We start from the raw sequence: 72,089 nt of genomic DNA, 5'->3' as shown, positions 1-72,089 counted from the left end.
GTACGAGCGTTCCCATACAAATGTAAGTGCTGTACCATTTAATTAGACATAGGGTAAGCAAGTGACTCCCACGACAGCCCTGCGCGCGCCCACACAGAACTTGACAGAGAGTAAAACCGTCGATTTGGCCGGAAACACGTTCTCCACAACGTCCGTTAGTTATGAATAGTTCAAAGTTTACTTCTTTAATGGAAGATGCGCTTGGCACCTTCTGATCGTCTTAGCAAACGATCGGCTGTTCCAGTTATACGGTTTCCTCCAGACAGTGCCACTGTCGTTGACAACTGTCAACCTAATTACATATTTACGACATCACGTGGCTGAAGGGGGATATGGATTTTTGTGTAGGTATTGGAATGTATCTGTTGTTTTTGTGTGTGTTCCTGTGTCAAGAATTTGTTTGTTGTTATGTTCTCTGGCACTTGAAAATGACTAGAGCAAGGTATGTTACCTCTTGTATCGACATTTCATACGAAAATTCGAAAATCGGGTGTAATTTATTGATTTTGGCAATTAATTTGACTAGTGCATGTTGTGTTCCTTAAAAGATCATGAAAATGTCGTCTCTGAATCTGTACCAGAGAGCTATTTATGTCTCGCACTGTTGGATGATTTTCCTTTCTATAGATCGTAGAATGTAATTTCGTCTATTTCTGGGAATGGTTTGAGCCCATCCTAAATCCGCAGATTTGCTGATATAATTTGTCATCGAATTTCAATGTTTTCCATTTGAGTATGAGCGTTAGCTTAGATAACATATGCTCCATGGGTAGCTTTTTTATTTTGTAGACGTTTCGTGTTTCATGTTTACCGAGTCTTTTACGACTAGTTGCATTGCTTCATCGTGCATAGTGTTTGTGTACATAGACACAACGTCAAGTGTGACGAGAATTGTGTTGTTCGGAACTAGGACAGTTTCCGTTTTCCGCATAAAGTCCGTTAAATCCCGTATGTTTGGTTTTTGTTTGGCGACGATCGGTTTTATTTTAATTTTATTTTATTTTATTTATTCATTCGGATAACCAACAGGAGAAAATTCCCAATTACAGACTCCGAAAAAAATGGAAATACATAAAATACAGACAAACACAGAATCAACGTAAGGACAATTAAAAAGATTATACAAATCATGAATAAAAATAATTCATTACACTTGTTTTAAAAAGAATGAATCTGTTAAAAATGTCACTACTCGAGCGCAATTTTGAAATATCGCTATAAGTGCTTAAAGCATAAGTCAAAAGGAGTGTTTACGAACATTAATTCTGGAAAAGGGTACCCGAAATGGTAGGTTTACCCGTAAACTATGTTGAACGTTCAGCGGGATTTGAGTTAAATGAGAACAATTTACCAAACAATGAACACATTTGTACAGGAAGCTAAGATCAGAAATCTTCCCACGATTGCATAGAGGAGGCAAATTGAAAAATTTGCATAATTCTGTGTATCCTGATGAACAGTAACGCATATTCAGTTTAAAACACAAGTACTTATTGAATTTCTTTCGAACACATTCAACCTTTTCAACAAGATTCTGCTGCCACGGATTCCAGATAACAGAACAGTATTCAAGGCCGCCACATACCAGAGCGATATACAGAGTTTTTAAAAAATTAACATCACTGAAATCTTTACAATAACGCTTTAAAAAGCCAAGGTTACGCATTGCTTTCTTAACTGCATTATTGATATGCTTAGAGAAGTCCATTGAGCTGAGAATGACGCCCAAGTCCTTTCCAGATGTACACCGTGCAATCGGTACTTTATCAATAGAACAATTAAAAGAAAACTTCTTGGTTTTATTCGAAAATGTAATGCAACAACATTTCTTAACATTTACTTTCAGCTTCCATGTTGAGCACCAACAAGTAACCCTGTCCAAACCATCCTTCGACAGTGCGCTGTCGGAAATTGACTTGATTGCTTTATAGAGCTTTGAATCATCAGCATATAAAATTACATTCGATAACTTAGTACATTGTGACAAATCATTTATATACAAGATAAATAACAGGGGGCCAATGATGGACCCCTGAGGTACACCGGATAAAACTGGACACCATCTTGGATAACTTCCCTCAACAACAGTTCTCTGAGAGCGATCAGACAAATATGACTCATGCCACTGACTACATAGTCCGGTGAAACCGAAAAAGAGAGTTTATGAATTAGTAATTAATGTGATATTGAATCAAAGGCTTTGCTGAAGACAAGATAAATTAAATCAGATTGTAATTTATTGTTGAATGCAGCTGAAGTAAAATCTATATAAGTGAGTCTCAATAGTCGCAATGCTCCTCCCAAGAACAAAACCATGTTGATCATCGGAAATTACATTTACGACGTGTATATACAAACTTTTAAAAACTATCTTCTCAAAAACCTAACTGAATAAAAATAACGGTGAAACAAGCCTGTAATTTTTTATATCCTGCTTGTTTCCTTTTTGTAAAAATTGGTGCCATATTACTACGTTTAAAAAACGTTAGAAAACTTCCAGATCTGAGAGATTTATTCAAAATATAAGTCAGATGAAATACCAGTTTTCTGCACATTGTTTTAGAATAACACCTGATATGCTACCAGATCCACATGCTTTGTTGACATCAGTAGAAAGTAACAATGTCAATACGTCATCATAACATGCGTAAATATTACTGAGGATGTCATTTTTAACAAGAATTATATAAGGTAAGTGTGGATCATCACATTTGCTAAACACTGATTCAAAAATGAATTATAACCTTGAGCAATTAAAACTGGCGAGTCGTACACAGTATCAGAGTGTTTCATTAACTTTGGAATAGAGCTTGGCTTTGATTTAGTAGCGGCAAACCCAAGAAGCGTTTGGGATTGTGCCGTGCGGACGATTCAATCTCACCTACTTTTTCGCAATATTTGATGTTTTTGAGTTTTTAAAATTCTGACCGCCGTTTGGAAAATATTTCATGGTCTACTGAATTTCGAAACTTTTTAAATCTACGATGGATACCTGACTTTTCTTTAAGCAGAGCAATAAGATCTGCATCAAACCGTGGGATATCCGCGCCCTTTAAAGCCCCCACTCAATTATCAGATTTATCTAATATAAATATTATTTACTTGATAAAATATTCAATGGAAAACAAAAGAATGAGAAACTGTTAATGAGCTATTGACACATTTGCTAATGCGAGAACCTAGGATTGAGAAGGGCGCCTTTAAGCTTTATTTTAGGAACACATTGATCTATTGCACTTTTTTATGTAGTTGTTATGAATCGAAAGATGTTGTGTATAGGATTTGAACAAACGCTAATGATTGATCTTCCTTTACATGTTGCACCAGGCGGGAGAGTTAGGTGTACTTTCGATAATGGCTACCAATGTGCGTGGTATTCGTGTAGTTTTATTTGTGGGATCAAGGTATTTGTACGCATCGAGATCAATGTATTCTTTATCGTACAATTCTGAGGCAGATTGTGTACTTCCATTGTAATACTATTGTGTAATCTTTTGTGTCGACCGTGGCAATGCCTCTGCCCTTGTGGAATGGTTTGGTCGTTATTTGTGTATTTTTGGATTGTGTTCGGAGCACTATTGTTTTAGATTTTCTCCAAGTTTGTTGACATATTGATTTATCAAAAAGGTATAATTTGAAGGACTAAACTTCAGCAGACTGTCGCACTAATTGTTAGGCTGTTTTGTAGATCGTGGGGTGAACGCCTTGGCCTAGCCAGTATCTCAGCTGCCGAGAAAAGCCAGGCGAATGGGGGCAGTCTACTATTGTTTCATCGCGTGATATATTACGTTTCCTGTTGTTGAAGGGATGATTAAGAATTGCTAGTTGTGTAGCTTCGAGATAGTTTTCGAGTTTGGTATTGTATGAGCTATTGGTGTCAAGCTTAATTTCAACTTGAAACTGCGTTGTTTGGACTGTTTGTGTCTAATAATTTATCGGAGTCTATTAAGTCGTGTGAAGTCGTTGATATCCTTCAGTTAGTCTTTTCTGGTTGGACATTGTGGTGTTGGAAAGAATTTCAAGCCTTTGTCCAATGGTTATATTTATATGTGTGATGAGAACTTCTTATTAAGTTTTTGTTAGCCTCTATTTTTTGTGTCATTTTCTTTCGGGTGTGACTTTTTTCTGTTTGTTTGATTTCTTTTTTTTTTTCTTTTGGTTCGATCCTTTTAAAGTTTTTTGTTGAACTTCCTTTTTCTGTAATTTATTTGGCTAGTTCAACTAAAAACACAGCACAAGGGGCTATAAAAATATCGGAAGATCCCTTTGACCAAACCAGGTACAAGTTTCCCGAAAGTACATCGGACTAACCCAACATTTGTGGAAAAACATCTGGAACAATAAAATTAAATGACGGGCCATAATCCCAAACTGGTCAATTTTTGTGTTTCGCGGGGCAGGAATGTTGTTATGGCGATAATCAAAATAAAAATACATCTGGACTTACACTATAGGCGAAATCATGATTATGCATATTTAACACAAGTTCTTAATAGTCTATTTAGACCTTGAACAGAAAGGCAAATCAACACTATCCGCCTTACAGTCATCACTTGCCTTGAACTGATCCAAAGCCATTTTCAACTTTACAACGTTGGGATTAAAATGACCCAGTAAACACTTTTTCGACACATTGTTTCGATTAAAGATATCAGAAATCCGCATTTTAACATTCAACAGCGGAAACCAATAATCCGCCTAATAGTGATGATGATGTCGTCATGCCATTCAAGGTAGAAAAATTACTATTTTACTGAGTCTATGATGTAAATAAAACATAGATTGCCTTTTGCAAATCAAATGCAAAATATAGAATGAGATTTATATTTAGGAAAGTAATGAATACACACACACACACACACACACACACACACACACACATTATTAAATGCCTCGATATGAGTGCAAAATTGTGCATTGATTTGAATAGGAGCATCCGGGGAGTTAGCGGGCTGGTGGACCATGTACTGAGCGGTTTCCCTGGTTACCCGGTCCAGTGAAGGTCTTCGGCGTTTTCGACGTCAAGGTACACGCTTTACACTAGATGTAAAATATCCATGCGCTCACGGCTATTTTGACTTTCGTTAAAATCTGTTTGATGCTGGTCGATAATGGTAAAATTGCTTGACAATGCCCTACCCTAAATGTCATCTTTATAGCATCAACTGTGAAGAGGCATGTAATAAAAATGTTATTGACTGAATACATTGGTTTATGTGCCCTCCTGGCGTCGGGCAAATTGTCACCTGCTCTCGGGCACATGTATAGGATAAAGCCCGAGTACGAGGGCTCTTCTGGTATATGAAGTGCAACCCACCGATAAAATGGTGAGGCCGCAGGCATATTTTGTCAAGAAAAATGTATGTTGTAAAGAAGGTTGTCAGAGCCAGGAAGACATTTTATCGTAGGGTTGGACTTTATATACCAGAAGAGCCCGAGTACGAGGGTTTTATCCGACTTAAAAACTATCGCCCCTAACTGATATATTTACGTTTTCAATGTGTTTACGTTAACCGTCCCCTTTGTCAATGTAACATGTTTATGATATGAATTAAAACTTTTATTTGTGAAATAGCCTTCCGATGTAATGGAACATCCTATAAATGCCCTAGGGCACATTAGTTTATGTTTGTACCACAGCAGATTTTGTGTTGCAGCTGGTTTCCGCTGTGTTACCAAATTTGAATATTAAAACGTACCAGATGTCTACAGAATATGACATGTTCTACCAGGCGCCAAATGTAAAATAATTATTTTACACATTAGAAGAACATATTCATACGAAAAGGGTGTATTTGCATGCATTTATCAATAAAAAAACTACTATAGCATAAGTATAAATAAATCAATACAGACATAAATAAATACATATATGATTGAAAAAACATATGTGAACCAATTCACACAAGACATATGAAGACAGACACATACATACATACGTGCATACGTACGTGCATACATACATACATACATACATACATACATACATACACACATACATACATACATACATGCACTCACGCACGCACATACATACGTGCATACGTACGTGCATACATACATACATACATACATACATACATACATACATACATACATACATACATACATACATACATACATACATACATACATACATACATACATACATGCACTCACGCACGCACGCACATACATACATACATACATACATACATACATACATACATACATACATACATACATACATACATACATACATACATACACAAGCCCATATGCACTCATGCACGCACGCACATACACACACACCCACACACTCATATACATACATACATACATACATACATACATACATACATACATACATACATACATACATACATACATACATACATACATACATACATACATATACACACATACAGGATCGAAAAGTTTACATGAGGGGAACGAAGTACGCATGCGTATATCCACTCGCACACACACACTCACACACACACACACACACTGCTACTCGGAAAAGTTTACATGAGGGGGAACGAAATACGCATGCGTATATCTACTCGCACACACACACACACACTGCTCTGAAAAGTTTACATGAGGGGGAACGAAGTACGCATGCGTACATCCACTCGCACACACACACAAACACACACACACACACACACCGCTACTCTCTCTGAGATACACACACTGACGCGACGATCTACAGGCCCGTAAGTGCCACACCGGGGAGCTCACTCCTAACTCGGACTCTACGTACCTCGCGGCGTCGAAGGCTAGTGACGATGACAAAGATGTGCGACACTTTTTCTCTTTCTGGCCTTTGTGTCGTGAGTCGGGTTCGTACAGGGCTTTACACAGTGAGAATATCTTAAGGGGAAAAAGTGGTAGCCGGCCTGAGTAATACTACACTGAGAGGCCCAGTAAGGGTTTCTGACTTAATGGTACCTGCCGGCGAAGTTCTGCTGGGGTTAACGGCCCAACCCAGGCCAATAAAACACTGGGAGTCGTGTATTACAGCTCTCTGCCATTCGGCTTATATTCTTTAATGGTTAAATACAGCATTCAACAGGAACTACAGCAACAGCTTACTGGAACTAAAGCAACAGCTTTACTGCTAAACTCTCTGCTCTCTAAGGGACCGTCTCAGATTGTCGCAGAAGTTCAAAAAGCGAAATTTATTCGTTTAGGGGGGGAGGGGGTTTGACCTCCATTCAATTAGTGAACTTCACTTTCGCACTTTTATTTTGTGATCACAAGTTTCCGTGTGTTTATTTTAAATTAAAGAAAAACTGCACACTCGTGCCAACAAATTTGTAACTGTTTCCATCTTGTTTGTGCCCCAAACACAATTTACCGATAGGAACATTGTATCCTAAACATTTCATTCATCAAATTATACAAAGACAAAAAGTATCATTTTTTTAAAAAGCGTCTGCTCTAACCACTAGATGTCTTTATTCTCACTTGTTATGCACCTGGTCATAGTCGTTTTAATATGATTGAACATGCCTGGGCCCCCTTGTCAAAGTTTTTCGCTTATTTACCGCCCTTACCAAGTACAAATTGCGTGTTCACAAAGACAAAGAACAGCACAAGAGATGCAAAAAGGGAAAGTAAAATAAAGTGAAACTTTTATGCGGTAAAATGCCCTGTTAGTACTCAAATCTGATCGGTTACTTTAATTGTAATGTGGCAAGGGGAATACGTCTTTAGTAGCTATAGCAAAATGCAACATTGTACTCTCAGGCAGACATGAACATTTCGCACTTTTGAAGTTTCGTTTAGAGGGAGGGGGAGGGGTTTTTTATCTAAACGAAGAAATTTCGTTTCTTGAACTTCTGCGACAATCTGAGACGGTCCCTAAACTCTCTGCTAATACTTTACTCAGGATCGTACGTAGCTCCACTCAGCAGGGAATGAATGTCTGGAATGCCAAGTATGCCCACTGGAACTAGACAGCAACGGAGTACTGGAACGAACTGTCTTTCTGTTAGGGGTGGACCATTTGATATCCTGGGGGGGGGGGCTTGGAAGATTTGGGGGAAAAAAAGATGCCAGGTGGAGTTGCTCGAAAAAAAAAAATCTGGCTTTAAGTGGCTGATGGAAAAACAATTATGGACCATTGCGACTCGGAAAAAAAATCTTGGCAATTGTTCGATGCACACTGCAGCATCAATAAAAATCAAGCAGTAGCTCTGCATAAAAAGCATAAACCATTTCAAGCTTGAGGAACAATAACTGAATATGAACAATTGTAAAGTATACATGACCTTCTGATTAGAGGAAGTATGCTGAAATTGAAATTGCTCACCAGTGTTTTCCAGAAATGTGTAAATCTGAATGTATGGATTTTGTCAAAATACCACAAGAAGAGAGACAGCCTGCCGTGAACTGGGTCAAGTGGACTCAGTCAGTCAAGTGGACTGTTCAACTTGCTAATATCACTCAAACCAGGACACTTGTCAGACAATGACATATTTTTTTCAAGCACAAGTAAATGCCTGGTCTGAGCCTGCCATAAAAGTACATGATTTTTAAATATATGTAGGATACCATCATCTCTTCTGATGACACCAGTTATTTCTCAGAAAAGTTTTCACTGTAAGTTTGTTAATGCTTAATGTAGAACTCAGTAATCAGGTTGTTTGATTTGTATTTTCAGTGTGTTACCCATGGTATAAATAAGATCTGTAAACTGATATTTTGTAAAGTGAATAAAAAATGTACATGTATTTACATATCTTTATTTAGTTTCTTGAATATAGTCTGTGTGCGATAGAACAGCATCTTGTTACTGGGTGTGAAAAACCAAGCAAACAAACATTGCACCGAAATTTGGTAAAAAAAATATATCTCGAAGAAGGAAAGTGAAAAAAAAGTTGCCAGCATATGCCCTGTAAAAAAAAAATAATTCATGGTGAAGCAGGTGGGAAAAAAAATAATGGCTCGCCACCAATCTTCCAAGCCCCCCCCCCCAGGATATCAAATGGTCCACCCCTTAAGACAGTCTGGCAAGGCTAGAGCAGCAACACCAGAGTTTAGGTGACACTCTGGGAACAGGAACGAGCAGCATACAGCCATTAACCAAGTCCTTAACTGGACTTCCCCCTCCGCTCGCTCAACAGGAACCTGGTCTCAGTGGGGTTGGCTGTCGGCACACTGGCCGCTGGATCAATGCTGAAGCCCCTCGAGGCTAGGTCAGCAGTAGCTGTGGAAACGCAGCTATCTGTTGGCGGGGTAGCGGGGATCGCTATGCGTGTCAAAGGTCAACCCCGCCACGGATAGCTGCGGGCCACCTGCCATCGAAAGTTGGTCTATTACGACGAGTCAACATGTATCGGAACTTTGAACAGCAAAATAAACCAAAGTGAGCGTAATTTAATAAAATGACCTATACCTGCCTGAACTCTGATTATTGCTCATTCCCTAACTCCTTTTGTGAACAAAATTTCTGGTTCATTTACGTAATTCGGCCGATTTTCCAAGGAGTACTCAAAATTTTCACTCCAGCAGCGAACTTTGACTTCTATTGATATGCTAATAAGGATGTCGCTCGTTCGAACGTGAATAGCGTGACAGTCGGTCAGATCCTATCGGGGCCACTCGTCTCCATGGAGATCAGCTTATACTCTCGTCTCTGCTCTGCACTGTCAAACGCTGCTTTGTCCTCAGAGTGGATATACGCATGCGTATTTCGTTCCCCCTCATGTAAACTTTTCAGATCAGTGTGTGTGTGTGCGAGTAGATATACGCATGCGTATTTCGTTCCCCCTCATGTAAACTTTTCCGAGTAGCAGTGTGTGTGTGTGTGTGTGTGTGTGTGTGTGCGAGTGGATATACGCATGCGTACTTCGTTCCCCTCATGTAAACTTTTCGATCCTGTATGTGTATGTATGTATGTATGTATGTATGTATGTATGTATGTATGTATGTATGTATCTATGTATCTATGTATGTATGTATGTTTGTATGTATGTATATGAGTGTGTGGGTGTGTGTGTATGTGCGTGCGTGCGTGCATGAGTGCATATGGGCTTATGTATGTATGTATGTGCGTGCGTGCATGAGTGCATATGGGCTTGTGTATGTATGTATGTATGTATGTATGTATGTATGTGCGTGCGTGCGTGAGTGCATGTATGTATGTATGAATGTATGTATGTATGTATGTATGTATGTATGTATGTATGTATGTATGTATGTATGTATGTATGTATGTATGTATGTATTTATGTATGTGCGTGCGTGAGTGCATGTATGTATGTATGTATGTATGTATGTATGTATGTATGTATGTATGTATGTATGTATGTATGTATGTATGCACGTACGTATGTATGTATGTATGCACGTACGTATGCACGTATGTATGTATGTGTCTGTCTTCATATGTCTTGTGTGAATTGGTTCACATATATGTATGTTTTTTCACTCATATATGTATTTACTTATGTCTGTATTGATTTATTTATACTTATGCTATAGTAGTTTTTTTGTTGATAAATGCATGCAAATACACCCTTTTCGTATGAATATGTTCTTCTAAGTGTAAAATAATTATTTTACATTTGGCGCCTGGTACATGTTCACTTTTGATTGGACAGTACTTTACTACGGCGCTGTCATTCGTTCCTGGAATTTGGTGCCCAAAGCTTTACGAGTAGATAAAACACCCTGAATTTAGCACTCGGATTGGTCAATCAACAGTAGATAGTTAAATATATATATATATATATATATATATATATATATATATATATATATATATATATATATATATATATATATATATATATATATATATATATATATATATATATATATATATATATATATATATTACACCAATAGCAACAGAATATGTGTTCGTTTCAGGACATCATAGCCTTCCTTATGTCAGGTAAATGGCCACCGTCCCTCGGGCATACAGTCCCTCGTTGGGGCCTTATATTATTGAATAGCGATAAATATGTGCTTACCACAAATATCTCCGTTAATTTTCGTCACATCGCCTATTATACTTAGATCTGCTTCATTCCATGCAAAGATATCACCGCCAATTGAACAGTCATTGAAGACCGCTGCAACTTCATCACCAGTGAGGGCTTTGGACCAAAAATTGAAACCTGTTATACTACCCAGAAGAGCTTGCGACGCGTCGAATCCTCCACCAAGCTCATCCTGCTCCTGTCCCAGTATAATACTTCCTCCCCCGGTTATGGATTTACCACTCTGCAATTCTGAACCATATGTGTATTGGACACCGTTATCGTAATATACCCAGTTGCCGCCATTTGAGGACCATGTGACACACACATGATGCCATTGACCATCGTCAACCTTCAAGCCAGCGGGCACTTGGGTTCCTTTCACGCCGATGTTGAGTCCAGCAGCAGGATACATAAGGAATTCATTACTATCTTGGGTTGAAGCAGCGTAGGAGACTAAAGCTGCTTCCCTTGGTTCACTGGTTTTCACCCAGATACATGACGTCAAAGCTGATATGGTTGGTATTTGTCTAAACACGCACACATATGTATCTGTGCTAGTCAACTGAAGTGTTTTGCCGGCTGTAACGATAACATTTCCATGGAAATCAATTTAATGTTTGTGAAGCATAATGTGATGCTGCAACGACATCAGCATAACATGATCAACACCTAACACCTTCCCAAGACTATTAAAAATATTCAGAATATGAGGCTTTGCCTTAGTTCACTTAAGTGGAAATTCCACATAAAATTTATGTTCTAGGACAGTTACAACCCAGACAAATACCTCCTGGATAATCACTCCAGACATTTAGCCCGCCCCCGGCTAATTAACACCAACCATTTACCACCGAGATATCTACCATCAAGATATTCACCCCCTAACACTACTTATAACGACAATATTGCTCCGTCGAAAATGAAGTCAAATGGGAAATGATGAAGAAAAGAAGGCCCTCGAACAATCGCGAATAATGCTTGTGCATCTTTTCTAGTGCCGTCTCCTAATGGTTGCCACAGGATTCACCCTTCACTTTGCCTCGCAAGTGTTTCTATAAATTCTGAATTTTAACCTATGCCTATCAGGGAATCGAATCTAGGACGCCTGTACTAAAAAAACCCACTCTAGCTACTATACGCCGTGCGAAGTTGCCTGCGGTTATCAGGTGAAATCATAATCTTGAACTTGACACTGTATGTTTACCAATATATTATTTAATAAATGAATACCATAAATGACGTTAAAATAACAACTATATGGTGTTAACGGACTAAATGACTCCATACGAATCATTTTGTTGGCTTACCCTTAACCTAACCTTGACCCTAACACTAGGCAACAATTAATATTTGTCTCTTTTTCCATTTTTGTCTCTTTTTAGTCGAAACCGAGTTGCATCGAAAGTTACACAATCTTCAGTTTCATGTTTTACTGGTAGAATTTGTGTTAGATGTTTCATAAAATATTTACCTCCTCCTTTACCAACATACAATTACACTCCATTGGGCTGTTTAAATCATAGACAGTGTCTATGCCATGTCAAAACAAAGTTGAAACTGTCTGAAAATATAGATAATGAATCAGATGTCCTTTAACTGAATTTGTAAGAGATCGGGTAATTGTCCGGGTGGTTAATGTCTTGTGTGGTAAGTGTCCGAGTGGTAAGTGTTTGGTGGTAAATAGCCGGGAAGTAAATGGTCGGTGGCAGATGTACGGCGACTAAATGTCCGGGGGGTAACTTTCCTGTTACCAAAATTTAAGACCCATGATCAGTGATACGAAAGCCTGAACTGATACAGCTAATTTGTCGTGTTATGCCTTTTCATGCAAATTAGTCATAAACAGTTTCCATATTTGATTGGTCATGATGTCGACTGTTATTTACCCTTAGGACTTTCAGTTCCTATCTCTGAGTTATCTAAAAGGAAAGATCAACAATAGATGAAAAATACTTGACCCATTATAGGAAATTTTATATCATAGCAACTAAGCATTTGCCTTCTAAAGGACAATTTTTTTTTAATTCACAGTATTTTAGACTAAATGTAGCTTAATTGCACCATAGTTTAGATAATTAAATGCAATGTCATCAGCATGTACGATTTTTTTCAATTATCATGATAAGATTATGTACTGTTGTATGGCAGTATGAAAAATTATATAATTTGCGGCTGTTATTAAAACAATCGACTGTATCCTCATTTCATTCTTTGGAATAGCTGAAGCTTTAACGACTCAAACATTGGTTGGAAATGCCTTTGAATCTAATTTTCCATGTCTGAATTTATCGGCTTTGTAAAAATGCCATGAGATCACTGCATCGATTACGACAAATCGGTGTGTCTTGGCGTGCAATTATACATATATATATATATATATATATATATATATATATATATATATATATATATATATATATATATACTGTATATATATATATATATATATATATATATATATATATATATATATATATATATATATATATATATATATATATATATATATATATATATATATATATATATTATATATATATATATATATGAACAGGGTTCGAAATTAACTTTTTTCCCCGGTAGTCCCATTGGGCTACCATTTTCTTAAGTTGGTAGACCAGCGACAAGGACTGGTAGTCCGTGCGTGAATTACGAGAGGTTATTTTGTTAAGGATATTTTTATTTGTATCTAGACAATGAACGATTTATTTAGTATGATTCTATCCAGTAAGTGAATTTTCTAGTCATTTGATATCAATACCTGCAGATCATAGCCTTAGGAGAACGGTATAGCATGTGCAGTGGACAACGGTGACGCCTCAAATTCTGACGACCTACTCACACGTACGCAGAGCTGATATGCAAATTTTGATGTTCGCAATGACAACGATTTTGCACTCAGCATGTGTAAACATAACAGGCTAAAAATAGATTGGCTATGAATTTCAGGATGACAACTTGGTACAGTCATGTTCCTAATCCTTTCGTGGCAATTTTGACTATATTTCCCCACCATATCATGGGATGATCTCGTACACTTCGGAAAGCGAAATTTGTTGATGGCCCTATAGTTTTTTCTTTGCAGTTTGAATAATTTTGTGTCTAATTGTGATTGATAAATTGTGATTAAATAACTATGAAAATGAATTTTCATTGGCCACAATTTTCCGAACCCATTATCAAAGTACATCAGTTCAGATAATGATATTTCATTGAACGTTTGTCGCAACAAAGTCGACATGTCCTTTCTGTGTCCAGCTGGGTTTACTGTATGAGCGTCGGTCATCTCACAGCGATCAAAATCATGTCGCCCACTAAGTAATTCTAAGTAATATCACGTCCTAGGCTTTGGTAGTCCGTATGCGCTACCATTTCATTCGTTTTTGTAGCCCCAGGGAAAACTTGGTAGTCTCTGGACGCGGGACTACGGTAATCCGCTAATTTTGAGCACTGATATATATATATATATATATATATATATATATATATATATATATATATATATATATATATATATATATATATTTATTTTTTTTTTTTTTGTGATAAGTATATATATTATATATATATTTATTACATGAACGGGCCCGTATCTCCACCTGTGTACATAAGCACAGATAAGAAATCCATATTACCACTATTGTACATCATCAACCGGAACTTTTCCTGCCTTGGTAACGTTCGTACGTGCACGTCGCGACACAGACCGATTTGTCGTGATTGATGCCGTGCTCTCATGGCATTTTGACAAAAAGGTGACCCGATAAATCAAGATATGGAAATATAGAAGGCATGTTCAACGAAACTTCCAGTCGCTAAAGCTTTAGCTATTCCCAAGAATCGAATGAGGATACCGTCGATCGTTTTAATGGCCCGGTAACGTCACAGCTCCAGTCGTAAGGCTCAATGTGGACGTCTTTGTACCTGGCGATCGCCAATCGACGTCGTACCTGGCAGTCCCTGTTGGCGATAAACCCGAAGGATACACATCAGCGAAATTTCCACTAAATAAACTGCGTATAATCTTCGGGAAAGCGACATAGAAGGCACAAGCATAAAGTCATAAATTTCCTTCATCACACAAATAATTCCGTTGTTTCTCGATCGGAATCAAACCTGCAGCGTAAAGCTGTAGTGAAGACATAAGCTGTCGACCTGTAGGCTTAACTCTGCAGTGCAGCGCTGTAGAGTCCGATGTATTTCGAAAGTTGACTCGGAAAACACTCAAAACAGAACAGAGTTCCCGTCAAGTAAGAAAATTGGTGGGTACCTACGGGCAATATATGTGTCGCAGCAAACATCAAAGTCCATAAGACGAAAACATTGACGACATACATGGCAATCGGCGTATACCGGTGAAGGTAGTGCCCACTACAAGCGTATAAGCTTACACACTGTCTGTCATTGATCTGAATCTTTCGGGCTCGCCAAGATCGTAAACTTGTGATATTTTAAAAGCCACGGCATCTCTAAGAAGGATAACTATTGTTTCGATCATGTCATTGCATTAACTTCATAAATATAATTGCAAAATAACTCAAAATACTATGGCTATCCGTCGCTAGCGCGTTTAAGCTATATACCGCCGATGGCAGTCTTGCCTTGGCATCGGTCCAGCGCGAGACAATGATTGACACGCGCACGTGACCGAATCTGTATGTCTGATTGGTGGAGATACCATTCGGTGTATCAAAATTTAGGCTTACTCGCATTGTACAGGTGACCGAATCCGTATGTCTGATTGGTGGAAATACCATACGATGTATCGAAATTTCAGCTTAATTTGAGTTAGAATGAAAGTATGACCTGGATGACGGGCTGCTTCACTCATTAAATTGTTACAATAATTTTGATCCATCCAGCTCAAAAGAAAAAGAAGAAGACTGTTCTGTTTGACGCCATCGTATACTCGTGTTTTTCTCACGGAGCCGCACAACATATATATTTCAAATGATAATTCCTCTCAATTTTTCATTTTGTCAGAAAGAATTTAAGATGTTCAGTAAATTCTTATTTGAACTCAAAACACACAACGCACATCACATATTGACCAAGCGTAGACATTAACAGTCGGCTGAATCAACAGGCTTAAATTGAGTGGATTAATAAGCGAGAAAATAAACGTATCTTCCATTTTGTAGACCGCGACTGCTCCGCGAAGCAGGTGCCTTTTTAACTGTGCAAACCTCTCTTACTCATGCATAGAGGAAATCGTTTAATTTACATCATTTAACACAGGATGTTTATGTAGATCTTGACCCGTCTGAGGTTTAAATTTACATACCAGTTGCATTACCCAGTACAAAGCTAAAACTCATTCCAAGATACAGAACACGCCATGACAAAGATAAAGCCATTTTGTTACGGAACTACTGGACACGAAATTGCTATATTTTTTCACTGCATCCACAACCGATACAAATGACAATTTGCAATAATTTAATAATCGTGAAAGTGAAATTAGGTGGTTTAGGCCTATATATAGTTTGTGTTGACCGTACTTGCTTGTTCAGTCGACCGACAATAACAAATGAAACTAATTTAGACACAGGCGCGCATCAGTGCTTCGAACATACAATTCATTCTATAATGCACGACTTCAAGATATTATCCGCTCATCACTGTATTCAGCTCTATAGACCATTTCCTCAATGTCATGGGAAGTTTAAGAAGCTCAAAATGTTTATTCAGTGTTGTCCTTGGAGAAGAAGGTCAACCTTATTAGGCCGTCTTTACAACAACGGCTGCCAAGACGAGAACGTTGATGATGCAGATGGAAGATTTCTTTTCAAAAAAGCACGACCCAAGTGTGTTGTTTGTTTGAAAGATAGCATTTCCTTTATGAATCGAAATTGGGAATATGTTAATATCGCCTCTACTAGCATGCATTATATCGATTAGTTCCTTCGTACTTTAGATGTTATGCAACACTGACGTTCATCAAACAGGAAAGACTATGCAGGCCTAGCAAAGCCGTTTGTGACGGCATTCGAAACACAGTTAGCATATAATGACTAAAATATTCCACAATACTTACCGTATAGCATGGAGGTACTAGCTTCGCTCCTGGCTCAATAATCGTAGCGAGCGACTAACCATGGAGGTAGAAGAGAAGATTTTACCTCCATGGACTAACATAAGTGTGACCGAAAAATAAAACCACGGAGGTTACAACTACTGTTTACATAAAGTAATTTTCTGTCACGGTATCAACCGATGTGCGATGGTAAGCTTTAAGCACAATGGCCGGTATGAGTCAAGAGTGCTCGGCAATGACTACGCCGTAACCGTATTATAGCCCTACCGCACAAAGCGGACTAGTGTGCGTGCAGACTGACGCCAGAGTAGCCATCGAGGCCTTTCTTTTATTGACATGTAGTCTTTGGTCTCGGCAAAATTTGCAACCACCTAAGTCTGTATACGATGATTTGTGTTTGTCCATTATATTTTCATCCATTGTGGTGGTAACATTGTAAAAGTAACATTTACACAGAGGTCCACACAACATCGTACCTATGGTGCATCAGCTACATTGACCGTAGCCAAGGGTTACTGGAGAAGACCGAGAAAATTACTTTCCTACGTAAACGTCTTTCTTTTTCTGAAATACACCACAACAACTGTAGAGCGAATTTCGTTTTTGAAAATACCCCACTACTTTACACAGTAATCGAGATGGCCAAAAGAGTCCATTTTAACCAACCAGGATCAAAAACCTAGAGAAAGGTGCTAAAATCGTGCGAAACAGATTATGACTGTACATCACACTCTGATTCAACCTAAAGGAAATTATTTCAATTCATGTTTAATCTACGTCATCAAATGTTCATGTAGATCTTGAACAGTTTGAGCTTAAATTTATAAATTACTTACCTGGTGTGTTCCCCAGTACAAGACTGACACTAATGCCAAGATACAGAACACGCCATAGCAAGGATATAGCCATTCTGTAGTGGAACTGCTGAACGCAAAATCGCTCTGTTTGTTTCACTCTATCTACAAACATGACAAACGATATTCTCGAGTAGAAAGAGTAAATTGAATTATCGTGAAAGTTCAATGAAGCGGTAATTATGTGTTGACAATACCCTCTCTGTTTAATCGACAGGCAGTATCAATTTAACCTTATATAAGCGCATGCCAAACTAAGCCGACACAAACGTTGTAGATTCGTATCTCACCAAAAGTGAGAACGAGTTGATCAACACAACGAATCTCCTGGAGAGAAATTTTGCAATGTACACACTGATAACGTTACAAAAGATGGTCACACTTGACGATGGCTATGTTGTTAACACCTTGTCATGATTGACTTGTTTGATGGAATGCTCGGCACGCGTCACAGAATGATGACATATTCTACGCATGCGGACACAGAGTAAAACGACACAACGATGAATGATACTCGTGAATGGTTAAAATTGTGTTTGAAGCAAATAAAGATTAGGGACTGGTCAGTTTCTTCGGCCTGGGGGACGGTGGATTATTCTTTGCCGAAGTCAAAATGTGGCTGACCCATCCCCCATTCAAATTTTCGAAAACAGGGTGGACCCCCCCTGCGCGCGACTAAGGTAAAACAAAAGGTGGAATATAAATTCAATAATATATATATATATAATATATATATATATATATATATATATATATATATATATATATATATATATATATATATATATATATATATATATATATATATATATATATATATATATATATATATATATATATATATATATATATATCAATATCTGAAACATGAAAGTCATGCAGCTGAATGGCATGGTGAAAAATACGTACAGGCCTTTGCTGCTAATACATCCCCGTCTCATCATGTGCGCATACCAGACATCGAAACGGGTAGATCAGTAGCAAAGGCCTGTATGTTTTATATTTTAAAGTAAAGCGCCCGAAGGGTGCCGATACACACATATATCTCTGACATGTATATATGTATGTCTGATATATATTTTAGGCAAGTATGAGCCCGTCTCGAAATTCAAAAACACACTGACCCCTATTTGGCATATTTTTAGAAAACATGGTGACAACACCCGTGAATCTACCGCCCTGGCTGAAAAAACTGACCAGCTCTTCAACAACTCCATACCAGCTCTCTCCGTATTTCATCTATCGCACATCGTCTGCTTCTTGTGTGTTATGTTACGCGTGGCGAATTACTTGGTACGTTTCTCAGTCGCTTGTTTTCCGATACACGCTGACCGGCCGGCGGTGGTAAAGTAGTAAACACGGTGTTTACTTCAGCACGGCCGGCAAGCGTGTTTAGGAAAACAAGCGACTGAAGTACTTTATAATAGTGCGAGCCCATCATTACTTTATTATTTGGTAAATGTACGTTATTAATTGTCATCAGGCAGTTTTTATAATGTTTTCCAATTCAGATCTGTGTATCTTGAACGCATTACTAAACGCCAATACGCATAATTCTGTTAGCCACACCAAGCTGCGGCATACAGCAGTCGCAGGAACAGCACTAATGAAAAAGCAAAGTGTAAATCAAAGTGTTTCTGGCAAATTTTGTAACCTCCTACGCAAGATATAAGAAAGAGCCTTACGTCGCATCGCAAATAAACTGTATCTAACGAGAGTTGTACGTTTGTCAAAGGTTAAGCATATATATATATATATATATATATATATATATATATATATATATATATATATATATATATATATATATATATATATCATATGTATAAATACATAGTATATGTATAAATACATAGCATATATATATATATATATATATATATATATATATATATATATTATATATATATATATATATATATATATATATCAAATGATTATTTCTCTCAATTTTTCATTTTGTCAGAAAGAATATAAGATGTTCAATAAATTCTCAACTCAAAACACACAACGCACATCACATATTCACCAGGCGTAGGCAATAACAGTACGCTGAATCCACCGGCTTAAATTGAGTGGATTAATAAGCGAGAAACTAAACGTATCTTCCATTTTGCTGACCGCGACTGCTCCGCGAAGCAGGTGCCTTTTTCAATGTGCAAACCTCTCTTACTCATGCCTGAAGGAAATCGTTTAATCTACACCATTTAACACAGGATATTTATGTAGATCTTGAACCGTCTGAGGTTTAAATTAACTTACAGATGCGTTACCCAGTACAAAGCTAAAACTCATTCCAAGATACAGAACACGCCATGACAAAGATAAATCCATTTTGTTACGGAACTACTGGACACGAAATTGCCATATTTTTCGCTGCATTCACAACCGACACACATAACAACTTGCAATTTAATATCGTGAAAGTTAAATTAAGTGGTTTATATATAGTTTGTGTTGACTGTACCTGCTTGTTCAGTCGACCGACAATAACAAATGAAACTAATTCAGACACAGATGCGCATCAGTGCTTCGAACATACAATTTATTCTACAATGCACCACTTAAAGATATTATGCGCCCATCACTGTATTCAGCTCTATGTACCCTTTCCTCAATGTCAGCGGAAGTTTCCTTGCGCATGCGTAATAATATGCACGTCGCCGGGTTGACCTATTTCCCCTGCAGTCAAAGTCAACTCTCTGGAACGTTCGTCGACTCTCTACGTAGAGTTAGTGTAAGCAAACTCTGCTCCTGTATTCCGGGTGATTTTTGCCATTTCATAGAAACAAGCCTCTGAGTGAAAGTCATCACACTAATTTTGTAATTTTTCTGTGCTATTACCTTGCAAAAATGTTTCTAATTTCTGACAAAGTCGAAGTGGTCGATCGTGTGACAGTTCGATAACCATATTACACCCCTGATTTTGTGGAGGGACCGTGCCTAATGTTATACTAGCGTACTTTGACAATACCAAACGCTTTAAAGTATGACAAAAACTCAGATATTACGTTTACATATCACAAGTTTCAATTAATTTCATTGAACTTTTGAAATAAGTTAGGCTATCAAACAGCACAACAACCATTCATCTGGCTGGAGCTGGCCCCTTGCCGTCAACAAAAGAAACAGGTATTTGACATTTCGTGGTCAATTATTGACAAAGCATCAAGTTACTTTAACACAGGCAAGCGATGTCATCTTTGTATATCAGAATTATTTTTTACTACACATTATCAATGCTGACAAAGCTATCTGCGCTGTTAAACAAACGCTTGGAGTTGGTTTCAAAGTGTCGCCACCAAAACAAATATTACTTATAAAATTTGAACACCACCTATAAATACAATGGTACGTCCTGATCATATATATACAAGACTGTCGAGCTAAGAATCCTTTCATTTCTTCTGTCTAATGATTGCAGGATGCTTGAAACATAAGTAACAGATATCATGACTTTGTACTTGAAGTGATTTTGTGTTATTATTTATAACGCTCTGCTTTAGCAGCGAGCACTGTGATTTCCCACGAGGACATCTGTATACTTCGATATATATATATATAAAAATATATATATATATATATATATATATATATATATATATATATATATATATATATATATATATATATATATATATATATATATATATATATATCACATGAACTGGCCCGTATCGCCTCTTATATGAGCCTAGTTGGTCAAAATTGGCTGTTCTGCCCAAAGTCATTAACAGTCAAAAGCGCTGGGCTTTATCCCATCCTTAACCAGAGTGGTTCAATATCCTATCTAATATTGTGCACTTTTCCGACCACAACCCCTCCACCAAACAGATAATTACTTTACATCCAACCCTGACTCAAGCCTGAAGAAAATTGCTATAATTAACGTTTAATCTACGCCATCAATGTTTTATGTAGATCTTGAACCGTTTGAGTTCAAACATTTAGCTGCTCACTAATGTGTTCCCCAGTACGAGGCTGAAACTCATGCCAAGATACAGAACACGCTATTGCAAGGATATAGCCATTCTGTAGCAGAACTACTTGGAGCGAAATCGCTTTGTATGTTTCACTGTATCTACAAACGTTACACATTATATTTCGGGACGAAGGAGCTATTTAAATTATCGTGAAAGTTAAATGAAGCGATTATGTGTTGACAATACCTCCTGTTTAATCGACAGACAATAGCATTAAAACCTAATGCAAAAACAGCCGCTCATTATTGCTTTGAAGTCACAATAAATTCTTTTAATAGAGTGACACTAGAGATATTATACGCCCTCACTGTAATAATTAATATCAATACAGAAACTCTCATTTGAAGTACCATTGCATCATGTGTAATTTGGCACAACTACAGTTTTGTCCAGTAAACGAGAGTAAAAACATGGAACGGTAATAAACAAATCAGTCTAGTCGGCATGTCCATGCCAACTTACATGGCTTCATTCATATACGTGGGAGTTTGTTCTTAACCCTGAAGAGTATGTCTGAAGTCAACAAAGACAAATTTTTATTGACATGATCACTCAATTAATCACTGTCACAGGAGTATGCATATTTTATAACGAACAAGTCCACAAGACGAATTGTCAAGTCATCGATAACAATTTCCTGCTTGTCGACTATCGGTTACTGGATCAGGTCGGTCAATGACGTCGTCCTTGTTTCGTCTCATTGCCATAGGCCAGGGATGGTATAATATCAAATTCGCCAATTTCAAGGATGTTTGAAACAATCTACTTTCGTAGTCTTGATGTTATGTGTGATCTGAAATTACGATCATGTACAGTAACATGATACAGACTAAACAAAGCCACTTTGTGTGGCGTAAGTGTCAGTTTACTGGAGTGTTACCAGTAGAATCTATGTATACTTGGGTTTTGGTAGCACAGTGAGATCAACTAAGTTTTTTGATAGCATGAGCTTTCGAAGACTACAGTCTCCTTCATCAGATGCTGAGATGGAATGAGCAGGCGAAGCAAAAGTCACAATATATTAGGGGTCAAAACAGATGTGTGAAAGAAGCAAAAAAGGAGTGGGAGGTGTGAAAAACTGACAAAAGAGTGTCAAAATGAAAACTCTAAGCAAATCTGAACTGCTAAAAGCCAGTAAGATGGCAGTTATTTGTAATGTGACATGAAGCCATAGTCCCGGTTAAGTCCAGTATTAACACAGTCAAAATTGGTGATAATTTTAAGTTCTTCAATTCCCTCTCGCGGCTATTTTGAAATTGCTCTTCTTCAAAACTGCCACGCTGAAGTCTTGCATGTTATGTCCTGGTTGGTTGAAATGTTCGCTGACTGGTTTGTAAATGTTGCCACTATGTATGTCAAATTTATGGTTGTTCATTCGTTTCCTCAATGGTTGTCCGGTTTGACCTACATATACAGCTGTGGGGCATTTCTTATATGTTATGGCATAGATGATATTGGAAGAGTCACAGTTGAAGGATCCTTGTATTTTGTGGGTTTTTCCGTTGGGTCCGGTTATGGTTGTAGCTGTGTTGATATTGGGACATAGCTTACATCTTGATTTCTGACAGGGAAAAGTGCCAACTGGTTGGTTGCTGGTGGTGTACAGTTTGCTGCTAACGATGCGTTGTTTCAAGTTGGGGGGTTGTTTGTAAGCGATGATTGGTCTTCCTGTTATGCATCTTCGTAGAGTGTTGTCTTCATCTATGATGGGTTGAAGGTCGTTAATTATTCTCTGCAGACACTTTAGTTGTGGGTTGTAGGTGACGACCAATGGGACTCTGCTGACATTTGTCTTCGGCCCATATTGCAATAGATCACCACGGTTGATATGGCTGGCACGGGTTATCTGTTTCTCCACAATGCAGGGCTTGTATTTTAGTTGTGTGAATGTTTGATGTAGTTCACCAAGTGTTTGTCACGGTCTTCTTTTCTGAACAAATTTTGTTGTATCGCAGGGCCTGGATGTATACAATTGACCGAAAAGTGTGCTGTGGGTGAGAACTGGATGGTTGAAGATAACTGCGACTGTCTGTTGGTTTCCTGTACAAACGTGTTTCAAGGTGATCATCTCGAATTTTTACAGTGGTGTCAAGAAAGTTTATTGTATTGTCGGAATATTCCATGGTGAAGTTAATGGTGTTGTGGAATGAGTTGAAATCTTGGTAGAACTTCTTTAGAGCATCCAAACCATGGGTCCAAATCATGAAGATGTCATCTATGAAGCGGAAGTATACTCTAGGTTTGAGTGGGTAGCTGTTCAGGAAACGTTGTTCCAAATCTGCCATGAATATATTAGCAAACTGTGGTGCCATTCGTGTGCCCATGGCTGTCCCATTGGTTTGTAGGTAGAAAGCGTCATTGAACTCGAAGTAGTTGTGAGTTACAACAAATTTGGCAAGTTGATAGGTGTACTCAGCAGTTTCCTCATTGGGTATGACATTTCTTATTGCTGCCAGTCCATCGGTATGTGGGATATTTGTGTACAAGGCTTCCACGTCTAGAGTGACCAGTAGTGTATTCTGAGGGAGGTTCTTTATTGGTTGGATTTTGCAGAGGAAGTCCGTGGTGTCTTGTATGTAGCTTGGAGTGCTAGTAGCAAATGGCTTGAGAATTGTGTCAACATATCCGGAAATTCCTTCAGTGATAGTACCAATGCCAGATATTATGGGCGACCTGGATTGCCCTCTTTGTGTATTTTTGGCAGGAGGTAGAACGTTCCAGGGTGAGGATCTGGAGAGGTGACATTTTCAATGTGGTCCTTGATTTCAGCAGGAAGTGTTTTTGTCAGACTGGCCAGATCTTTCTTATACTTGGTGGTTGGGTCGCACTGTAGTTTAGTGTAGAATTGGGGTTTTGTAAGCTGTTTGTTGGCTTCAAGGATGTAGTATTATTTAACTCACAACTACTTCGAGTTCAATGACGCTTTCTACCTACAAACCAATGGGACAGCCATGGGCACACGAATGGCACCACAGTTTGCTAATATATTCATGGCAGATTTGGAACAATGTTTCCTGAACAGCTACCCACTCAAACCTAGAGTATACTTCCGCTTCATAGATGACATCTTCATGATTTGGACCCATGGTTTGGATGCTCTAAAGAAGTTCTACCAAGATTTCAACTCATTCCACAACACCATTAACTTCACCATGGAATATTCCGACAATGCGATAAACTTTCTGGACACCACTGTAAAAATTCGAGATGATCACCTTGAAACAAGTTTGTACAGGAAACCAACAGACAGTCGCAGTTATCTTCAACCATCCAGTTTTCACCCACAGCACACTTTCCGGTCAATTGTATACAGCCAGGCCCTGCGATACAACAAAATTTGTTCAGAAAAGGAAGACCGTGACAAACAACTTGGTGAACTACATCAAACATTCACACAACTAAAATACAAGCCCTGCATTGTGGAGAAACAGATAACCCGTGCCAGCCATATCAACCGTGGTGATCTATTGCAATATGGGCCGAAGACAAATGTCAGCAGAGTCCCATTGGTCGTCACCTACAACCCACAACTAAAGTGTCTGCAGAGAATAATTAACGACTTCAACCCATCATAGATGAAGACAACACTCTACGAAGATGCATAACAGGAAGACCAATCATCGCTTACAAACAACCCCCCAACTTGAAACAACGCATCGTTAGCAGCAAACTGTACACCACCAGCAACCAACCAGTTGGCACTTTTCCCTGTCAGAAATCAAGATGTAAGCTATGTCCCAATATCAACACAGCTACAACCATAACGGACCCAACGGAAAAAACCTACAAAATACAAGGATCCTTCAACTGTGACTCTTCCAATATCATCTATGCCATAACATATAAGAAATGCCCCACAGCTGTATATGTAGGCCAAACCGGACAACCATTGAGGAAACGAATGAACAACCATAAATTTGACATACATAGTGGCAACATTTACAAACCAGTCAGCGAACATTTCAACCAACCAGGACATAACATGCAAGACTTCAGCGTGGCAGTTTTGAAGCAGAGCAATTTCAAAAATAGCCGCGAGAGAGAAATTGAAGAACTTAAAATTATCACCAATTTTGACTGTGTTAATACTGGACTTAACCGGGACTATGGCTTCATGTCACATTACAAATAACTGCCATCTTACTGGCTTTTAGCAGTTCAGATTTGCTTAGAGTTTTCATTTTGACACTCTTTTGTCAGTTTTTCACACCTCCCACTCCTTTTGTTGCTTCTTTCACACATCTGTTTTGACCCCTAATATATTGTGACTTTTGCTTTGCCTGCTCATTCCATCTCAGCATCTGATGAAGGAGACTGTAGTCTTCGAAAGCTCATGCTATCAAAAAACTTAGTTGATCTCACTGTGCTACCAAACCCCAAGTATACATAGGTTTGAAGATCAACACGGCTACACCTACTATTGTCAACAGTAGAATCTGTGATGCGCTGTTCCCTGGGCACGAGCACATTTTCACGAGCTTACACTTTTTTTGTCGAATGAAATACGTTAAATTTTGTCATCATCTAGTCATAGATACCATAACTAACTTCCGTTGCTTGCTTGCTAAAATTTCCGGTGTAATGAGAAGTTGAGAATCTCTAGGGAAATAGTTAAACTTTGGCAACCTATCCAGCACAACGCCGCAAGATGAAAACTTCTGCCGTGTTCCCCTTGATTTCAAATGGCTTATTCGAAAAAAGACATTCTTTCAAAGTGCCAGCAATCAATAGTTGGGTTCATTCCTGATGATAGTACACACTATCATTATATAGTAGTGCAAGACAATAAATCCTTGAGTGACACATTTCGAGTTCAAAATAATCCGAAGCCGTTAAAGGGTACTGTACAAAATGAAGATCCAAGATCCAAGATCCAAGATCTCATTCAATACTAGTTACACATGCAAAACTGAATAGCCGTCCATTATCTCAAAGAATATCTGAAGAATAAATACTGACGATAAATGTATAGAACATAGACAATACACAAACACGACAGTACGGTTTACACGCAAGACTTACGTCCCCAAGTTCTTCTTTTTCTATGTACATTAGCCCAAAACAGTCTTCACGGTGAAGGCTTGGAGATCCTATTGGTATTACGTTTGACATTCCCATTTCGGGTTTCTTTTAAATTCAATTTGCTTTTTTTTATCTAGAACTTCCAAATTTATTCAAAGCTAAATCAAACAAACCCTATTGCAATCGGCCATTTGCATCGAAATTATAGCAGGGTCTTCGTTTTGTAGATTCCCTCTTCAACAACTTCGAAATTAGCTTACGCGCTCTAGCTAATGCTAGTTATGAACTTGCTGTTTGTTGTTTTACTGATTACAACAGATCCGTGGTAAATCGGCTGATTATTACTAAAGTTATGGTAAGATTTTGTTTCGTAGATTATCTCTACCGTGACATCTTTAGTTATTTCCTATAACTACTGCTATATTTGGCATTCCAGAATTGCTTTTAATTTCCTTTTTATATGAAAACGTGAACTTCCCGATTGACTTTCAGCTAAGTTTGTCAAACCTGATTGCATTCGGCCGATTACATCGAAATTTATAGTGCTCAGTCTGTCAGGGTCTTCGCATCGTAGATTCATCCAAAAAAGGGACATCCGTTCTCTATCTACAGTCCTGTAGCCTTTGGCATCAGAATGTGTTTTGGGCCAGTTATACACTTGCTTGAGTATCAAATAAAATGTGTTCCAAGGAGCTTGAAATTTTCAAATAAAATGTGTTCCAAATGAGCTGGAAATTTTCAGAGTACCGTGATTGGGATTTATAACTTTTTAGGTTAGCCAATGAAACAGGTCCGTCGCTACAATGACTGACAATCATAACTGTTTTTGCTTGTGAATACTTTCATGCTAATTTATGTTCTGTCAAAGTGTGGGAATAAGAACTGACAGAAATAGTTAACTTTTATGGGGTAATGAAAAAGCAGACTATTTATTGGTGTTAAAGAGGTTCAAGCAAATTTATCTAATTAATCGTAGACCCTTAAGAAAGTGTTCTCCAGGGTCTATCATTTAACAGATTTATTTAGGTTTACATTTTTTTGATATTTCATAGTTTGCTCGGTTTACTCATATGCATACTCACATTTAAACCTTTCGTCGAAATGTCAATATTGCATTTGTTTCACACCTAAGCACTTCCGATCACCTTGTTCTAAGGGATTAAACTAACGTCAATTGTAAAATGTGTACAAACGTACAAAGATAACAGTCGTTCATAGTGTGTACCATAGATAATCATAAATACTGAAATGACAATTTGAGACTTTATTCCAAAATCAAATTTTTGTGCACAAATGTCCTTCCAATCACGGTATTTAAGTGAAATACGTTCACATCAATTGTCAAATATATAAAATTGCACAGATAGTTTGTGCCAAACATCACCATATACAGTGAAATGACACATTTAGATGAAATTCGTTTATCAAATTTTATGTTCACTAATAAGCTTGACAAGTAGCTCTCTCTTTGAAATAAGTTTGTATAGCCTTTATTTGGTCCTTCCCTTTGTATGTGGTAGATAGATAGATAGATAGATAGATAGATAGATAGATAGATAGATAGATAGATAGATAGACAGATAGACAGACACATACCGGGACATGAGGACCTTATTAGATCAGTTAGCCCTGGGCCGGCATTACATTTTTAATTTTCCCCGAAAATGTATGATTTAGCAGCAGTATAGGTTTCTCGAGTTCGATACAACACATAGAGTCATCGTTTCAACCTTCCCTCCAGTACAGAACACAAAAATGACCACCAACTGTAACAGTTTTTTTTCATTTCCACATTCCAGTGTATCTCAGTCTATCGAGTCGTTTAAAACCAAGGAGACTTGAAATTTCAGCTGTACAGATATGACCCAGGAAATTGATTCTCATATTCAGTGTACATTCATTCGGCAGCAGTTCTTTTACTTCATATTCATCCTCCTGGTAAAAATGTTGAATGTAAATTTAATATTTGGCAGACAACGATATGAAATATAAGTGGTGACAAACGTAGGCCTTTCATCATTTAATTCATACGAGCGCACCCGCTTGAAAAACAGATTTAGTGTTCTACGCTATCGATCATTAAAAAGAAATGAAATGTTACCTTTTCGCTTGTAAATAAAAAGACACCAAAACCTTATTCGTCTTGCGTACCTCAAAATTACAATAAATTAAAACGTTTTTGAATCGGATGCACAAGGAAACATGGGAAATGCAAATAGCAAACACAAACTATCGGGTACTAAAATTGTCACACCGCTGATCATAATATTTCTGTCTATAATTTTGATTTTGCCTGAGTCACGCCATGACTCGCTCCAAGTCGGTGAACATATAAATATCAACACAGAGTAATATTAAGGAATACGTTCAGCATCCTGTCGCTTTGTGGTAGGCTGTTGCGTAGATCGTGGGATGAACGCGACAGCCCCAGCAAGTGCTACCGAGAAAAGTCAAGCGAAAGGGAACAGTCTAGGTTACACCCTACCTTTAAGGTTATTCTTTAATTTAGTTCATTTCATCATATTTATCACACACTTAAATTTCGCGATAAGATAATATTCAGCAGAGGTGGAATAGACAATCGGCAAAAATATGTTATGCGTTCTCTAATACTTTAATTTGCTATTTTTAATTAGCTTACAACCGGTTGAGTTTTAACTCCAGGAAATATAAAATACGTGTATGTCAGCACATTGAAATTAGAAGACATCAACGTTAAGTAATGACTCGAGAACATTAAATTATGTATTACATGTACTGCTGAATTCGATGACGAACCTCCATCTAGAGTCGAGAAATGAATCGTTTCCGGTCGTTCGATTTTTCTCCCGAAGCACTGCCCCAAAACAAAACTTTTGGCACAGATTCCCAAATACATAGTATGAAGCATTATGACATCTGACAGATAACATACTCGAATTTGTTTCAGCTTATAGGAATATCTAAAATTTCTTTACATAGTTTTGTGTCACACGGAGGAACTGTGCTTGTGTGAAGCTGAACTTTCTTTGTTCAGTGATCCGTCAATTAAGTGAAGATGACAAAAACTATTCACGTCTTCTCATCTGACACTGGACAAAATGCTTGATATACAACAATATACACACATATACTGATTTCGAACATTTGTCAAATACGTTAAGTATATACGTCTACTTGTAAAATCCACAAATACATTGTACACTTGGTTTGGAAAGATCTGCGTTACGTACATACTCTTGTTTTGCATAGATGTACGCTATGTATATCAACGTATTGATATGTTCCATATGCAAAGATATACGTAACGTATACAACTAATTTTGCGTTCCATATACGTGAATATACGTAAATATACTGAACGTGTATGAAGCATTTTGCCCAGTGTGATATATCTACCGACATCAATATCGACTTGATATCGACTGCACTCCCAGTCTTTACATCTAGGTGGCCATTTTCACTACACTGATTATGCGAAGTTAATGCTGTAATCTACCACAAATCCCAATCAGTATGTGTTTCCTACACATTTGTACACATCACACGTTATAAATAAATGTTTGATGATTTAGTAAATTTATTGAAGTTGGTATTCATGCATTGAGATACGATGTACTGTGTAGGCAGCACCTCACATACAATCTGTAATGGCTGATGAAAACGTGACTTGACAACAACTTGACATAAAAAAATTGACATCACAAACAGTCTGGTTTGTCGAAATCACGGCTGTGCTTCTCTGACATATTTGATCACTTTACTAATTGTGTCTAGCAAATTCTTTTGTGCCATTTAATTAAATGTAACATCATGTACGTTTTGCAGAAATAGAAAGAAGCGAAAGCTCTTTCATTTCATAAGTTATCACTACTTCATCGCATTTTTCCTAAAATACTTTGCATACAATTATTAGTATTTCCGAATATTTTACTGACATTGTAACTATTTACCATCGACAATGCCATGGTTATCCAAACCTGATAAACAGCATCAACTTCAATTATATCCGTGACAGCACAGACCAGCATTAGGGCGTGACTTATCGCTCTCATTTGAAACACAGCTAAAGAGATAAAAAACTTTGAGTTTTACAAATCATCTATTAAAAATCTCACTTTCAGATCATCCGCATCAAAATGTTGCTCTGAATATCAAGTATTACAATGATCGACTCATGGTTGTCCCGAATGAAAGGCTAAAATTACCAATAGCTACATCATATCATCAATGATACGGTAAATTTCCGATGACACCACTAATACATGCAAAATGACAGTGGAAATAAATAAATAAATATATTTTGCTACACTCTTAGCAAATCAGTTTTTTTAAATAAATCTACAAAGAATAGAATAAAGATCTAAATTTTCAGAATATGACTAGGATATTTAAAAACACCGGTCACTCAAAAAATGAGGTACAGTTTGCCTTATGCGACCACGAATGTAAAACAGTCATGTAACTGCGTTTAAATGAAAGAAACAAGTAATCATTGCTGATAAATCAATACATCGTGCACATATTAAACGCTTGGAAACTAGCGCTAACAATCAAGCTACCAAGCGTCAATTGGTCATAAATGATACATTTCACAAAGTGCCCTATAGTGTAATGCCTAAGGAAGTGTAATGCTTTACACTGCATGAAAACCCAATGATACTTACTGTATTTGCATGGATTATTTATTTTAGCTGAAGAGTGCATATACAGATGAATACAGTCAAAAATACAATGCTTGTATTCAGCAAGCCTGTATTCATGTAGATTGTGTGAACTCACGTGTATTATTATATAATACAGTCAACTCATTAGTATGAATTTATCTGTATTATCGCGTTTTGGTACAGTGTTAGGTAGTGCATCGTTTGTCGGCTGATCACCAAGGTATCTCGTGTAAACGTCTATTCAAAGAGTCATGGTTTTGTTTGAAGGTTTTGTGAATAAGTAAAGCATTTTCATCGAAAGCGCTTACATAATTTATCATCATTCTACTTATGTGTCACATGCCCTTGTCACATTATGTGTCATCTATCCCAAACAAATGTCAATGACATAAAAATAAGCTATTTCTTCATTTATTGATAACATTAATAAGGGGAAAAAATGAGCCAAATATGAAGTGTCTCCTTTGTGATTTTGGTAACGGACAATATGTATTCAGTTTCGCCTTTGGTAGGGAGAGCAACAACTAATGTTAAGAGAGTGCAAAAGATGTAATAATTCATATTCTCATTAAAATATTACAATCCATGTTTTTGAAATCATTGTGTACTTATAACCATTTTTACGCCATCATCGCCGAATGACTCAAAACAATATTTCAGTCGTGCTCAATTCACCCATTTTCCTTGTTTTCAATGCTATTGATATTTCTTAAAATTATATCAACATATCAGTAAATAAACCACATCAACATTTCTCCCTCAAAATATTTATATTGACGGCATCACTCTTGAATGTCCCAATGTTCTTGATGGTTTAACGGTGACATTAGTCGTTTGGAGGTAATATTTACATTTTCGCCAGTGCTCGTTATACGGGTAGTTATGATCGTTAGCTACATACAGTCTTTTACTTCAAGTGCGTGTACACTGTAATCATTATTTATGTTATGCAATCGGTTCGCATTAGACCTCTTTCCGCACTGTACAAGATGTCATCACCGGGTCAACCATTTACAAATTTACGCTAGGGAATGCATGTATATGTTACCGGTCACATCAAAATGTTACATTGAAAAGTGGAATCGCTAAACATAAGAGGTTCAGTGTAAAAATAGAACCACTAAATTGAATGTTTCTCAGTGGATTTTTGGCCCTTTTTCATCGTCTGCACGTCGTGGCCCGAACCAGGTGCTGACAGCAGCAATGACTGGTTATAAGAACGGTTTCAAGGAAGTACTCTATGACGAGGCAGAGAACATTACAGAACGAGGCTAACACAATGACACAAGGCAGCCAATCACAGTACCGTGAGGTAATCACTTCATGATAATAAGACCTAACGGACAGGGTCAAGCCAATCAGTTACAGTGGAATTCGATCGAGTGCCCGGTTTGCCTTGCAGAGCTCGACGAGTCTACATGTTGCATATCATTAGAAAAGTAAACATTTGCTACAAAGTTGTAGGAGGATCTTACAGAACCGCAAACACCAATTACAGTGGCCAGTACATATGTCTCGGCCATTGCTTATGAAACAGGACAATTGAAGCATAGGGAAATATGGCCCATGGCGTTTTCAAACAAAGACGGTCGATCACAGAATATTATGGATTCGTGTTTTTCGGCGATAAATGTATTCACCACTGACATATCGTGACTCTACTCCGTTACCGACCTTCTGTTGCTCAATTGGCGACCTTATCGTTGTCTACCTGAACTTAAAATGAGCCTCCGTTGATTGCCACAAACAACATGATAAGCGTAGACGATGACCAAAGGCAGAGTAATGTGACCGCTGCAGCAACAGGGATGTTTTCTGAAGCAGCATTAACCGGTTATAAGTCCATCGTCATGATCAGCGCCGCCAAGGAGCCGAGCCAAGAAAACGAAAACTGAAGCGACAATACTATACTTCAACGAAGTTGAGACGAATCAGAAAATATGCCTTAATAGAGACGATATTAAGGATGTTCCAGGTGCTGACAAATCCGTCTGTAAGCCGTTTGTAACGGCACTCGAAACACAGTTAGCGCATAGTGACTAAAATATTCCACAATGCCTGTCGTATAGCATGGAGGTACTAGCTTCGCTTCTGGCTCCATAATTGTAGCGAGCGATTAGCCATGGGGGTAGAAGAGAAGTCTTTACCTCTATAGACTAACATAAGTGTGACCGAAAAATAAAACCACAGAGGTCACTACTAGTATTTATATAAAATTATTTTATGTCAAGGTATCAACCGATGTGCGATGGTAAGCTTTTAGCAAAATGGCCGGTATGAGTCTAGAGTGCTTGGCAATGACTATGCCTTAGCCGTATTTTAGCCCTACCGCACAAAGCGGACTAGTCGGCGTGCAGACTTACGCCAGAGTAGCCACCGAGGCCTTTCTTTTATTGACATGTAGTCTTTGGTCTCCGCAAAATTTGCAGTCACCTATGTCTGTTTACGATGATTTGTGTTTGTATATATTTCCCTCCATTATGGTGATGGACAACGTAGTTAAAGTAACATGTAGGTCCACACAACATCGTATGTACCTTTGGTGCATCAGCTACATTGACCGTAGCCAAGGGTTACTGGAAAAGACCGAGAAAATTATTTTCCTACGTAAACGTCTAAATACACCACAACAACTGAACTGCGAATTTTTGTTTTTGAAAATACCCAGCTACTTTAAAGAGTAATTGAGATAGCCAAAACAGCCGATATTTACCAACCACGATCAAAAACCTAGAGAAAGGTGCTCAAAGCGTGCGAATCAGAGCGTGACTGTACATCACACTCCGACTCAACCTAAAAGATTTTTTTTCAATTCATATTTAATCTACGTCATCAAATGTTCATGTAGATATTGAACAGTTTGAGCTTAAACTTACAAATTACTTACCTGATGTGTTCCCCAGTCCAAGACTGAAACTAATGCCAAGATACAGAACACGCCATAGCAATGATATAGCCATTCTGTAGTGGAACTGCTGAAAGCAAAATCGCTCTGTTTGTTTCACTATATCTACAAACATGAAAAATGGCATTGTGGAGCAGAAGGAGTAATTTGAATTATCGAGAAAAAATCAATGAAGCGGTAATTATGTGTTGACAATACCCTTTCTGTTTACTCGACAGGCAGCATCAATTTAACCGTAGGTAGACACAAGCCAATGCCAAACCAAGATTCGTATCTCGCCTAATACCCCAAACGGTGGTGAAAACCTGCCGTTGGTCGGATTACAGCCGAAGGCGAGAACGAGTTGACCAACAGAACGAACCTCCTGGAGAGAAATATTGCAATGTACACACTGATAACGTTACAAAAGATGGTCACAATTGATGATGGCTATGTTGTTAACATCTTGTCATAATTGACATGTTTAATTTAATGCGCGTCACACGTCACAGAATGATGGTATATTCTACGCATGCCGACAAAGGGAAAAACGACACAACGATGAATGATACTCGTGAATGGACAAAATTTTGTTAGAAGCGAATAAACATTAGGGACTGGTCAGCTTCTTCGGCCTGGGGGACGGTGGATTATTCTTTGCCGACGTCAAAAAGTGACTGACCCCCATCAAACTTTCGAAAACAGGATGACCTCCCCGTGCGCAACAAAGGTAAACAAAAGGTGGAATATAAATTCAATATTATATATATATATATATATATATATATATATATATATATATATATATATATATATATATATATATATATAAACAAATTTCACTAAGTACAAAGTAATTAAATCTCTCTCATTCTCTCTCTCTCTCTCTCTCTCTCTCTCTCTCTCTCCTCTCTCTCTCTCTCTCTCTCTCTCTCTCAATATATTTATATATATATATATATATATATAATTAAGCAATAATGTGCGCCCTCCCGGCCCATAATGGACGAAACGAAAGCAAACTTTGCACGAAATGATGTACGAGGCGAAGCCGAGTACATTATATCGTGCAAAGTTTGCTTGTGTCAATTATGGGCCGGGAGGGGGTACATTATTGCTATTATTCTATAGTTTTGGCAATGCCAGTGAATTAATGGATGTAGAAAACGAATAAAAAAGGAAATTTAAACTGAATTTGAAGCCAGTAAGCGTCGTCCGGCATGATCGGCCCTGACTATGTATACTGTATACACTTACACGAACTCCACACTGCACTGAACACGCACGTTCAATACAAAAAATGAGCAGCACTTTCACGGTTCAATTTGGAAATAAAAAACGATGTATGTTGAACTTCGAAGGAGAGGAAAAGGAATTGCATCCCTACCGTCTATATCGAAACTTGCAACATCACCTTTCAATATCATGCCATTCAAAAAGCCGATACGGTGAAGTGCCAGACATAAAGAAAACGGAATGTTTCTGGATCAAAATCAGTATGATTAGCGAGCTGCATTGTATCAGCTGATCAATACGATAATGTCGCTAGTAGTACAGCATTCAATTGCAAACGATATCAACAGAGTTCAACAATGTTTTTATTCAAATGTTTTAATTTCATTAATAATTGTGTCTATAAATTTGATTTTCGATGTCTTCTTGAGAAGAGCTATTTTATTTCGGCGAACGAGAAAACTCGACATATACTGGAGATACATGAGGGTCTCCGTTACGATGTCGAGAACAAGGCCAGGTGAAGCCACAGACAAGGATAAAAAATGATAAATGAAAGTTGTCTCCGATTATAGTAAGTGCATCAGAACTAGGTGGCCGAGATGTTAGATCAACGGAGAGTCCACGGTCGTCATGATTGTTGGCAGTAGCTCACCTTGGACCGAGACTTTGAATGGCTCCGTTGTAATTTCCGCAGACACTTCCGATCAAGGTTTGATTACATGTGGTTAGTGTAGCGCGTCTTGAAGGTGTTGTCAGTGAGGCCGATGTAAACTCTCTCTGCGTTGTCCTCCTTTGATACTTTGGCCTTGTAAAGCACGCCTTTGACTTGACAGTTACCCTTCAAGGGGCATGCCAACTTGACCCGGCAATTACGATCAGCTGGTTGATCTTTACGTTGATCTCCGATGATTACCCTAATATTATGCGATTTGATTATATTGCCAAGTACTTCATACAGTTATAACTCACTTTAATTGTGTTCCTTTTGAAGATCTTGTGAAGTTTAGACCCTTTGGAAAATGTTTGTCAACAAGTTGAAGAAATTTCTTGCCGATATTAGTTTCCACGTTCTTGCTAACAGGGGGTTGAACAACGTGATATGACATTTCCTGTTATTGTTTCTCCTTGCTGATTGGTTGGTCTTGACATGTTCAATTTGTTCGATGTATCCGCTTGTCTTTAGCGCCGTATTGTATTGACCTTTACATTTATCAAAGATGCGCTGATTACTGAATATTGAAAAATATATAAATCATAAATTTCTAATTATAAATTTCTGGATTAAAAGAGAGAATAAGGATTTATTCGATATGGCAATGGGAAGCTTCGATGACTCGTGCTTTCGCGGAGCCGCGCAACTTCTCGCCTTCGGCTCGAAGTTGTACGGCTCCGCGAAAAACACTTGTATACGATGACGTCAAACAGAGAAAAATACCATGGGATTATATATTTATCACATGTACAGTCTTCTCATTTTTCTTGTGACGTGTATGGATCAAAATTATCGTAACAAATTGCATTAATTTCGTCGCGATTTGTGTTTTACTTATGCGGATTACTTTCATTTAAATAGTAAAGCGGCCTGTCACTAAGGCGATACTTTCATTCATAAATTGCATCAAGCTGAAATTTTGATACATCGAATGGTATCTCCACCAACCAGACGTACGGATTCGGTCACGTGAACGTGTCAATCATTGTCCCGCGCTGTACAGATGTCAAGGCAAGTCGACCATCGGTGGACATAGCTTTCACCGTACTAGCGACGGATAGCCATACTATTCAGAGTTATTTAGACTATTTACAAATCGATTTATGATGTAAATGCAACGATGCGATCGAAACAGTAATTCTCATTCTCAGCGATGCCGTGGCTTTTCAAAATATCACACAAGTTCACGATCTTAGCGAGCGCGAAACATTCCGTTCGATGACACACAAGGTGTGTACCTTATTGCATGTTTGTGCCCGCAACGTCATGTTTTCGTCTTACGGACTTTGATGTTTGCAGTGACATATATCTCGCCCGTTGATACATCCTAATTTTGTTACTTGACGGAAACTCCGTTTTGAGTGTTGTCTAAGTCAACTTTCGAATTACATCGGATTCCTCAGCGCTGCACACAGCTCGACACCTTATGTCTTCGCTAGAGCCTTACGCCACGCTGCAAGTTTAAATTTACGGAATTTTTTTGCGCGATGAAGGAAATTTATCGTTTTAAGTCGAATGACTTATGCTTGTGCCTCCTATGTTGCTTTGCCAAAGATTAAACTGTACTCATTTATTCAGTTGAACTTACGTTATGGTGTAGGTTTCGGTTCTATCACCAACCGGGATCGCCAGGTACAACGTCCACGACTCGACTGGATCCGCGATGTTACTGACCCATTAAAATAAAACGATCGACGGTATCTCCATTCGATTCTCGGGAAAAGCTATAGTTTTTAATTACTCGAAATTTCCTTCTGTGTTTCCATGTGTGGATCATGTCTGGTCACCTTTTGGTAAAAATGTCGTGAGAGCTAGTGCGGCATGGATCACAACCAATCTGTCTGTCGCGACGCCTGCATGTTTGAACGGTACCATGCAGGATAAAGTTCCGGTTGACGACGTAGAACAGGGTTAATTCGGATTTCTTATCCGTCCTGTTCTACGTCACACAGGTGGCGATTCGGGCCAGTTCATGTGATAAATAGATAGATAGATAGATAGAATAGATAGATAGATAGATAGATAGATAGATAGATAGATAACAAATTACTTCCGTACAAAGTAATGAAATCTTCGAGATATATATATATATATATATATATATATATATATATATATATATATATATATATATATATATAATCCCCCCGTATTCCGAACGAGTGTGGCTGCGTCGCGGACGAGGGATTCCCCGTGTAGCGGCCGTATCCCACCGAGCCGTAGGCGAGGGGGGTACGGCCGCTACACGGGGAATCACGAGTCCGCGACGCAGACACACGAGTGAGGAATACGGGGGATTATATATTTATCACATACATAGACCCGGTTTTCCATGAATAAACCTTTCAGGAATGACAATTGATGGGAAATAAGGAGAGGGAGTATACAAGAATTCATAGCTGGGTCACAGCTGACTTGACAGCGCTCAGCTGTACACGTCGAGGTTAACTTCGAGGACGCCGAAGCTGCTCCTGTGGATTAGCGTCTCTCGTAGGGCTTTTTCTGTGCGAATCAAGCGGAAATAGGAAAGACTATGGATTTTTAATACAAGATATTTATTTGGTACTTACTATAACATCAATGTGAGTGAAAATTCATTCATAAAATTATTGGACGTGCAAGCGCTAGGAGCGGGACGTGGCGACTCAGCCGCAGCTATCCGGCTACCGAGAACGGGTTATTTTTGTCAATATTCGAACATCGTTCAAAGAATTCGTTTGCAAAGTTTGTATGAAATTTTCAAAATTACCAATTATTATGTTTTACGAAATTATCAATTGTATGTTTAATATTTTACGAATAAAATGAGCTTGTTTAAATATAATGAAGAACAGTGTTCGGCTCCGACTCAATCGGTAAGACTACGAGCAACGAGTCTTCTGAGCTCAGATGCGAGACGACGGAAGTTCAACAACACGGTAAAATACAACTTGATGCACAATATGCATAGAAAAAGCAATAGCTTGCAGCTTAAAATGCACTGATAACCTCGTGAACTCGTCGCTCTTGAAAAATAAAATAGCGTTTCTTCTGATGAGTCTCAAGTCCGGAGTATCGTCATTGATGTCAGAAATGATGAACGCCCTTCGCTTCCTCGGCTCGACCCGGGGGCTCGACTCGTTGACTGCCGCGGCAGCATTGATCGTGATGTTGAACTTGAAACCCGTCAATGTTGCTTCAGAAAACATTCTTACTGCTGCAGGGATGATTGGTATGTGTCTTGGATTATCAGCTATGTTTTTTTATGTTGTTTGATGGACATCGACAGGGCTCTTTTGACGAGGTAGACAACACATAATGCCGGTAACATAGCGTATTAAAATGTCAGTGGTGTAGAAATCAAATGTTTCAATTGCAAATCAACGACGAAGAAACACAAATTCATAATAATTCTAGTATCGACGGTATTTTGTATTTAACACATGTATTTGAATACTCCATATTTCCTTATGCTTCATTACCCTCCCACGTTTGCATTTCAGGGATTTGAAAATAAGTTCTGAACAGCTGATTTTTTGTTTACGTTTTAAAAGTAGTCCGGGTCCCATATCCACCACATTTGGAATATGGATTCATCGTAGTCATATACCTATAGTGTGACGTAATACTATAGGAATAACTGGGCCTATGTATGTGATGAATATATATATATATATATATATATATATATATATATATATATATATATATATATATATATATATATATACATATATATATATATATATATTTGGTTATACCCTCTTGTTCATTCTGCGCATGCGTGCCTATTTTAGTCACTGGCTTGATAAAGATATGCTAGTCATATCGAAATGTTGCCAGTCAGCCTAAATTTCTACTTTGGGATTGGAGGTGAGATCGACTTGGAACAAAACACCAGTTCAGCAAGTCACTAGAGTTATTATATATATATATATATATATATTATATATATATATATATATATATATATATATATATATATATATATATATATATATATATATATATATTATATATATATATATATATATATATATATATATATATATATATATATATATATATATATTATATTATATATAAGTATGAAGTAGCCCCATTGGAGACAGAATTCTAGCAAATTTGAGTGATTTCTTGACCTAAGAAATAAACCTCTTGAACGAGACTGTACTTTAAAAGTCAAGAGGCATATGTAGCAGCAGTAGCTAGACCAACCATTTCACAGCTGATTAAGTGCACTCTTGTAGTAATTGTATAGTTACTCTGACTGTTACCACTACCCCTGTGCAAGTTTGTAAACACGCTTGTTTTTTTACAAAAAACACAGGGTGTTTATGGGATTGCAAACATTGTCTACATCTCTGTATTGTCACTGTAATGAGTGTCTAGCAACAAAGTTTGCGCTCGGTGATATTCTCATGCGTGAATTATTGTTTCTAACTCACGAATCATAATGTAGTGAGTCACTACAATATATTATCGGCCAACAATGTAGTCAGTTATATCAGTATAGAAACTCTAATTTTAAGTACCGTTGCATCATGGCTGATGTGTCACAAATATTGTAATCTCTAGTAAAAAAATGAACAGTAATTAACTAATCGCTTAACTCGGCATATCAAGGCCAAAAACCATGGCCCCGTGATCCATATATGTTGGAGTTTGTTCTTAACGCTGAGGAGCATGTCTGAAGTCTTTGAGGCACTGTAGCATGAGAGTTGCACCAGCATATTTTCACGAGCTTGTGCATTTTTGTTCAAAAATGAAATACGTCAAATTTTGTCATCATCTTGTCAAATAATACAATAACCAAAATCCGTTGCATGCTTTCTAAAATTTCCGATGTAATGAGTAGTTGAAACAGACTTGAATCTCTATTAAAATCGTTAAACTTTGGCATCCTATTCAGTACCACGTTACAACATGATAACATGCGCCGTAATCCCCTTAAATTTCAAGTGAGTTATTCGAAAAAGACGTACACTTTCAAACTTCCTATCAATATATGGGCTCTTTCCCAATGATAGTACTGATTATCATTATAACATAGTGCAAGGCAATAAATTGTTGAGTGACACATGTCGAGTTCGAAATAATGCGAAGCCGTACACAGGTAGTGTACGAAACGAAGATCAAAGATCAATACTCATTACACAGGCAAATATAAATAGCCGTCCATTATCCCAAAGAATATCTGATGAATAAATACAAACGATAAATGTATAAAATATAGACAATACCTCCTTAACTTCCTTGACGTTTTTATGTAGATTGGCCATACAAAGTATACACAAGGACTCGCTATTACTACTGCTTCGATTGACATTCACATTTTAGGGTTTCTTTGATATCTACTTGTTCTGTTTTTAGCAAGATACGATCTCTCCGACTGGTTTAAATCTAAGTCAAATGAACCAGTTTGCAATCAGACATTTACATTGGAAGTTATAGCAGGGTATTCGTTTTGTAGAATCGTTCTACAAAAAACTACGAAATTAACCCTTCCGCTCTCTATCTACTGCAGGTTATGAACTTGCTGCCTGTTTTCACTAATTATAACTAATCCACGTAAATTGGCCGAATATGACTAAAGTTATGGTAGGGTCTTCATTTTGTAGATTATCCCTACCCACACAGTGTACACAATGACATGTTTGACCATTTCCCATAAGGCCGAAAAATACATTGTGCTGTTCCGATAACATGGTTTTCCAAAAATAGTGTAGGTAGGTCGGCCGGAATTTTTTTCCAAAATATATTTATTTTTGAATATGCATTTTCAGGGGGTTCAGGGTGGTCAACACTGGTCTCAACATTTTCAGAAAAATGTATCATACATATAAAAGGAAAAGAAATAAAAGACATCCTCGTTCAAGCAAAAATTAAATATCAAGTAACGAACGCGTGATTTTTCTCTTTCGTGTTTTACTTTCGTGTTTACCTAGCTCTAAAAAGTTTATGGTCGGCAGGTAAACGATAGAATAGGTCGGGTTATCGGAACAGCACAAGTTTTTGTTCGGTCTAATTATGGATAATTATGGATTTTGCTGTAATCATGGTTAACGCGGGGAAGGGCGCGGGGACGCAGGCCAGTCAATTGATTTGCACAGGCCATTCCACCATGGCCTCACAACCACGCCCCTCACATTTGCAGAACGCAAAATAAATCCTTGCCTCTCAAATCACAGCTGCTTCTTGTTCACCCTTACTATGAAATATGAATGCCATGCATGTCTTGCATGACGTCCAACCTAGTTATTTGCTCGCATCACTGACCATTAGCTATCAGTGCATACCCCTTGGCCAAAGGCATTTGCCGCTACTTCAGCTCCTGCTACGCTGACGTACACATCACAAATACCCTCCCAGCCACCACCATTATAACAAAAAAGCTGCTTTGGTAGCAGATCATATACAGACACACATGTTAAAGTTTGTCATATTATTATTTAGATGTTATTTTGGATGATTTGATGTTAATGAAGCTCTACGGGACAGCTCCCGCTGATCCGGAGGGACTATACTACCATTAGCCCGATGCATGGCACGTTTCCGCAAGGGGTCCGTGCCATCTTCCAGGCTGCCATTACGCCGTGCATCCCGTAGCAGTAGGTGCATCCTGGGTAACACGTTGCAACCCAACCCCCTTGAGGTCATTCAAATCTGTGACTGGCTTCATCGAAAAGGCCGCCACGACGACTGGATTTTTCAATCGGCCCTGGATTTCGGCCAAGCCCTGTCTCCTTGTCATTTCTTTGCGTTAACTGCTGCTACATTTCGCATTCAAGCATATCTTTTAATTTTCCGTGTCTTTTTTATCCAAATATGAACTTCCCGATTGATTTTAAGCTACATACCCGATTGCAATCGGCCAATATAGAAACTTATAGCACTAAGCCAGCCAGGGTCTTTGTTTTTTAGATTCATCCAACAAAGGGACGAATTAACCCGCCGTCTGCCTACTGTAACTTTTGAAACCTATTTTTTTTTGCTTTGCGGCTTGATTGATTCCATTATTAAAAAAGACGAACACAATCGGCCGATAATCACGAAATTTAAGATAGATCTTCGTTTTGTAGATTATCCCTACCCAGTCTACACGTTTCAATTACGGGAACGAACACAATGAACGGGGCGTGGCTAAACTAGAAAGTTAGTGACACGAAAAATGTGTCCCATTTCCAGAGCACCATAATGGGACCGTCAAACTTTTTTGAGGTTAGGCAATGAAAAAAAGTTTGTTACGATGACTGACAATTACAACAGTCTATGCTTTAGAACATTTTAATACGAATCTAAGTTCTGGCGGAGTGTGCAAATAAGAACTGATAGAAATAGTTGACTGTTATGGGTACTAAAATGGCAAACATTGCTTAAGGTTAAAAACGTTCGGGCAAATTTATCTAATTAATCATAGACACTTGAGAAAGTGTTCTTGAGGGTCTATCATTTAACTGATACAGTTAGGTTTACATAATTGTTTTTTGTAATTTCATTGTTTGTCCGGTATACTCATATGCATAACACATTATATATTTTGATAAAATATCAAAATTACATTTGTTTCACACCTGAACACCTCCAATCACCTTGTTATAGAGGATTAAACTTACGTCAAATGTAAAAAAGTGTACAAACGCACCGAGGGAAACACTCTTTCATAGTTTGTGCAATAGATAACCTTAAATAATGAAATGACACTCTAAGGTTAAACTCCAAAATCAAATTTATTGTAAACAAATGTCCTTGTAATCACCATATTTAAGGAAAAATACATTCATAACAATTGTCAAACATATAATTTCACAAGTATATTCAGTTAAGTATTGGGAAGTTGTTTAGAGATTGCGCCATAGACCATCATATACAGTGAAATGACACATTAAGATGAAATTCGTTTATCAAATTCATTGTACACAAATACGCTTTCAAGCACCCTACTCTAGTCAAGTATGTCTTTCTGTAAAATAAGTTTGTTTGTATAGCCTTTATTTTGTCCTTCCCAAGGTGTATGGTAGATAGATAGATAGATAGATAGATAGATAGATAGATAGATAGATAGATAGATAGATAGATAGATAGATAGATAGATAGATAGATAGATAGATAGATAGATAGATAGATAGATAGATACAACACATACAGTCATCGTTTCAACTCCCCCTTTAGTACACGGTACTAAAATGACCACCAGCTGTTTAATTTTCCTTCAAATTACACCTTACAGTGTATCGAGTCCTTTATATCGACAGCGAATTGAATTTTCAGCTCCACAGATTTGACCGAGGAAATCGTTTCAATACTTACTACACATTCATTAATCAAGGAAACCTAAGCCTACAGATAATAATGAGTCCTGCCTTAAATAATGATATTTCATATCAAGGCTGACAAATTCAATGTACGGCAGCGATAAGAAATCTTGCCGTTAACCAGCCATAATGTCCCTCTTGAGATAAGTTGAGCATTTTGTGAACAGCGAGACGTTTACTTCAATCAATATTCATCCGCCTGTTAAAATATCTGTTGAATGTGCATAAAATATTTGGCAGTAAACTATATGAATATAAATGGTGACAAACTAAAGCCACGTATAATATAATTCATACAAGTGCACCCGCTCGGAAAACAGATTCATAGTTTTACGTTGTCGATCATAAAAAAGTTACGGAAAATGTTACTCCTTCCCTTGCACATGCAGAAGGAAACCACATCCCAATTTGTCTATTGTTTTGATGTGTCTGAGCTACACCTGGACTTGCTCCAAGTCTATGAACACACAAATATCAACACAGAGTAATTTGAAGGTAAAACGTCACTTTGTGGTTAGCTGTTGCGAAGATCATGGGATGAACACAGCAGCCCCAACGACTGCTGCCGCGAAATGCCAAGCGATTTGGGCCAGTATGAGTTAGGTTCTACGTGTAAGCTAAAACTTTAAATTTGTTCATTTTATCGTATTTTTCACAATCAAATTTCGTGATATTGACATATTCTATGGAGGTCGAGGGAACAGTCGAAAAAAACATAATAAATTGCGTTTCCTTATACTTTAATTCGGCGTTTGTAATTAGCTTACGACCGGTTGAGTTTTACTACATGAAATATTAGAATATGTGTTTGTGTTTGTCAGCACACTGATTTATCATTGTCTGTGGCCAAATCCAAACTCTCAAAAAAAATTAAAACAATCGTGAGAGCCATCAGAGCGGCCAAAAGGCCGCTCACGAAGTGAACACTTGAGACAAAGTATCATGGTGAAATTTATATTCAGGATAGAATGCAATCCCTTGGAATAGATCTTTTTACATAAGAGTTTAAAAAGAGCGCACTTGCGCTCTTTTCATCTAGGTGGCCATGTTGACTATCGTGTCACGGATTAGGCGAAATAAATCGTTATCTACCACAAATCTCACTTAGTAATTACTTTCTAAACATCAATACACACCACACACTGCAAATTGTTGATGATTAAATAAATTTATTGAAGTCAATATTCATGCATGGAAATACAGTGTACTTTGTAGGCAGCACCTCACACACAAACGATAATGGCTAAAGAAAACTAAAACTTGATTCACAAGGAGTCTGACTTGTGGTAATCACGGCTGTGTTTCTCTGACCTATTAGATCAATATACTAATTGTGCATAACGAATTCCTTTGTGTTATTTAATTCGATGTAATATAATGTATTTTTTGCAGAAATAGAAATTACACACGAAGCAAAAATAGTCATTTCATAAATTTTTATTACTTAATCGAATAAAATCTCCTAAAAAAACGTTCTAAACGATTCAAGGTATTGTCGCATACTTTACTGGGATTGTAACTGTTAACCATCGAAAATGTCCTGATTATCTGAAGTATAAATATCTAATTCTGATAAACAACACTAAGTTCATTTTATGTCCGTGACAGCAATGACCAGTATTAGGGCGTTACTTATCCCTCTCATTGCGAAACATTGAAAAGGGACAACAAATTTTAGGTTTTACAATATCATCTATTAAAAATCTCACTTTCAGATCATTTGCCCCGAAAATGGTGCTCTGCATATCCAATATTACAATAATCCACTCATTGTTGAACTGAATGAAAGGCTACAATATACCAATAGCTACATCATATTATCTATGATGAGGTACATTGTCGATTGAACCACTATTATCTGCGCAATGTCAAAGTGAAAATAATTGAAAAAAAGCATGTAAATTCAGGTCACCCGAAAGAATGGCTCAGTTTGTCTTATGCGACCACAGAGACATGTAACTAACGTTTGAATGACGAAAAAAGTAGCCTCCACTTATAAATCAATACATTTTGCACATTAACTCTTGAAACCTAACGCTGACAATCAAGCTACCACGCCTTAATTGGCCATAAGTGATACACTTCACAAAACATCCTAGTGTAATGCTTTAGGAAGTGAATCCTTTGTCGGCTGATAATCAAGGCATCTCGTTGAAAGCGTCTATCAAAGCGTCATGGTTTTGCTTAAAAGTTTTGTGTATAAGTAATTTTTATTGAAAGAACTTACATATGATCCGTCATCATTCTACTTATGTGTAACAAGCCCTTATGTGTCATTATGTATCATATGTGATAAACAAACATCAATGAAATACAATTTAGCTATTTTAGTTTGTTTATTTATAACATCAGTAGAATTTAACACGATGGAACTAATTTTGGATAATTGGATCTTTATATGTTTCAATTTTCTCAAAAGTGTTAGGTACCCTATAGATAATGTTGCAATATAATTGCATATAACTCATAAAAACAAGGCAACCTAAGACGAAAAGCAGATGAGCTTACATTTGCAGGTTAAAACGACTTTACTTAACCATCCAATTATCCCAAATTAGTTCCAACTGTTTTATTTAAAAAAGAAAAAAATGAGCTGAATATTTATACTCTCTGCTTTGTGATTTTGGTAATGGACTACACGTAGTTTAAAAAATGACTTGTATAACTATTGGTTATAGAAATAATTAAGTATATTGTTGATTTGTTATTTTTATTATTACTACGGTTGTTGCAAGTGTAATTGTTGTTGCTTTTGTTGTTCTTCTTTTTTTCTTGTTATTGTTGCTGTTGCACTTGTTTGTGTTCAAACAATTACCGTTCAGTGGAGAAAGCTAATTTATGCTAGATTACACCATCAAATTCATCGTCGTCGCCATTGTCAACGTTTTCAAGCTGGTGCAAGGATTGTTCATCCTTTACTCTATCGTGCACGTCATGCATCGCTAGACCAGATGTTCCCGGAACTACAGATCCTGCAGTTCGATCGAGAGACATGGTTCATCATTGGCAACTTCATCATCATTTTTCTGACGCCCCCTCGCGATCAAAATGCCTTGGATCATAGCCATCCTCTTCGTCGCTACTGTATGTACTAAACGATATTTCATCAGGATCGTCATCACAATTACCATAGAAGCGGGATCGGATTGATCTCAATACCTGATGACGCAAACAAAGAATTAGGAGATCAACGCGTCTATAAACGTTCCGGGCATTAATCAAATAGTATTTCTTTATGCACAACGCTGTTTTACACCACAAGAGCTTGTTGGGCCATGTTTAAGATGTCGCATTGTAGATGACAAGCAGTCTCTTCGCTAGTGCAATGATACCTCCTCGTTTATGCCAATGTCATCGTTAAGTCAGTTGTGTAATTTTAAACACGTTAAGCAATCCCTCTAAATCCAGCATCTAACCAGAAGTAAATGCATTTATAAACATTGATCATTGGCCAGAGCAAACGGTACTGTCACATTTAAAGCACAATTTTTGCTTGCATAATAATGTAATGACTGTCATCAAAGAGGAGATGGTACCAAGCTGTAAATGTAAAGCAGGTGAACCCTTTGGAGACGAAGCAAGTCAACTTGAACTTTTTTATTTGAAATATCAAACAAGGACGTGGACTCGAATGTCGTTTCTGATTTGTCATGGCATGATACTTTTATTTTAAACAAGGTGTATGAAAATATAATAAATATGGCAAAAATGCATTTCGTAATGCGCAATTAAAAAAAAAATTAGTACTGCGACTTAGCGCTGAGATGAATCGATACTTATAGGATCGCTTATGAAACACATAACTGGAACTATTTTCACACACCAAAACGTCTTTTTTGTACGACTGTGATAGGTATGGCATAACATGTGTATGTATAGACAATACTCACGACTTTGTTGGTCGCAAAGTATCCGAGATAGCAAACTGATCCCTGTGAATTGATGGAGAGTAATTAAGACCATCAGAATTATGATGTACTTAGACATTAATTAAAAAAAATACATCAGTTCTATGCTAACGTCGATGAAGAGAATCTCTGAAGATGCCACACTATATCAAGACAAGTGTTTTTACAGAGGCATGGAGATATGAACATTATTCGACTCAATACTCTAAGTCTAATCAAAATAGAAATATATCTCATGCTATTTAAATCAAGTCCTTTTACCAATCTGTAATCAATGATAGATAGATATAAATGATTGGTGCGGTTTCAAACGAAAGAGACGTTGCAATTTCTTGATTAGATCGACTGTTTATTGCTACCACTTGTTCGCTGTCATATCCTCACATAATAACTTTCATTTCTATAAGGGCGTTGGTTCGAGTTCGGCTGATGTGTTGGAAACGTTTTTACCTATGGTTTAGAATTTGGTCTGCATTTATTAAATTCAATGTCTCGCTTTTTCAATTCAAATGAAATTTAACGGATAAATTAGAATCTGTTAAGTTTTACTCGAATTTACTTTGTTCTTAGAAATATGAAATGAATAAAATGTGATAGGTATGTCGATATTTATTCCGGAAACTAAGATATTTATTCTGCAATTGTATATCCAAACTTAAGAAAATAGTAAACGCTCTTATGTGTTACTATCATAAATAAATTACACAGAAGATTCATCACATTCCATTTCAAAACCCCGTACAACTACTTTTGTCTCGGAATCTTTAAATTTTAAAGCAACATCAACTGACATGACGGTAAAGACACATACAAAAATATTCAAAGCGATTTATTCACAAGAACATCTCATCGACAGCAGAAACTGCTGTTAAGCCTGTTATCCATGTAAACGGTAAACTGAGTGCAAGTCTAAAATAGCTCTCGTTTCAGATACTTTCAATTTAAATTTGGAAAATATGAAAGTACTTACTGTTACAAAGCAAGCCATAGCAAAAGTATATCCACTGTAAATATTCCCAGTTATATCTATTAATCCAAGTATCCAAGTTACAGAATATGTTACAACGAGAAGGCAAATACGACAGAATTCGTCCCTGTGAAAACAAAATATGAACATTTCATGTAAGCGTTGTGCTGCAAAGCCGACAAGAAGCAAACACTCGTTTTATACATTTTTGTACAATGTCGATATTCGTTGTCGCGCATTAACTAAACAGCCAATAATAACTATTGAGGCATTTTACGCACCTTAAAATGTACCACTGTCCAGAACCATAGGTGAACACCAGGAAGTCAAACTTGAAGTACATATAAGTGATCATGATCCAACTCGCCTGTTGACAGACAATAATTTACAAATGATAACGTTGCAAAATGAACGCTCTTTAGCAAGATTCAACATTAAACCAAATTCAAATAACTTGAAGCAAAACAAAAATTCTCTTTTCACGGGGAACAGAAATTGTACAGCATCGTTGTGTTTAAATTATTTTCTTCAAGACGGCTTATTTGCCATAACCGACTACAATGATTTATTTTCCTGTTTTCTGACTGACAACTTAACAAAATGCAAAGTACCTTGCTGCTCATATTATTTTTGGGACGCCTGTGTGAATGAATTGCAAGGAATGAATATATCAATAGATAAATAAATAAATAGATAAATAAATAAAAAGACAAATGTATAAAAAAGACAAATAAATAAAAAATACGCTAATGATACGGTGTCACTCACATTTGATTGGAATTGGTACACACTAGTACGGTAGTATGGATACCAAAGATCAACAATGAGCTATCTGTTCAATGCAGCGAAATTCTACATTGATGTTACGACTTCTATGATGTTATGATTTCTGCACAGTACAATCGGAAAGACGAGAATGACAAAAGCAAGTAAGATCTGCAACTCGGGTACTGGAGGTCAACTTTAGAAACTTGCATATCAACTTTAGCTGTATAGAAATTGGACAAGCAGATCCTATGTACATTAACAACTGTCAATAGAAAGCAATCAGCCATAGAAGGCTCGACAAAAAGTAAAGGTGGGAGAGTGGGAAAAATAATGTACAAAGGATCAGGTAAAAAAAATAATGCTACATCATCAATCTCCTACACCTTCTCCCCTCCAATATCAAATTTCCCAATCCTTGGTATTAATCAACGTATTTACATAGAGCTACAATGGCCAGATGGCAGAAAATATAAAGTAGATGAATTATTTACAACCTTGGGGATTTTTAAAATGCTATCAGTTCTGTCATTTGAATGTAAAAAGCACTTAAGTTAGTTACAGATTGTAAAATGCCTTCCACTGTTGGGGTGATTATGACATCTGAAATTATGCTGGATCCAAATTTCTTATCAGTTCTTGTGTCTTTTACATGAAAAAGTTGTAAACATTGGTCTGCAATGAAAAATTGAACCTCAGCTTTGTTTTCTGGATCAAATTTCACCACAAATTGACACCAAATAGGACAAAATTATGTTAACAGCCTTATCCACTGTCCCACAACATATCCTGGGTTGGTATAGGTCATTTAAGGTCACATAATGAGAACATTACCTTTATTATACAGATTTGGGAGTTTTCCTTGAGCAGAGGATTTATCTAACTAATCCCTTCGGGACTTTTACACCACATTACAAAGGTATCAGACAAGTGTTTTTTGAGAACAAATTTTCTTGACCTTAAATGACAAAACTGTCGTAAAAATACAAATTTGCATATTTCAGGACAATTTCCACATATCCAACTATTGTCATCCCTGGGCATCTGTATGCCAAATATAAAAGCTGTCTTTCAAGTAGTTTTAAAGACAAACTAGTTTGTACCAGTTTTTGACCAAAAATAACAAAAATTGCCCCAAACGGTAATTTTGCCAATTTTGTCGTAATTTCAAAAAATAGAAGAGTAACACCATTGTAAATATCCAACCTTAATTTGAGTGCAATTGGACCGGCGGTTTCGGAGAAGAAGAATTTTTACTTAAAATGAGGGAAAAGAGCAAAAAAATCAGCAAAAATACAAAATTCAAGATATCTTCACTATGTGTATAAAATTGTATAAGGTCCACCTATGGTACTTGCAAAATAATTTTCAGAGCAATCAAAACAGCAGTTCTTGAGTTATTTACTTTTTACCGTTTTCACATTTCATATGCTCGTTTGCATAATTTGGGCAATGCAAACTTCATTTGAACAAAATCCCATCTGTAGCCCAGGATGCATCATCAAACCAACTACCAAGCTAAAACGTGCAGCGGTTGGCGTGTTTTTGATGTTGACGGACATACTGTGCGTACGCACACACATACTTACACACATACATACGGACGCCACCGACTTCAGCTTATACGATAACCTCACATTGGTATACCAAATGTGAGCTAAAAAGATAAATCAATAAATACTATACCAATATCAGTAATGCTGTAAAGGCAACTGTACTACTGTAAATTTCGACCTTGTGTGGCACCCGACACCTGCAAAATAAAAGACTTGACAATAAGTAAATATACACTTGAAGCGTTATAAAAGCAAAGCCCCTGTATTAATTGACATTTATATAAGTGTGCATAATGGCGGCCTACAATTTTCACACACTTATAGAAAGGTTATGAATGAATTGCACTGTGTGGATAACGATTTGTATTAGCGCCCACACTCCATTGATGGTGAAAGTCGATGAGTGACTTGGATATTATGAATGCCAGTCTTATCTATGCTTTAACTTTGCAAAGTTTTGTGACGGGGTATTTGAAAACGACTTAAAAATAAAGCCGGTGACAGATATTCAACGGCGATTCGTCACTATAATAACAAAGATTACTTTGGTAAAAAGCCTACTCAGGGTGACATATTATAAATTTATATATAGCTTACGTATGTTCAACGCCATAACTGCCTGGCCAGAGCAATGTACAGGTTAACACAAGTAGTAGAGGAATTACCCATCCAAGAATGATATAGCAAACCCTGGCGGAAAAAAAATGTCATAGATTACGTAATCATTACGTCCTAACAAAACATCTACATGAATTAATACTATTTCTAATGGTTGACATCTAGACTCATAACCCGAAAAACTTACACCTAATCATCGAATTACCAAGTCTACAGCAAATTTGAATTCACCTGGTAATTGGCAAGCTACTTTGATGAGTAGATAGTGATATAGATTTTAATTACAATCAATTACAGACACGTGGATGTTTAAGGGGAATATTGCCATTAAATTTAGCTGGGTACAAATAATTGAGTAAAGAGTTTGTTGTCAGATACTACAAGGGTTTCTCGGCGAATAAACAAAGTAACGATATGGGGATAATACCGTACGGCATGCCTCTAAATTAAAGTAGTTTTCAAGCTTGTGGTAGTATTTAGTGCTTCTTGGATTTCAAAAGAAATCCCAATGTGTTGTAAATTAGTGGTTTCTTTGAATAGTTAAAAATAAGACAAGAATAGGTTGCAAAGCTACCTTTGCTCAACGCTGCAGTGATTTATTGTATCCTTGACATTATGATTATTCGCACTCGACTCTATGTAGTAACAAGCAGCCACAATTAAACACTATGTCGCATTTCGTTACCGGCAACAGTATACCTACGTGCATGTTGGGGCATGATACACAAAGTTTATCTGGGTACAAATAACTTTATTATTAAACTTAAAGTGACTTCCTAATTACCAATTTTTTCACGCTTTTGCTCGCAATATAGCTTGGTAATTTGCTGATTAGGTGTCCAATATCCGAACATCTTGTCACTATTATAAATTTTACCAAGATTACGCCAAAATACGTATCAAGATGTATCCGAATAGTGCTAATTTATTGGATATTAAGCGACAATACATTGCTGCACAATAGCTCTTCGCATAAATAGTTTCATATGCTAGAAACATTGCTGTGTCTCATATCGTTGTGCCTGTTATAGCCTGTCATCATGATTTTCATATTGTTCAGGATTGTTTTCATGAGCATGGCATGAGTGATAGTCACCTTGCGTAAATATTCTTGTGTTGGCAAAACCGCAGCTTGAGAAAATGTTGCAGACAAAAGTTGAAAACCCAGGCAATGCTACTAGCAAGCGCGTAGTGATATGCTATAGCTGACGCTGCACAGTTTTCCTGAAATAAATGATAGTATTAATTATGGAATTATTTAAATCATAGGAATTATAAGGGAGGGAGCGAGTTCAGTAGTCACAGAAGGTATCTAAAAGAAATAGGGTGTGTGCCTTTCAAACATGGTCATAGTGATGAGATCGCATCGGTTCTATTAATTCACAGCTATTGTCGTGATAGCCCCTAGTCAGTAGGTAGGTGGTTTACTTATACTAGACTTATGACGGGAGTATTTTAAGTCGTTTAAATGTAACACAACATGTCTCACTTTCCTGTCTCAAAACTTTCATGGAGTTTTGATGGAAGCTATGGTTTGCCAGGTGATGTCTTTGTCCTTGCACTGGCAATTCTTACTCCCCCACAACGACTATAAAAACAGTGCTATAGGAAATGGATTGTCCATTACCGTGTCTCTGTCCATATTCATCGCTACGACCACTGTGACAAAATATATCGATAATGACAAGGTAAGACTTGCACACACAAAGTAGTGATCCGTCGTAATCCTACGGATAACCAGAAAAGTATTAAATTAACGGAACAAGGTGAACAAAATGAAAACGTTGCGGAAGTCCTTTTTCATATACTTATATATAAATAGACAAATAATAACATTTCGCATTTTGTTTCTACCCCTAGTGACTGATAATTAAAAGAAAACTAAAAAAATGATAAAATATGAACCGAAAATCACAAAAGCAAAAGAAACAAAATAGGTAAGTTTTGCTAGTATCGGCTTATCTCCAGTGTCTACTCCTGAATAGAGAGATCCATTTTAAGAAAGAGGAAACGTCCATTTGCCTGGTGTCACAGATTCGTCTTTCCATTTTGTGGCTGGTGAGAAGTTTTCTACAAAACATCTGGCTTTAATTGTTATAATATTATTTTTTGAGAAAAGCTTAAAAGACAACGGGTAATCAAGTTTTGAGAGATGAATGTACCTATGAATAACTGACAGATATTGAGAGACCTTGGGTGAAGGCTGAATTCTTATGTGGCTGAATCTGTTAGATGCCATCCCTCTAAGTATCACCATAGGTAATACACATTTCAAAGTGTGGTGTCGTGACTTTGAAAGGCAAAAAAATATACGTTAAGATTGACACTGCCAATTTTTCTGTAAAATGGTGCGTTAAAGTTAGCTCATTGTAGAACAAATATAAACATATGGAGAAAATGGCATGCTGCACGAGTGAATTGTAGTTGCCAATCACATAAACTCATTAAACACACTAACAAAATAAGCTGTACCTCAACAGTATCATAAGGGAAGGAATCAAACACAATGAAGTGTGATGAGAAATAACAGTTGTCCGTTTCCATTTATACCGTATGAATTAAAGTACATTTTGAGTCAAGAAAAGTTTCGATACATGTTGACGGCAACATGAATGCTATTCTTTCTGTATGTCCGTACAATAAAAGGGAAAATAGGCAAACAAAAGCATTACCTTCTTAGGCACAGCATCACGTAGGTAAACGCTGTTAAGAACGCTGCCAGACTGTTTGCTATCACAATAATTGAGCTTAAAGCGTACTCTGGAAATGGCTATCATCGAGAAAGAAAAAGTGGAGTGGTATTATAAACTTGAAGCAACACAGAATTGTCAATTGATAAAGTTGTGCCAAATCGGCAGTATTGATGTAACTTGCATTCAATACCTGATCATGTTAGATATACTGTAAGCAATTTTATATTATCACCTGAATACATGGGTTTATATGCCCGAGAGCAGTTGACAACTTACCCGACGCCAGGAGGCCAAATTATCTCCTGCTGCTAGGGAACATAAACCCATGTATTCAGGCAATATTATTTTTATTTCATGCCTCTTCACAGTTAATGCTATATGACATTTAGTTACATGCAGAGCATTTTTAAACAATTTTACCATCATCGACCAACATAAAACAGATTTTAACGAAAATCAAAATATAAGTGCGCGCATGGATAGTTACATCTAGCGTTCAGCGTCGTCTTTCACGTCGAAAATGTCGAAGGGCTTCACTGGACCGGATAACCATAGAAACCGGTCAGCACATCGTTCAACGCCCGCTAATTCCCCGGATATCCCTTTTCAAATCAATGCACTGCTGTGCATTCACATCGAGGCATGTATTAATGATCCTGGCATACGAAGCAAATAAGAATTACGAAGAACAAATCTTACCGTTGGTATTTTCCCCATAGTTGTTATTATCGCTACACTACCTTCACTATCACATTGACATTCTGTGAAATCACTTGTTGCATTGTGGTCCACCTTTACACAGTTGCCATAGTTCCATACACTATATTTGGTATCAAATAAAACGACCGACCATGTAATTCAATTATTAAATGTTTCTTAAATGATGATATTTTTGAATGACACATATTAAACACATTTGTGACAAAAATATACAATTACAAAACCAGATTACAAAAAATCTTCCTTAAATTTTCTACGTTTATTTTTCGACCAAGAAAGACTACACACAACAGTGCACTCTGTTAATACATTTTATCTCTACTATCGGCTGAACATTATTCAGATCTAAATAGATAACAACTTACGCTGCTGGGTTTCCGTAGATCATGGAAATACATTTAGCATTGTAGCCATCCTATAATGAAAAATAACATGTTGAGTGCGATCTATGTTTTAGAATGTAAAAGCGTACTACAAGTATTTCTTAGATGAAGGCCAGTTTAGCGCAATTGTCAAATACTTGCTTCCTCAATGATACCATTTAACATTAGGCAAAGATAAGACTAAAGGTTTGCAGCGGACCCATACAACACCATACAGAATGACTCAGTAACTTAAGCAGCCGGATAAAATCATGTCTATTGCAACATTTTCAGGGCTACACATTTTATTTTAATCATGGCCAAAAAGCACTGAAAATGATAGAATTCTTCTTCGGTAAAAATTTTAGTACGCAACTCCGCTGAGTCAACGCATTTTTATGATAGCTAATGGACAGAAATGTCCTGGTTGTTCCTTTTGACCATGCCGACTTTCTTAAATATTGATAAAACATAATAGCCTTTTGCTCCGGCATTATCAATGTTACCGTCATAGGCAAACTCTCTGTGGCGGGCAACATTTTGTCATCTTGCCTATACTAGAGTATTCTATCTTTACCATGCTTAGGGCATGCAGGCGACGGGGTAATATCAGCCCATGTGACAGAGCTGTATTACCTAAGTAACAATCTGTCATATTTGTTCTATATAACGTGATTAAGGCTCGTCCAATCACAAGACTGGATAATACTTGTGTAATTAGTCCCTACGGACACCGTCCGGGGGGACTTATAAGTTTGGTCATGTCCGTCCGTCCGCCCGTTCACGCAGATATCTCTGAAACGCCTGGAGCGATTTCATTCAAACGTAGTTCAAAGATTATTACATGTGCCATACATATACACGTCGATTTGGTTTGTGATCCGACCAAATATGGCCGTGTGGCGGTCATTTTGTTTCCTGTATTTGATGTCTGTGCGTATGTTCACGCAAATTTCTCAGTGATGCTAGGAGCGATTCCATTTAAACTTGGAACATAGATTACTCCATATGTTATACATATGCACATTGATTTTTGTTTTGATCCGTTCTAAAATGACTGAGTGGTGGTCATTCTGTTTCCTATATTTGACGACTGTGCGTTCTTTCACGTAAATTTCTCAGCGATGCCGGGCGCGATGGCATTGAAAGTTAGTACATATAATAATCCCTATGTAAAATATATAATATTAATGCTATGTCCATGCATAGGGGCTCATGAATGCAGATATCTGAGATATGCCTATGCGAATTAGCCCCCATTGACACTGTCCGGGGGACTTACAGGTTTGGTCATGTCCGTGCGTCCGTCCGTTCACGCAGATATCTCAGAGACGCCTGGAGCGATTTTGTTCAAACTTGGTACAAGGATTATCACCTATGCCATACAAATGCACGTCGATTTGTTTTACCATCAGATCCAATATTGCAGTCTGGCGGCCATTTTGTTTCCTTAATTTGATGCCAGTGCGTATTTCACGCAAATTTCTCAGTGATGCTAACAGCGATTCAATTCAAACTTGATACATAGATTACTCAATATGTTATACATATGCACATTGATTTTGATCCTGTTTAAAATGGCTGTGTGGCGGCCATTTTGTTTTTTTATATTTGATGACAGTGCGTTCGTTCACGTAAATTTCTCAGCGATGCCGGGCGCGATTGCATTGGAAATTGGTACATATATTGATATTTATCATATTTATATGCACGCCGATTTTTGTAACGATTCGATTAAAAATGGCTGTGTTAGGGCCGTTTTCTTTCTTGTATTTGATATCCATCCACAGGGTCCCCAGGTATGATCCACAGGGGTTCAAGGATAAAATTAATATTAATGCTGTGTCCATGCATATTAGGGAATCATGACTGCAGATATCTGAGATATGCCTGTGCCAATTCTTTTTAAACTAGGTACAAGGATACTACACTGTGGCATACATATGCAGATCTATTTATATTTGTTTGGCATGCATAATTAGTGCTAATTTGCATAATTCTGGATTACAGCGCTGTTTTTGGTACACAATAGACAAAATGCTTGATATGCGCTTAGCATATTTACGTATATTGATGTATATGGAACAGAATACTAATTGCATATGCAGAGTATGTCTTTGTATATGGAACATTCCAATACGTTGATATGCGTAGCGTATTTCTATGCAGATCATGAGTATACGTAATGCAGATCTTTTCACACTAAGTGTACACTGTATTTTCGCATTTTATTAGCATACATACTGTATACTGAACGTATTTGACACATGTGCAGAATCAGTATATGTGTATATATTGTTGTATATCAAGCAATTTGCCCATTGTGTGCCAAATTATATGAAACTCTGTGCAGATGATTTCACACAGAGTTCTAATGTCAGTCAATGACATTTGTCAGTATTGCATCAATTAATTGCTAATTTGCATATTTGATGAATTTTTGCAATTAGGGTGATGTCTAGAATATACTGCAACAGATTTAATGAAACAAATGATACAAATCTTTAGCACATAGCCCTACACTAGTGTACAAAGACACTTAGCAGTATCATGTTAATTAATTGCTAATTTGCATATTTCGCTCGTTTTCCTAATTAATGGGCTCTCTCCAGAAATACTGTTTTAAAATTTATGAAAAGTGGTGCAGAATGCAGATGTTGATCTGTCAGCATTATAATACTATGTGAACACATTAAACAGAATCATGTCAATTAATTGCTAATTTACATATTTAATGAACTTTCATAAATATTGTCATATGCCTAATAATGGTGCATCAAATTTAATGAACGTGGTACAGATTTTTTCCTTCCACTAGTCAAATGGCGTGCAGAGATATGTAGTAATTTCCTGTCAATTAATTGCTTACTTGCATACTTAATGAATTTTGGTAATTAGGCAGATATGTCAAGAAATAGTTCAACAAATTTCATTAAACTTGGTACAGATGTTGAAATCAAATTGCTTTAACAGTGAAAAGACATTAATTAGTGTCAAGTTTATCAATTTGTAATTGCATATGTAATGAACTTTCCTAAATAGAGTGATATATCCACAAATACTGCGTTAAATTTGATGAAATTTGGTACAGATTTTGATCTCATAGTGTTGTAAATACAAATCAATGACACTTAGTGGTATCATACATATATATTAATTAATTGGTAGTTAGCATTTACATAACGGATTTTTGTTTTTAGGGTGAATGTCCAAAGTACTGCATCAAACTTTATGAAATATGGTACCGGTGATAATCTGTCAGTGTTAGGATAGGATGCAAAAATGTTTGGCAGCATCCTGTCGATTAACTACTAATTGATTCATTTTAATGACCTTTTGTAATTAGTATGGCTTACAGTAGTCCTCTCAGAGGACTTGTAGTTAATCCTTTTCCTGCCAGACGGTATCAATTCCCCATCAGCTAAGTCAGTAAAAAGCGGGTTTTGAGCCAAAACACGACGTATTCTAACCCACTTGGCTTGGTCTGTTACAGCATCTTTAGTCCAAAAGAATTAACGAAACAGTATTTTTGTTTTCAACACCCTTCAAATGTATAGTATTATGTTAAAATACACTATATGGAATATGTTGTGTTTTATTAATTTTAAAAATCTTGACCTGGTGGTGAAATATGGACTTGGCAGGTTAAGAGTTAAAGTTCCCATTAACAAGTGGGGACTGTGTCATTGTCAATGACTTGTTATGAATATGTAAGTTAAAATCGTTCCTATAGTTCACATCAGCTGTCAGCAGATATCGAAGATATTAACGCAAGTCGCTTCCAATAACTGGATTGAAAGTGTACAATACGAGACATACTTAAGGAGTAGTATATGCCAGTGTTTACCTCTTTGTGGTACAACATAAAGGTCAGAGGTTCTTGAAGCTTCTTTCCATGTTTGGTTTCTTCACTTTTGTAGATACTGACTGAAATCACAGGACTGTTAACTCTCTCAACTTTCTTCGTCGCAGTTATTGTACGCACCCACTGTCTGTTTGTTCTTGACAGAAGAGATATAAGTGATTGTAAAAGAATACGTTTTTGACTCCAATGTTTATAACATGACGTAATATTTTTCCGTGATCTTCAGTTTGAGACTTCCTGCCATCGCGCTTATCAATGACGGACTACTTGCACGAAGACTTACATCAGTACCAAATGTAACTTTGTTAAAATGTTCTAACTGATGAAGTTTGAATGAAGGTACAATCGATGTCTATTGAAAATGAAACTGTAGAGCTAATGCATTTTCGACAAAACCTAACACTGATAACTCACCCTTGTTTGACTCCAGGTGGAAGGATGTTAGCTGGGTTCTTGTAGGCAAAAACGATAACTGTGCTTTTATCTGCTTGAAATTGTAAAATAAACGTATTAGTAATACTTCCTTGCAGTAAAAAATGCACCATTGTGCAATCGGATTCTCTAGAACATTCCCTTGTAACAGCAGAGGATTTCCTTCCCTCGATTGAAAGGGCAATGACCGCATAGAATATAAGTTTCACATCCATCCATTTATGCATAGATGTAAATGTGTAATATCTGATAACTCAGATATGACATACCTGAATTTCGATGAACGATATTCTCTTTCGGTATGACGACTGTACTCCCTCTTTCATCTACCTCGTACCAAACACTTTTCTGTGATCTCTTATTTCTTGCAGACTTTACCTTGCTCGGAAACTCCATGTCACTTGTTTGGGACTGGACTTGGCTCGCTTCAAAGCCTTTTGAAACAAAAAGGAAACTCGTGTGTGAACTCTTCTTCTCTTACCAGATAGCTTGTGTTACCATAAACTCAATAAAACTTTGCATGTATTTGTATCATTTTCAATTCAAAATTACAGGAGACGTCAATCTATTATTTGACATTTCGAGAAGGGGTTACTGGATAGTGATAGTTAGATTTTAATGAAGATAATCTTGAAAATCATGGTCAAAATGGAATTCCACAAAATTAAGCAGTATTGTACCAAATCTATGAAATCTTTTAATACCTATATTTTTGCTGTTTAGCCTGATATCCTTGTTGACCTGACCGACGTAACGTTGTACGGTCTCGGCGAATCTATCAAGCTTGTCAAACAAAGCTATTGCACCCAAATGGACGCCCCTGGTCTGAAAAAAGTAACAAAACATTTCAGTTCTTGAACTTACTAACCACAAGATGAAAGTGGTTTTAACAAGGAAGATTAATAGATAGTATGGCTAACAGTCACTAATTTCGATCTTTTACCACAAGCAAATTTGATCATAATTGAATTTTTTTTTTACTACACGGTTTTGTTCATACATCATATTGTTTGCTTAGATATGTGCTGGCCAATACCCGAAAAAAAACACTTGGGAATGTGTAATGTCACAATTCCCCTTTCCTGCTTTGATATCAAAACATGCACAGCTAGGTAAGGACAAAATATTTATGCCCAGCCCCTTCATAACATGTTAACAAATAAAGAGATTACCTACTTCATGAATCTGGATCCAACTTGGTTCTGTGTCGGCATCTAACAATCGACTAACAAGGTCTACAATCGACTGAAAATGGAGCAATATCATAATATTTTTAACAATTAGAAATGAAGTATTCCTAACATAGTACATTATAGTCATACCTACAGCCTAAACGTGAAACGAGTGCGAAAGGTACAACAATTTTTTGCTTAGTTTGACCAAAAAAATAACAGAAGTGCTTCCCTGACGTCTATTATAATTGAATATAAGCATAATATTTTTATGGACAGAAAAATGCGCCACCGAAACAGTACTTGTTTATGCCCCTAAATTTGTCTATTGCTTTATCAAACTTATACTCGTTATGACCAATCTTGAAACTAATGTTACAACAGTAGTAACTAGAGTTTTTACTGGCATGTCGCCGTAAAAACCGAAAATTGTGATATCGCCCGTGAGTTAAAGAAGAGTATAATGACACTTATAATCGACTTTACTATGGGTGAATTTTAGGTGAGACGTTTCTTTAAATCCAAACTTTGTATGGTGACCCCGTATATTTATTCTTTATTTATACAGAAATTAGGAAAATGTAAGCAAATTTTTAATTCAAGGAAAGACTTAACAAAGACCTTGAGACACCTTTTACCCTGAATACTGAATGGTGTCAGAACTGACGTTTCGATGTCAATCAATGGTAAAAGCAAATCCACAACTTGATGTGAAGGACGAAATATTTACATTGTTTTGACAGATAAATTACTGAATTAGTTTAATCGTCTTGATCCATAAATTACATAATCCTCAGAGGGATTAAATAGTTTAAATGTCAATGCATGCATTACCTGTAGATAAACCATTTTATCATCGTCATGACCTGGTGGCAAAAGCGGGTCATTATATGTTATATCATATATCAGGTAGCCAGCCAACAACACGTCACCCGCATATGCCGTGTCTATGGACAGAGTGATGTAGGTGAGCAATCGTGATGTAGTTGATGCTATGCTAAAGTCAGTTACCTGAAATATTTAATTGATACCCTGATTACACTTTGCTGTATTGGATCGGGCAGTGACGTTACTAATTGGGTAAGAAAGATAGCCTATTTTAAAATGCATCCCCTGCATGCGAAAGACGGGATTGTCCCGATCCTAAAAGTAACACACAAAATATAATAACCAATAATCGTCCTTCCAAAAATGGTGTTATAGAAGTGCACCAGAGGGTTAAAGTGAAGCCATGCAAATGATTTCTACGTTTGATATTTCCTCATCTAATTTCCGTGCTTATTATTATTGCCTGCTGTTGCACTCTAAACACGAACGCAGAAACATAACACTGTTTCACATGTTGCACAAGAAAATAGTGCAAGTGATTGATCTGAACTTCGTTTTTAATTTAACGTTAATCCGCGATTCGATACAGTATTTTTTCCATGTCTACGTGGCTTTCATGACCTTGTCATGTGACTGTTCATACCACTGTTCAGTGACATTGCTCATAAGAGTTGTTGCAAATACTCTACCTTTTCCGGTAGCACAGCGCAGCCAGCGGTGAAAATTAATTGGGGCAGCGACCAAATCAGTATTTGTTTGACCTGACATCGTTGTAAGATTGTTGTAGTTTGTACAATTTGAACTCTCTGATGTTCAGTTCGTACGTAAAACGCACACGCAATTTTATGATAGCATAATGCAGGTGTAAGTTCACACTTTCACATACACTGATTTGAAAAACATTTGCTTTACAGACGACAATGCATCAAATAATATATACTAATGGGAAAGCTGGACTGTTTTTATTGGTTAAGCACACCAATTAAGTGAAAAGGTGCCAGCGTCTACCTGCTATTAATTAGCAAAAAACATTTCTCAGTCAGAAGTATTGGATGTCCATGATATCTCGATTTAATATAACGATCGGCACTGCACAAAAGTAATTACCGTTCATCAAACACGGTATTTCGAAATGAGAAGATCAGAGTTGAGAGAGAAAAACCAACATATTAATTTGTATTATCAGATTGTATGATTTATGGTGTGTGTTTAAAGTACATTTGATAAAAATTAATCCTTCGTGACGGAGAAGTTCACGGTTGTATTTAGTTACACTTGAATTCAGTGTGTTAATATGAATTTACCCGGCAGATGTTCACGGATTGAAAACGTACTCTCCCTTCTCTTTAGAATGTCTTGTTGGAAACGAATACTCCTGAACTATGTCATTTTGTCATACACACTGTTGCTGCATATTCTACATTAATATAAAGTATTGACATCTTGACAAACTGGACTGCCACTGACCTGTTCAGTCATATTCATAAGGTCTTCCGATTTGCATTCAGTAGTATAGGGGTCCCACCATTCACCTCGTACGTCACAAAATCGCAACATTTTTCCTGTATGGGAAAGGAAATGTGAATATGAAATAACTTTCAGTCAGAGAGAGAGAGAGAGAGAGAGAGAGAGAGAGAGAGAGTGTGTGTGTGTGTGTGTGTGTGTGTGTGTGTGTATGTGTGTGCGCGCGCGCGCGAGCCGCCAATTCATTTATTGCGTATGACATTATGTGCCGCTGGTATAGGCAACATGTAAACGAAATGTGTTCCTTAGCTGAGAAAGTTCCACTCTCTAATTGTGAAACCGTGTTGTCATTCTTAGGAGTGACATTCTGATTCTCACCAATACATAGTCTGAAATGTTTGGCAGCCTGCCAGCTTATTAAATTGAATTGAAATACTGCCTGGTCAGTGTTGAGGCTCAAGACAGAGTCTCCAACAGTGCAGTGGGAATGTAAAGTCAAATCGATGCTGCCAAAGAGGCTGACAAAAAGTTCTCGTCATATATGTAAGTATAGAACCAGACTTCCTATCACCTGCTCGAAGTTAGAATGTCGGCAGGGTCTCAACATTGGCGAGAAATTTGAATTTTCTCATCCCAGTCATACATTTTTCCATGGATGGAAATGGCTTAAGATCCTTTGGGAAATGTAGATACGCGGGTTTTTAAATATTGTTGGAGATTATGGAGAAGTATGAGAAACTTAATGGGAATTACCTATGTATCCATTCGGGCAATTTACCCAGTGTGAGCTGCAGTTTGCTGGTATAGATTCCCAGTGTGTATTTGTGAGTGGGTCACGTTCAGCAGGGCACCAATTGGAAGTCTGGAGCACTATGAAAATTTCACGAAAAACAAAAGGTTCAACCTCCAGTTTGCATAGGTCAGATTTAGGTATTTGATGACATTTATCCTCGATTGATTTTATGATGCTGGACACTATAATCCGCGTCAAGTGAATATTTTGAGCTCGTACAGAAAGAATAATTATTTAGGCACTTTCAATTTAGGATAACCATTACAAAACTACACCTAATAACAATTTTGCAGTCTGAAAAATCAATCTGCTTGATCTATGCACATCTGAACTTGAATGATTTCGTATAATATTTTCTTCACTAATGACACGTCAAGTGAACTTACCGTCAATATTGCATTGTTTTCCAAACAAAAACAAAGGTACACATAATTTGTTTTCCAAGAAAACAAATCCTTTTTGACAGACACATCTGTAGCTTCCAATCTCGTCTATACATTCTTGATTTGATGTTAGCGGAGAACAAACGTTTTTGTCCTCATCACATTCATTTACATCTGAAAAAGGTGTCAGAAAAACGTACACATTGAACTTTTTTACAACAACAGAATTATTGTTAGTTGTTCATATTACAGTGATGTCAATTGCTGAAAATATAACATGGCAACAGCGACGTACAGGGCTTAGATGTCGCCGATGGTTTTGGTCACCACAGTATTTGCTATGTTGCGAAAGTAAACTTTTGACTGTTACAAGCTTTTTGTTTAGCCTAATGTTAATAATGTAAGCAATTGTATCACTCACTGGAGTATCGCGGAAAATCATTGGACCAGACTCCATCATTGCATGTCACGAGGGGGTCGCTGGCACTTGACCGGAAACCAGGACGACCTACTGTTATCAGTGAACTCTTGGAGGCAATACCAATGATACGATTGCCGATTCGTTTCTTACAAGCTATTGAAAAGCATATAAATAGACATTACTTTAAATATTAAACATATTTTAAAATTCTTTGCAAGGCTTAAAATAATCACCTCATACCACCTTCAATTTATTTACTAATAGGTGTATTCGACCTAAAATTTATTCGACTTTACATAAGATATTGATATTACCCCCGCAACGGGACTTCCCTTCTAATAAAGATAAAGACAAGTAACTATTTTGTACTTATTCCCACCTGTAGTTGGCGTTGGTTCCGTTCTACTCATTTCTGTTGACAAAGCTTCTGTGCTGGTTGTTTGACCTCTTGTAGTTTTTACTGGGGTAAAGGCTAATGTAAAAATCAAACCAAAGTAAATTACAGGTATCACCAAACCTACGTCATTGAGATTAATGCAAAGACAGCGTATAGACAAAATTGGTTGCCCGATTTAAGGGAGAGCCTATGGCACTTTAAAGCACTGTTGTAGCTACATATTAAGTGTTGTAATTACCTCAAAGGAGTATGCGGTTGTACTGCGGTTATGCGTCGAGTTACGCTAGACTTAATATGGATTCCAAAGAAATGTGTTCTAAACACATGGCATATCACCGGTAATAGCGTCCATACACATAATTGTATGTGACCTTCACCAAAATGTCTCCCCTTGATGCGTTAAGTATCTTGTAAGCAGAAGCAGTCATCTCTTCCCCTATCAGTGACATACCGCTATCAGTTATTTTTGTGGACAAAGTCTATAATGGAAGTTTTCCTGTACACGATATACATCAGTAATGGACACAATATTCACCGATCAGTTGTATTCTGGACTGCAGTGGTAACCAATGGAAATTTTTCAGAATATATGTAATATGTTCATGTATCTTGCTATAGGTGAATTGCAGCAGTGTTCTATGTATGTTGAAGCAGTTTGATGTGGTCATATAGTAAGCCATGTAAAACGGCATTGCCAGAATCGAGTTTGGATGAAATACAGCCCCCTACAGCTTGAACATGATTTTGACAAAGGTCATAGTGACACGTCATATTATGGATCATTAGTCTGCTTCGCTGATACTCAAACTCCACTGTAGTATTTTCAACGAGATTTTTACCATCTTGCAAAACACAATACTGTCTCACGCCCTCAGTAGTATACAAAGCCACAGTTAATGCAAACAAAAATACAAAGCACTATCACTGTAAATCAAAGTGTTTAACTTCTAAACACATAAATAAACACTTATCTGTTACACTTGGTAAACACGTTAAGGTGTTTAAGATATAGTTAACACTTGAAATGTTTAATTAATAAACACACATATTTAGGATTTGAACACTAGTGTTTTTATTAATAAACGTGTCAATGCGTTTAACAACTAAACAGACTTACATGTTTATTGGTTTTTTACACTTTTTAAACACATATAAGTGTTTATGACCTAAACATGTTTATTCATAAACATATAAACATGTTTATCAAAAGTGTTTATCACACTAACAATTACCTTCAAAATTATGTCATAAGACATAGTTTCCAAAAAAAAGACTGGATACAGTTTGCTTAATGGAATGCACAGGAAACATGTTGTATAGAAGCAAACATAATCAAGGTCCCACCGTTCATAAACCTGGCACTGTGAACTGCCATATTCAACACTCTCACATTAACAGTCAATAACCTTACTGTCAGCCTTTACAAAAAGCGTTTAAGTTTCATATCTTCAAGAAAGACGACAAGATTCGGCGATTCAAGTTCCCTGCTCTTGAAATAAACTTCAATGTCAGCATATGGAACCTCCTATTGGAAATAGAGAATGTGTAATGCATTGATTAATTTATATAATTGTGATTAGAAGTATGACGAAAGCAAGCTATTGTTACATGCTACATTATTCTTGCACAGATTAATAATAAATAGTACCACTATGCAATATTACATCCCATAATGTACAGGATAAATTGTTTGCTGTGATAGACAAAAACATGTAAGAAATCAGATGAACTCTATGAAACCAGAAATTGAGCCATAGTTTATACATCTTGTGATATGTGTTGCATTCAGTTTATCATGTACATTATGGGATGTAATATTGCATAGTGGTACTACTGATCATTAATCTGTGCAAGAATAATGTAGCATGTATAGCCAACTGCCCAGACAAACATCATTTGAATGACCAAAACCAGCAAAATACTCAAATATATGTGTCAAGATTCGAAATAATTTCAACAAATCTGAATCAGGTCATCCCTACAAACCTGTACACAAAAGCAATCGGACAATGGGATTCTAAGAACTTAGATGATTTTTGGATTTTTTTAAAAAAAACAGCAAAAATAACTTGATAAATACAGTTTTTTCACATTTTGTACAAAACTGATATTGATCATCCACACCAACCTTCACATCAAATTTCAAAGTGGTCTGATGAGCAATTTAAGATTCCAAAACAAGAAATGTACCTTTTAAAGATAACCATTCTCTAGTACTTAATAAACTCATCCCCCTGTAAATGATATTTTCAGAAAGCGTAGATATAGGAGAACATTTTGGTTACCATAGTGTACCAGTTTTACATAACTATCACGTGACAGGTAATTTGCATAAGCTTTCAAAAATCGGTCTCCCCAGTGTTCTGTTAGCTTTGAGATATGTGGCTGAAATATGTGTGAGCTCAAGCTGTCTTAAGGATCTTCCAAAGTGTGTCTAAGAATTTTTTAAACCTCGTAAAACAATTTGTATGCCAGAAAAAATTCTAGAGTAGTGAGTTTAACCCAAGTTGATTTCTATAAAATTGTACTCCAAAAAAACTAAGGACGATAGAAGAGCGTTGTGACAGCTTGCATTCTAGAAAGTTTGAGTTAGATATTTTGAAGTAGGCTATTGGGACTAAACATTGGGAAAACCAATGTTTTAGAGGTTATCCTAATTACCTGTCATGTGATAGTTATGTAACAATGGTTATACAGTGGTTACCAAAAGGTTTCCCTACATCTAGGCTGTCAGAAAATTATAATTTATGGGGGTTCTTAGCTTATTAACCACCAGAGAATTGTTAGATTAAACAAGCAAATTTCTTGTCTTGAAACCTTGGGATTTTTTACAGAAAAACGGAAAAAATGTCAAAAAATATGAATAGGCCAATTGCAGCATGATTTGAACAAAATGTACTGCGGACAATCTAAGGAACCTCAACACCAAGTATCAAAGCAATCGAACAAGTGATTTCAGAGAAGATTTTTTGACCAAAATCAGGAAAAATTGCGAAAATAATGTAAATTTTCAAATTTTACTACAATTTTGAACCAAACTGATTTAGATCACGCTGAGCAACCTGTATAACAAATTTTGGACAAACGGTTTTAGTGATGACACACAATATTGTCCAAAATACAAATACACATATTTCTAAATGATGTGTCACTTATAGCAGAGCTAAAAAGTCAGAATCTCATAAGATTTGATTTGAAGACATGATGGGCATGATGGGCTTTTATACACTCTTCCGCAATGGTTGCATCAGATTACCGCAATAGATTTTACGTCTTTAAAAATAGTTTCCAAGTCCATACCTCAACACTAAAAGTGTTAGGCAGTTTGATTCATCCTTTTGAATTTAGTGAAACAAGCGACCTAACTGTCACAAGATCTCTGTTGTGTTACATAGAGAATAACTATTTGTGACACATTTGCTGATGAAGGTGGCAATGTTTGATAGCTCATTTCATGACGGGATGACGAAAAGTAGCAAAAATAGCTGCACAAATACGCAATGAAGATTTCATTGTAATTTCAATATATCACATTAAGATAATGCCTATGAACCTGCATACATAATTTGAAAGCTATCAGACAAGTACTTTTTGACAAAAAATGGCAAAAATTGCACCAAAAAAACAAATTTGCAGATTTATCATAGTTTCAATAGATCACATTTAGTTAATCATTAGGAACCTGTAAACCGAGTATTAAACTATCACATGAGCAACCTACATCCCAGTATTAAAGCAATCAGACAAGTTGTTTTTGAGAAACGCTTTGAAAGAAAAAAGGCAAAAATTGCCAAAAAAAATATAAAACTCCAGATTTCATCGTAATGTCAATATATCACATTGAAGTAATCCCTAGAGGAACCTGCATAGCAAATGTCCAAGTTATCAGATGTGCACTTTCAGAGAAAGAATTTTTTTACCAAATTGGCAAAAAAGCTCCCAATAATACAAAATTACAGATTTCATCGTAATTTTAATATATCAGACATAGTTTATCCCTAGAAACCTACATTCCAAATATCAAAGCTGTCAGACAAGTAATTTTTTAGAGAAAAATATTTTGACCAAAAATGGCAAAATTTCTCCATAAAAAGTATTTTGAAAATTTCATTACGGTATCAATACATCACATATAGTTTATCCCTTGGAACCTGCATACCAAATATCAAAGCTATCAGATGATTACATTTTGCGAAACAAATTTATTTGACCAAAAATGGGAAAAATTGCCCCCAAATACAAAGTAGTAGATTTTATCATAATTTTAATATATGATATTTTTATCATCACTCTGAACCTGTTAACAAAATACCAAAGCTATCATTCAAGCGCTTTTATCCAAAAAAAAACATTGACCAAAAATTACAAAATTTGCCTTAGGCATAAAATACAAAATATCATATTTCTGCACAATTTGATAAATCTGAAAAAGGTAAACCCAAAACACCCTAATCTCAAATATCAAAGCTATCTGGCAAGTAGATTTGAAGATGATATTAAGATATTTTTAACCAAAAGACAACAAATATCACCTTAAAAATGCAAATATACATATTTCATCACCATTTGAAGAAAATCTAAATGACGTCAACCACACATTTATGAGAGTTTGCATATTAGGACTATTATTGCACAAGAAAATAAGTTGTTAAATACCATAGGTAAATTTAAAACAAACTGCAGCGAAATGAGGTTTTTAATTGAGTTAAAAATAGTACCCAACATTAGAATCGGCAAAACGTTGAAAACAGCAGTCAGTTCAGTCCCAATCGTCGGAATAAAATAAATATAAACGGTCTGCAGCGTCTTATACTCGAAGAAACATTTACAATTAGTACTCCTCAAGGACCTTGTTTATTAAATTTGCATATCGATTACCTTGTTTGCATATAGACTGAAAAAAAACCAGTTTGTCACGCGCAGAATTAATCCAATATTATGACAGAACCCCATTGTCTTTATTGTCGGTAAGAATAAAAATATAGTTTTCAGCCAAGAAGATGCATCATATGTCCCAAATAATATGTCCGGAATCTACATCGTACACCTTCAATTTGACGGCAATGTTATGATGTATACATAGGAAATTTGCGTTGCTATCGCATTGACACTAGAACTGCGCTTGAAAATTATCAATAAAGAGATCTTCAAAAATAAACGATAATCATTCAAACGCTTTATAAGCTTGGGTGTTTACAGATAAACATTTATATAATTACCTGAATTATGTTCTTCCTATCGAAAACGGACGTCAAAACGGCGAGTCCGAAACGCAGCAGACATCTTCGTAGGACGCGCCACTGTTCATGACTTACGCGCATACGCTACACCCTGCAAAGCCGCAGTGCAACATGGGAGAGTAACACATAAGGTTTTCACGGTTGTGTTCACAAGAGAGGACGTATTAAACACCGGCGTTTATATTCACTAGCTGCATGTACATTATGTTTAAGAAAAATATGTTTAGCATAAAAAATACAGCTCAAAAATATTATATAGAGTATTTTTCCATGTGAAATAATGAATTAATAATAATTTTATGTAACCAGCGTTCAAAATTCACGCTAACCCGCTAGCCCCAGACCAGCTGTTTTCATGCCGGGCCAGTAAGTTTTGAAAGAAGCAGACCCGAGTGTCCTGCTCTAAATAAAGAAGGGGTCAGCAATTTTTAATACTCTTACCCTATTCTGTTAAATTCTCAAGTAATCAAATCGCAAAATTTAGGAAAAAATTGGCAGGTAAAATCTCAAAAGATCGAACGGTGAAATTACTCAGCGAAAGCCTTTACAGCTACGCATTTCTCGCGACTTGCGAGATTGATGGCGCTACTCAACATCTTCCATTTGTTACGCGTTGGGGTCACGTTGGGGTAGGTTCGAGATTTCGTTTAGTCAAAATGGCAGCATTGTTTTGATGAACCTCGCCTCGCGGGTGAATATCAGTAGCGAGAAAGATGTACAGGTATTTGAATATTGAGCCACCTACAGCAAAAAAGAAGCGATCAACAGAAGATTGCCGTGCTGCAAGCAAAGTCTACGATGCAGAGAAACGGGAAAGACACTTTCAAGAGTCTTGGAAAAAAGACTTTCCGTGGC

General features: G+C 36.9%; 3 protein-coding genes and 4 long non-coding RNA genes across 7 annotated transcripts; 1 reads left to right on the top strand and 6 right to left on the bottom strand.

Moving 5' to 3' along the window:
* Positions 1–23,757: 23,757 nt before the first annotated feature.
* Positions 23,758–24,809, bottom strand: LOC139124100 (uncharacterized). The gene is made up of 2 exons (XM_070690241.1): positions 24,787–24,809; positions 23,758–24,586 (listed from the first exon to the last, which is right to left on the bottom strand). Exons 1-2 carry the CDS (start codon positions 24,807–24,809, stop codon positions 23,758–23,760), a joined length of 852 nt encoding a protein of 283 aa, XP_070546342.1.
* Positions 24,810–24,819: 10 nt separating this feature from the next.
* Positions 24,820–25,431, top strand: LOC139124090 (uncharacterized). Its single transcript, XM_070690228.1, has one exon. The coding sequence runs from the start codon at positions 24,820–24,822 to the stop codon at positions 25,429–25,431; it is 612 nt and encodes a 203-aa protein (XP_070546329.1).
* A 21,701-nt stretch (positions 25,432–47,132) lies between these two features.
* On the bottom strand, positions 47,133–49,654 carry LOC139146954 (uncharacterized). Its single transcript, XR_011555617.1, has 3 exons — positions 49,529–49,654; positions 48,541–48,582; positions 47,133–47,809 (listed from the first exon to the last, which is right to left on the bottom strand). It is a non-coding gene; the product is annotated as an uncharacterized lncRNA (long non-coding RNA).
* A 151-nt stretch (positions 49,655–49,805) lies between these two features.
* On the bottom strand, positions 49,806–52,599 carry LOC139146946 (uncharacterized). The gene is made up of 3 exons (XR_011555616.1): positions 52,444–52,599; positions 51,977–52,043; positions 49,806–49,892 (listed from the first exon to the last, which is right to left on the bottom strand). It is a non-coding gene; the product is annotated as an uncharacterized lncRNA (long non-coding RNA).
* Positions 52,600–53,556: 957 nt separating this feature from the next.
* LOC139124081 (uncharacterized) lies at positions 53,557–60,649 on the bottom strand. The gene is made up of 7 exons (XM_070690217.1): positions 60,519–60,649; positions 60,087–60,240; positions 56,243–56,292; positions 55,857–55,977; positions 55,137–55,234; positions 54,092–54,191; positions 53,557–53,688 (listed from the first exon to the last, which is right to left on the bottom strand). The coding sequence occupies exons 1-7, from the start codon at positions 60,647–60,649 to the stop codon at positions 53,557–53,559; spliced, it is 786 nt and encodes a 261-aa protein (XP_070546318.1).
* A 194-nt stretch (positions 60,650–60,843) lies between these two features.
* On the bottom strand, positions 60,844–61,789 carry LOC139146940 (uncharacterized). Its single transcript, XR_011555615.1, has 3 exons — positions 61,713–61,789; positions 61,241–61,361; positions 60,844–60,970 (listed from the first exon to the last, which is right to left on the bottom strand). It is a non-coding gene; the product is annotated as an uncharacterized lncRNA (long non-coding RNA).
* A 2,223-nt stretch (positions 61,790–64,012) lies between these two features.
* Positions 64,013–65,332, bottom strand: LOC139146933 (uncharacterized). The gene is made up of 3 exons (XR_011555614.1): positions 65,180–65,332; positions 64,754–64,870; positions 64,013–64,098 (listed from the first exon to the last, which is right to left on the bottom strand). It is a non-coding gene; the product is annotated as an uncharacterized lncRNA (long non-coding RNA).
* Between the last annotated feature and the right edge of the window lie 6,757 nt (positions 65,333–72,089).

Source organism: Ptychodera flava, chromosome 2 (genome assembly GCF_041260155.1).
Source record: "Ptychodera flava strain L36383 chromosome 2, AS_Pfla_20210202, whole genome shotgun sequence".
NCBI lineage: Eukaryota > Metazoa > Hemichordata > Enteropneusta > Ptychoderidae > Ptychodera > Ptychodera flava.
This window is presented reverse-complemented; position numbering and strand designations above follow the sequence as displayed.

Coding starts and splice junctions, on each gene's coding strand:
- LOC139124081 (XM_070690217.1), bottom strand. CDS start 60,649: ATGGTGCATTTTTTACTGCAAGGAAGTATTACTAATACGTTTATTTTA. Junction 60,241..60,518: donor CCACCTGGAGTCAAACAAGG/GTGAGTTATCAG, acceptor TCTTCTGTCAAG/AACAAACAGACAGTGGGTGC. Junction 55,235..55,856: donor CTATGGGGAAAATACCAACG/GTAAGATTTGTT, acceptor TCTCGATGATAG/CCATTTCCAGAGTACGCTTT.
- LOC139124090 (XM_070690228.1), top strand. CDS start 24,820: ATGGCACCACAGTTTGCTAATATATTCATGGCAGATTTGGAACAATGT.
- LOC139124100 (XM_070690241.1), bottom strand. CDS start 24,809: ATGGCTGTCCCATTGGTTTGTAG. Junction 24,587..24,786: donor GCTGTCCCATTGGTTTGTAG/GTAGAAAGCGTC, acceptor TCACCTCTCCAG/ATCCTCACCCTGGAACGTTC.